We start from the raw sequence: 72,089 nt of genomic DNA on the forward strand, positions 1-72,089 counted from the left end.
CATCTTCCCAAACGGAGCCTTAGCATAAAATAATCAGCGACTTCCAAATATGTTCTCAATACGAGCATAAAATTCTATAAACATGAAAATTTACATACCCTCTTTGGCAAAATAATAGTGAAACAGGTTCACACATCGAGTAATTGCACTAGAAATGTGAGCTACATATAATTAATTATAAACAACCAAAAAGAAAAAATAAAAATAATAAGAGAAGTAAAAACAAGCCCACATCTTTTGTATGTTCAAATATTTCAATTCCTTAATCTATGAGAAACAAGTGAGTGGTTTCTCACCAAGCCCATAACATTCGAGTCTAAAATGAAGTAGATATTAGACTGACCAAATCACATATAAAATACAAGCAACCACGCAAATCCATCAAGGTCATTCGGAACATATTGTTAAATAAAATAATCAGCAACTTCCAAATATGTTCTCAATACGAGTTTAAAATTCTATAAACATGAAAATTTACATAGAGAATCAGATTAAAAATACCCCAACAAGCAAAAGATTAGGGATAGTACTGTTACTAGTTCACTACTACTATTAATCTTTCCTTAGCCAGAATCACCTAACCATTTGATCAAACAGTTGATCTGCGTTCGAACTGGGTGCCGGGGTCATCACTGCAAGGAACAACCTCAAGACCAGTGACCATCGCAGCCGGCGGGCCCCTCCGACACCGATTCTCCATCTCCTGAACCTTATCAGGACTCCCAGAGAACAGTGCCTCCACTGACCCATCCCTCCGGTTCCTAACCCAACCCTTCAAACCCAACTCAGTCGCATTTTCCACTGTCCAGTTCCTATAGAACACTCCCTGAACCCTCCCCTTCACCACCACTCTTACCTGCACAATCCCACAAAAACCCAAAATCACTTTCAAAGATTCAAAACATCAACAATCAAATAAACCCATAAAGAATTGAGTATATAGAGATTGGAAACATCAACAATCAAATAAACCCATAAAAAATTGAGTATAGAGAGGATAAAATCATCAACAATCAAATCAACCCATAAAGAATTGAATAAACCCATAAAGAATTAAGTGCACAGAGATTGAAAACATCAACAATCAAATAAACCCATAAAGAATTGAGTGCAGAGAGATTGAAAATATCAACAATCAAACAAACCCATGAAGAACCCATAAAGAATTGAATTTAGAGAGATTCAAAACATGAACAATCAAACAAACCCATGAAGAATTGACTTACGGTTTTAGTGTTGGAGGGGTTGGAATCGGCTAAGGAGGACATAGGAGTTGAGAAGAGAGGTGAACGAGGTTGAAGCAAAGGAGGTAAAGGAGGACAAGAAAGAAGATTACGATGGCGAATTTGAGGAGAAAGATGACGAAGATGAAGATGATGAGGTAGTATAAGAAGACGAATACAAATGAGTCGTCGTGTCTCTGGTATTGGTACACTACTACTGGCATTTTTGGTTCTTCTGGTGCTCCATATTCGTGGATTTTTACGAACTATAAGGGATTTGAAGATCGAGTGAGCGAATGGTGGCACTGTAGTTGATGTTGATGATGCCATTGGGATCGAATCGATTGGATCAAAAGAAAAAGTTGATGTGTTGCTGCCAACTAACGTTGAATGCTCAGTTTTCTTGATTGTTCTGGATGCTTGGGACTAGGGAGACTAGCCTTTCCTTTTTTTTTTTTCCGTTGTTTTCTTTTCTTTTGGTAATGCGTTGTACTAATAGGCACAAAAATAAAAAATGAAAAATTATAAAATTATGAATTGTGTTGTGTGATTTAAAAAATTATAAATATTTTATTATTAAATTTTTTTTATTTAATAAAATTAATTTAAAAATAAAATTTTTAATTGTTCTCTTATATAATAATAAAATTATTTAAATTATTAATTAAAATAAAATTTTAATATTAGTAAAAATTATTAATTAATTTAATAATTTATTAATAAAAATAATTATTTGTTATGAAATTAAAAACTTCAAATAGCGAGATATAATTTCTAAAATTAAAAGAAGTAATTTTTTGTTTTAAATAAACATTAAGAGATGTATTTTTAATTTATTTAATAAAAAAATAAAAATATAATTACAATAATTTTTTTAAAATTATAACTAATTTACACTTTGCACTTAAACTTTAAAACACAAGAATTAATCAATGTCAATGCTGACTCTGCCTGTCGTCTCCTGTCATCCTCCCTGACTTTTCTCTCTTAGGCAATGTATCCAAATATTTTGAAAATTTTACTAGCCTTCGTGTGGGAAGTGGGTTGATTTTTTAATTTTTTTGACTGTATGAGCCTGGGCTCAAAAATTTAGTTTGGGAAGAGCTTTTGGCTTTTTAGCTTTTTTAATTTTTTTATGAGAGAAGAGTGTAATGATTATGGGGTTGGATGGGATGTTTTGTCTGTTGTGCCTTATGAGCCTATTATGTCTTTTATGGCTGATTGAGCCAAAAAAACTCAATGAGCCCTTAACAAACCAACCCTAAAATTATACACAATAGGATGTACAAATTATATCCATATTGTCTACTATAAAAAATTAAAGGTTAATTGCAGTAAACTACCTTTAATTATAATCATTTTTCACATTGCCACCTTAATGTTTAAAACTTGACAATTAATCTCCTCAAAATATGTAAATACCCGGTGTAGTTGACGCTGTTAACAGAATTAAGGTTCACTTTTGACCTTCCACTGTTACTATACCTTTGTCTTCCTTAATCCAACTTTGCTCGATCCAACCCAATCTCTCTCCTCCTATTCGAAGTCTAATGCTGTTAGTGGATTTTTTTTGTTGGATTTGCACATAAAATGTGACATTTGGGTGATGCATGTATGGTATTTGAGCAAATGCGTGAAAGAGATGTAAGTTTAGTTTGGCGAACAATTTTGGTTAGAAAATAATTATTTTTTGATTATTTTAATGTAAAATTAAAGTGAGTCCAAACAATCGGTTAATGTGAGTTCAAGTGGATCTAAATTCTTTATAATGAGAGTTTTATATCACAAAAAAGAAGATAAAAAAATCATTGAGAATTGAATGAGAAATAATCTCATAAAGTTGGCTTTATGAATGAAGTATTATGTAACTCACCTATCCCACATTAATTATAGAATAAAGTATTGATAGGTATTTAAATTCTTAATTTCGTCTAAGGGTGTGAGTCCTCTGGAGCATCCAAATTTTCCGAAAGAAGAGAATTATGGATACTTTCAAGGATAGACATGGGCTAAGATTATGATCAAAGTTAGTTATGCGAAAAATGCCACACACGCATCGCCTGCTCGGGCCAAGTCCTTTGTCCTTGAGGGACTAGATAAGATTTGGGTTTGGGCCAGGTTGGTGGCCCACCAACTTTAATATTTTTCTAACTTAGGACAGATGATGGTGGCTACTGCAAATATACACAGGTGTATATAGAATTTGTAACCTCTATACTTGTGGTGATTTTATTCCATTAGTTTTGCAAATTTAATTCTGCATTTTGTGCTAGCCTTCATGGCTAAAGACTCCTCATCTCTTCCCTATTGTGTATAAATAGAGACCATCCTCTCTTGGGTTTCTCATCCAAAAAATTTCTCTTACTCTCTTGTTATTCTATCAGTTTGCCTATAATGTTCTTCATAGTGTGAGAGAGTGTTGCTATTGTTTTGTTCGTCGGAACTATCAATAGGTGTCCCTATAGTAGCTAGTTTTATCCGTCGTATTTTGGAAGACAGACGCCAACGTTCCTCCAGCACCCATTGGTGAAATGATGAATCTATGTTAAAGAAACTGTGTAATTACAGGCTTCAGTGTGTTGTCTTTTCTGGTTTTGTTAAATTCTAATTCCTGAAATTATTTGCTTTATTTTCATCCTCTATTCATGAAGTTGTTATTTTCAGTGTTTTTACTTTTATTATTTCTGCTTTATATTTCAATAAATAAATCCAAATCTGTTTCATTTTTATTTAGATACTCCTTTTTATACAACAAGTTTACTGGACATATATTTAGCTGCTTTTTTTTTTTTTTTTTTTTTTTTTTTGTGGGCACCTTGGTGTAGTAACTTTTCTTCCATGGCCTTCCTAGAACCAGTATATTCCCTAGAGGAAAAGCTCTCCCCTTGCAAGTTGGTTGGATTTAAAGCAAAAGAATCTTGAAGTCTCCACTTAAAAGCTTGAACATGACAGAATGAAAAGAAAACATTATGTAAGTCTGCCTTATATCCTACGTGGTATACCCTTTCAATCTTACTAATCATGTAACTACTGTTTTTTATTTTTTCTTATATGTTTCAGATAAAACAATTATGGGCACATAGTCATGTGGTCGGACAGACATACCATATAATTTCTCCAAAATGAGAAGTTATTTCCTTAATACAACTCAAACACAATTTTCCTTCATGGCACTGGAGTGTTAGATTTTTGCAATGGCCATCCATACGTTTGTTGGTTTTAATAAGTCAATGTTGGTCTTGGGTTGGAGAGAGCCATTGATGATATCTAGAAAGGGAAGTGAAGGGAAAAATATATATATGTATATATATATATATATATATAAAGTATGAGGGTTTTTGAATTTTCAATATATTTTTGTCCTATTAAGATATTTGGATGGCTCAGATTTGTTCATACTATAAAGCAATGGCTAAAATGTATTTTTCAAAAGATGTCCTATGTATACATTTTTTACTTTTCTGCTTCCCTCTCTTACTTTTTCTTTTTCTCACTCATCCTCCCATAATGCCATGAATGATCCCATAATCTCACATTCCTCGCTATTTTATTTTTATTTTTTTGATTTCCTCCCCTTTTTAATTTTTCTCCCTATTTGTTCACTTATTTTTATTTATACCATACTTTTAAGTACGGACATACTGAGAATTAGGCCCATGATAGATCCATGAAAGGTGGCTTGGGTTTGGCTTTCATGTTTCAATGGGTTTAATAGGTTCAATGGGTTTAATGCTTTCGGCTGCTATTCAATGTCGTGGAGGGTGTGAAGGGTTTTGAACTTTAAATTGATGTTTTGGAACTAATACGTATGAAGATTTAAAAATAACAATAATAACAATAATAATAATAAGAAATATGATTTTTCCCCCGAAAAATCATTCCCCGAATCCCCCATTTTTTTTTTTTTTTTTTTGTTCTCTTGTTTACATCTGAAGAGGGGGAAGGCAAGAGAGAGATAGGGAGAAAGAGAGAGGAGAGGAGAGGAGAGGAGAGAGGGAGAGAAGAAGAGAGGAGAAAAGAAAGAGGAGAGGAGAGAGGGAGAGAAGAAGAGAGGAGAAGAGAAATAGGAGGGGAAGGGGGAATGGAGAGAGAGAGAGAGAGAGAGAGAGAGAGAGGCCCCTCCGCCTCTGCCGATAGCCCGGCCGATCGTCGCAGCTCGTTGCAAATCGCCCCGCCTCGGCCCCGCCTCGGCCTCCGCCTCCATCGCCGATCACCGCGCCTCAGCCCCAGCCCGATTTTGTTTTTTTTTTTTTTTTCTGGATCTGAAATGGTTGACGATGTTGATGAGGAAGATGAATGGTTGATGGCCTCTCAAGTTCTTCTTCTTCCTTCTCTTCTTCTTCTTCTTCTTCATTTTTCTTCATTCTCTTCTTTTTCTTCTTCTTCTTCCTTCTTCTTTTCTGATTTTCTTCTTCTGAAAAAAATAAAATAAAATAAAATAAAATAAATAAATCAAAACAACAAAAACGACGTCGTTTTGATTTCGAGGGGATTCGAGGAAGGGCAGATTCGAGTTACATAGCATTACTGTAATAATAATAATAATAATAATAAATACATGTGACAACAGTGATGTGGGTGAGAGGGAGATATGGAAAGTAGGCTATCAAGGTTAAAATGGGGATTTGGGCAAAGTTATTATCATCAACAACAATATCGATTAAGTTAATAAACAGTGGATTGACAAAAGAGTTCATTTGTTACCTAAGGGTAAAGTGATTTCGAAGGTTAATGTGATTTCAAAAAATAAAGCGGTGATAATGTGATTTCAGAAGTATAAAGGTGTGTCAGTGTAATTTACCCATATTTTATCAAAAGAATTACTAAACACTCATATAGATGTGGGTCTTACATAAAATGATTACTGTATGAGCGGGACCCACACCCACATGAATGTATACAAAATGTTAGGGATACAAAATGTTTTACCAGAAAAATTACTAAACATTCACATGGGTGTGGGTCTCATCCATATGTGGGACCTACACCTATGAGTTAGGTATGCAAAATGTTAGAGATACAAAATGTTTTACCAAGAAAATTAACAAACACTGACATGGATGTAGGTCCCGCATATGTGAGTGTTACATATATATTGGTATACAAGATATTTTGTATCTCTAACATTGCTCTTCCATATATATGTCTCTCACGATGGTCTCCACTCTCAACAAAAGCCATTTCTTTCTCTCTGAAATTTTTTTCATCCAAGCCATTTCTTCCTCTCACCATGGTCTCTTTCTCTCAAACCTATATTTCTATTTTTCATCCAAACCCACCATATAACTTAAAAGTGTATTTAAAACCAAGATTTCTTTCTTTCTCAAACTCAAATTTCTCTCTTTCTCAAACCCAATGTCGCATACCATGCCCATCATTACGTCATCGACAATATAGATCACGATATGAGTTTCAAAGCTCTCAATCTGGGTATTGGAAACCATGATTTGGCTCTCAAAGCTTGATTAAGATCGAATTATGCAAAATTGAGGCTGTTAATTAGAATCTCTTAACTTTACTTGCTTGTCAAACTATATATTTTATGTATGTTTAATGTCAATCAGGTTGTACATAGTCGGAGCATAAAATGAGCAAAAATATAGAATTTGGAGAGAAAAGAGCTTCCCGCACGTGAGGAGGCCCATTCCCACACGTGCGGCCTTTACCTCACAGCCAAAAGGCCTACAGCTTCCCGCACGTGCGTTGACTTTTCCCGTATATGCTGTCGTACCTCAGAAAATGGGTCTGATGTTTTAAACCTGTTTGAAAGACAGCAGAGGTATAAAAAGGCAAGAAAGTGGCTGGATTAGGGTTCGAATATTTTTCCAAGGAGAGAGAGGCCAGGGTTTGGAGGAAAGGATTATCAAGCTTTCAATCCAACTTCCATGGGGTCTTCTATCTCTTTCCACTTCTCTATGAGTGGCTAGGCTCTTCTTTCTAAGGTTTTGATGAAACCCTAGCCATATAAAAGGGATTTTTCATAGGTTTTAATTGTGAAACGGTTTGAACACATGTATGGATATTTTAGAAGTTTATAATAATTGTTCTTTTCATCTCTTCAAGTATTTTACTCTTTGTGATTATTTAATGCTTTCCATACTTTAGTTTTCTTTGTGTTTATGTTCAAAGTACAAGACGAGTCATGCTACGAGAGACGGGTCATGTTACTACTGTAGTTTAGAGCAAACACCTCGTGCTACTCGAGATGACTCGTGCTTATACGTTGAATGCAACAACTCTCTTGATCAATATTTCAAACTTGTAGTTGTGAAATATTGGGTATTTCAAACCGGATTGCAATTGATAGCCGATATTTAATCTCGTTTATATGGTTAGTGGTGAATTTTTTGCCCTAGGATTTTTTCCAAAAAAATCAATCTCTCAAACCCTACGTTTAATTGTCAATTTAATTTCTCAATTTCATTTAATTCCTTTTTAGTCATAAAATCTCTTAATCTTTTTAATCAAGATTAATTTAGGAATTTAGCAATTAAATTAGTCTAATTTCACAATTGTCCCTGTGGATCGATACCTGGACTTGCCGTTATTCTAAAAGAATTTCGTATAATTTAGTGTTTATATTTGGTGTGTGTAATGACCCATTAATCATGATCTGGGTTTTGAAGATGATGATCGAAGATCTAGAACACACGATCTGGGTATTTGAGATCTACAACTAACGATCTAGGTTTTAAAGATGACAATCATTGCTTTCTCAATTGGATTTCTCACAATTGGAGTTCAACCTGAGGTGTGACAATTAGAGTTCAATGAGTGTGTGAATTGTGTCACATCCCAAACTCGGGTATGACCGGCCGTGGCCCACAGGGCCTTAACCCAAGGCACACTTAAGCCTAAACACGAATCCATAATCACATTGAACAACTAAACAATAGTCCAATAATAAATAACCAAAACTTAATCTAGACATGCCACAATTATAAACGGCAAAATCAACCGTAATCAAAACCATCTAAACTTATGCAATATAAACAGTTCACATATCAAAATAATCCTAAATAAATCCCAATAAAAATAAAAAATAAATATGCACAAACTTGACATAACACTCTAAAATAAAATGAATGTCCTAGAGGTCTATGCAATCGAGTCCCCGCTACGCCATAAGTCCAGTCTGAGTCCTTCTAACACCTGGAAATGGTAAACATCTAAGTCAGTTGATAACTCAGTGAGTAGCGACATGGATAGTATATACAGTTTTGAAAACAGTGTTCAATTTAAAAATAAGATATATATCACAGAAACTAGATTGACATACAGTTTGGTAAAGACAATATGTTTCAAAAAGAAGGTTCCACGGTTCAACAGTTAAAATACTCATGTCTCTCAAGAACATGATAAATGACATGTTCCACTTAAAACAGATAACAACATGAACACTAATAATTTTCTGGGTATTAAGAAAATAACAAGTAATATGCCACACAGTTCTCAAGGCTATAAACCTCGTTGGATCCAATACCGAACTAAGAGTCATCCTCAGGGTGGCAACTTGGGCCTTTTCTCTAAGACGATCCGTGTAACAACCCCAGTCCGTAATTAACTAATAATCCATAATTAAGGATGTTAATTAAGTAGTTAAGAAAGCTATGTGTTTATTATGTATTTTGTATGTTGTTTGGGCCTTCAATCTGCTACTTGTAGTAATATCTATCATGATTTATGCTTTGATATGAAATGATTTATGCTTTGATATGAATTTGATAGCCTAAATGGTCTCAGAAACTGAAATTGAGCACATGGATTGACTAATTAGAATTTTTGGAACCATCTGAGAAGTTTTGTTAAAAACTGATTCAGTTTAGTAAAATCGCATGTGATTAAATTAAGCCTTAATTGGAACTATTTTTGAATAATTGAATTTTGTGCTAACCTTGACTAATTAAGGTTACTTGTGTTCGATTTAAATGATGCATGATTGGTACATAATATAATCCTATTAATGATTCAAGATGTGATTAAGTGTATGATGTGCTAAGACATTTTGTGGTGTTGAGTGTAGGGGATTAAAACCCTTGTGTGTGTGTGTTGGAATTTTGCATGTGTGTGCACATGTATTGTGCTCAAAGTGAGGTGTGTGTTGTGTTTATTCAGCTGAGTGAGGGAGTGTTGTATCATTCCTTTGCTCATGTGGCCCTTTGTATAGAGAGAGAGAGAGAGAGAGAGAGAGAGAGCTCAAAAGTTTGAAGAAGAAAAAGAAAACTAAGACGATTCAACTCACATTTATGAAATTAAAGCTTTGGGTAAGAATTCTATGACTAATTTATATTGTAAACCCTCCATGCATTTTGAGTTCATCAAGTTATTGAGCTAATTTCATGATATTTGTAAGGAAATGGGTCTTTGATCAAGATAATGACTTGCATGTAAGTTCTTGGAGATTAACTTTTGGTTTCATCATTTTGAGTTTGAGTTTTGAAGGCCTTGCATGCATGTGAGTTTAAATCATGTACATTGTTTCAGAAATTCATGAGTTTCTCGATCACCATTTACATGTTATGAAAAACCATGAAAAGAGTTAAAATATTGCATGAAGGAATTTTGATTCAAATCTTTTAAGAATTGATGCGTTTTTTAATAAAAGATGTTTTAAGGGTCTTGTATTGAAGTTTTCTAAAGCTATTTTATATGTTTGGTCAAACCATGCAAGACCCCAAGGTTTGAAGGTGGTTTGGAAGCCATTTTTGTTACGGTTGGTGCCCAGAAATTTACAGTTGGCACGAGCAAAGAAGTGGTGGCTTGAGCCAACATTACGAGCTCTCAGAATTTTTAACTCTGCAGAAGCTGGCTCGAGCGAGCTTTGTTTTTGCCTTCTGCTGGCTCTAGCCAAGAAAAGCTGGCTTTAGCCACCAACTTGTTTTCAACATGTTTTCAAAAGATGTTTTAAGTACATATCTTCACTCTCATCTCTTTATGGGCATTCTTAGGCATGATTTATGAGCCGTTAAAGATTAATAAGCTAAGAAACAACATAAGTAAGTGAATTAGAAAATATGTGTTGAATCCGAGTATATGGGCAATATGAACAAGTTATGTAGCATGGAATGAATAAGAAATTAAAGTGAGAAAGCTAAGCCATGTATGGTCACATGAATGAGTAATAATGAGACATGTTTTGTGCTATGTACATTTATGTTTATAGGTCAAGACTCAAAGACTGACCAACCATTTCTGGAAGCCCACTGTGAGTAACATTTCTGTAAAAATATGTTGATATGAATTATGTTCCAAATGAGTTATGATATGTTATGATTTCTGAAATGATATTGTTTACGTGAACGAATGTCCCATGTTTGAAATCTATTATGGCATCCATAGATAGTCCTAAGTCATGGGGGACGGCATGTAAATGTGGGTTCATGACATAAATGTGAATATGAGATCTCGTTAGCTACTTCATTATGGTGATATGTGTTTAATCGGTATCCGGAACCGATTACTCTAGTTAGAAGACGATATGTAATATGTTCTATGAGATGTACCATTATGTTATGTTCTGATATGAATGACTGTGTTATGATTTGTTTTACGAATATGATATATTTGAAATTCGTTCACTAACCCCTTTACTTTAGTGTTATTCACTGGGCTCTAACTCACTATTTTTATATATATATTTATAGGTGAGCGTTTCTGGAGGGCAAGTGTAGGAGGGTTTTTATCGAGCCACTGTTTTGAAGCCTACCAAGTGTTTTGGATGCCTTCGAGTTGGGGCTAGGCCTGGAAGGCCGTTAGCAAGCTTTCGGCTATGTTATACATTTTTGACTCGTACATATGTTTTTTTTGTATAAGATATTGTGTTATATGTTATGTAATGTAAGTGGGTAAATTAACGCTTTTGCATGTGATTATTTGTTCATATAGACACACAGCTCGTTGGACTATTGGTGTTTTGTTTATTGCTTCCGCAAGCCCCGATTATTTTGATTATACAGGAAGGCCTTGGCCGGTTACGATGCTAAACCTATAGGGGCGGGTTTGGGTCGTGACAATCCGATTGAAGGTCACCTAGCTTAACCTAGGTCTTTTCCTTATAATCGTTGAGCACTAGAGTCATCACGGCCCAACCCGGATCTATTCTCTAGTGGCCAGAGTCACCACACACAGTGAAATAATTTCCCTGGACTAAATACACATATGGTCCCAATAATCAATACACATCAGTTTCGCAAAACATGGTAGTTCATCATTATATACATGAGACCAAAACAAATAATTTACAGTATGCCAAGTTCACACATATTTCAGAAATAATTTGATTCCATTGATAATATAATAATTTATCAAAACAGTTTAGTCATGAAACAACAATTTAATTTTCCAACAGTTAAGGGTATGGGAACATTTATAAAAATATGTAGCATGAAACTACTCACCTGAGAACGAAATAATATAATCCTCGAATAGAGTATGAAAGTCCAACTAGTGCCCTGAACCAAGTATAAAAACTACACGTCATTACTAATTTAAAAATACTAAAGAATAAGAACTAAGTAACCCCAAACTAAAGCGCACTAACACGGCTCAATCCAGCTCACTGTTACTCTTAAATATTACCTAAGCTCATGTTCTTCAAGGTTTAAAATTACCCAAGACATGGGTTTAGATCAAAACTTAATTAAAAGTAACTTTAAGATAAAATAGAATTTTAAACTAGCTTTCCCAATCTATTCGCTAACTTTGAAAATTACAAAACCCACTCTACGCTGTTCAAAAAATTTCAAAACCCTCCAGATATTAACTAATATATCTTAAGTTTCAAACCCAATTGGTTTTACTTGATTTGCTTATCAAAATAATTATCTACAATTAATTATACTTAAACAGGTTGTTTTCTACAGCACTTTAAAGAAATTAATGGTTCTCTTAGTATACATGAGTGTAGACACCCCATTTTTGACCGTCCTCAAGACTTAGACGTCACCGTTCGAACACTCGGTGATCATCCTTGTTCGTGTTCATTTTGAGTTCCCGGAGGCCTCGGCCACGTACCTTGCCTCAGGATCTCTTAACTTGCCTGTTCTGTGCTTGGTTTTGCACCAGGGACTTGTGTTTTATGCTTCTGAGGGTAGGAAGAGGCTTGTTAGCCACCCCTGAAACCCATCGACAGTGGCATGAAGCCACCGGCCATTCTTTTTTTCTTACTGACCAAATGTTTGGTCGATCGGCACTTATCTGAGGTTTATCGGCATTTTGTGTGGTTAACTGACCATGCATTTGGTCGGTGGTCTCTTTTTTTGGCCGGTACCACTTTTTTGCCTTTTTCAGGCATTATACATGCCAGCTGTGCCAGTTGGAGTGCACGGACTTGTCCTCCATACGTGTATGGAGGAATTTGCACCCTTTGCACCCTTTTGGTCTAGCTTCTTGGGGAAGCTTGGACCTTTGTCCTAGCTTCCTCAAGAAGCTTGAACACCTATCTCAGCTTCCTAAGGAAGCCTTGGCCCCTTTGCCTTAGCTTCTTTAGGAAGCCTTGACCCATTTTGTTATCTTCTCTTGGAAGCTTAACACTTTGCCTTGTCTATTTAAGGAGACCTTCCTCCTCCTTTGAAGGGGTTCAGCAAAACCAGGCCTAATTACATATATCTCTGATATGTATCACGCTCTCTCTCTATATCTCCCTCTCTCTCTTGATTTGTGTGTGTTTGAGGGCCTGAAAGTGTAGTTTGCTCTTAGTTTTGCACTAGAACACATAGTATTACACCATACTTCAACTTTGGAGGTGTTGAGGGTTTGTTCTTCAAGTTTTGAGCTGGTTTTGATCAGAAGAAGGTAGCTGCACTTGCTGTTCTTGAAGTGTTCTTCAAGAGTAACACTTTTGCTTTATTTTTCCCAATCTTGCACTAGTCTTTAACCTATCTTGCATATTGATTTAAGCTTTGTGTATAACTGAAAAAAGCCTTGTATTTGCATGCTTAAGATACTTCATTAAGGTCACTTTGGTGTTGGGGGTCGACCTCCCCCTCTTAGGCCTCGTTTGGCCCTTTTGTACCTTCTTTGTTGAGCTTTGAATCCTTTTGTGGATTGGCCTTCCCACCACTGAAATCCAGAGGATTTTCAGTGGTGAAGAAGGGGTCTTGAAGTCTTGCATAGGGGAGGGACACTCCTCTCCCTTTGTCTCTCTTTTGTTTGCATTTTTGGCTCATAAAGATAGCATGTATGCTCAGTTGCTTTTGGCTTCATTTCAGAGATTTTTGGGTGTTATTTGGTCATATTATATCTCTATTTTTGGTCGGATTAATGGCCCCTTACATGCTTAATATACTTGCTTTGTATTCCCTTATTTTGCTTAGAAGTGCATCATGCATTTAGCCTACCATGCTCTCATGTTTTTGCCTAACTTTGTGAAGCTTTTGGTCATGTTTCATCATGCTTGAGGTCTGTTAGGTATTGATTTGGTCATACATTTCATGCTATTCTAGCATGTTGGCATCGGGTGTGTGAGTCATTAGCATGCACTACCTTGGCTATTTCAGTGATTTGGAATCACTTATTATGTCATTTCAGTCCATGTTTTGTGCTTACATGCTTACATTTGTTCTCCTTTCAATGCCTTGAAGAGATGTGGTCTCATGCTCCATGTTTAGGCTTTTATGCATGCCTATGTGTTTGAGTCATTTGAGCTGCCATAACAGTGGGTTTTGGGACTTGTTTTGGTGCATCGTAACTCTGTTTTTGGTTGCATAGTCCATACCATGTTTGTTTGGGATAGGTGTTGGGCAATGCTCTCTTTTGTGGCCTTGAATGCCTTCTATTTCGCACCCATTCCCTAGCATGTTTTGACATCATTCTTCGCATGCTTTTCAGAGTTTAACATGAGCGTTTAACGTCCATGTATATCGCCTTCAAGTATGCCTAGAGTTGTCCCCTTCCATACTTAAATGATGAACCTTGTTTTGTGCATATTTGCATGCATAATTAGTGCTCTTTTGCACCATCTTTGGCCACTGTTTTGGGGCATGGCTGAGGCCTCCCATTTCAGTTTAAGACCACCCTTGTACATAATTGCATACTTGGCATGATGTATGTTGCGTTACATTAGTTGCATGCTTGCATTATATCTTGTTTGCATTTTTGCATATTGCTTAGCTAATGGCATCACATGACCTTGTTGCATACTTGGCATACTAATGTGACATTAGATTAGCTTGCATGTCTTGGTAGTATTGCATTGTATTAGGCTAGCATGCTCATATTGCATTGCATTAAGTTGCATCATTTTGCATTGTATATGACATACATGCATTGCATTAGGTTTGGTTTGGGGTGTCAAACCAAATCTAAGGAATGGGATGCGTTCGTACTTAAAGTGATGTAACGCGCCTCACTCATCGATCGCCGATGCCCTTGATCTCAACATGATAGGTTGTTGGCATTCATGTGTTTTGTTGCATGCATTTACATCGAATGGCAAACTTGGCCTCTTAGGCCATCATGCATCGAAATGCGCAATTGATGGCCCAAGGGTCGAGGGCCACACTCCCTTGAGTCCATAGCATGATTGGGAGAGTGGCCATGCACACATTTGCTTGAAAATTCCATGCCATACACTGCTTGCCCTCTGCTGCTGTCAACTGCAGGATTCTGCATGATTAAATGGCCGACCGGCCATCTCTAATGCCGATCGACCATCAGTGTCCAGCAGATGACACAAGCTTAGGCCGATAATCCCATTCCCATGGCCGGTGGCCTTTTGTTCTGGTCGGTGGCACTCCACAACACTCAAAAGGAAGCTCAAAGCAGTTCTGGAAACTTTCATAATTTTTCAGAGGAGCAAAGCAGTGTAAACAGAGGCAATAGTGGCATGGTATGGGTTTCTGAGCAAGGCGAGTCAAGCATGCATCATCCACGCATTCCGAGGCAGGGCTGTGACCACCTTCCTTCTGCATTTAATTCGTTAATTAATTAGAAGTTCTGTAATATTTAATTTAGTAGTATTCATTTGGTTGTGTAATATTTATTCGGACCCGCCGAGTGAGGGCAATTGTGTAATACGTGTGCGTGAGTATGTGTATGTCTTCCAACTCCACGTCTTTCTTCCCTTTTTATTTACTAGCTTTCAATAGTTAGTATTAGGGCATATTTAAATTAGCATACCTTATGCTTTGCATGCGTGCATCCATCCATCTGTATTACATGCACTGGGATCGGTGCATCATGCTAACTGCATTGTATTTTTAATTCCAAGTTGAATACGTGTTAGCTGTGGCATCATCATATGTCATTCTTAGATTAGCCGAGCCTATTCTAGTTGCATTCTGTATGTGTTGCATTAGCCATCTTAACATGAACTAGGATCATGCATTTGATTACTAACTAGTTTCTGTTTTGGCTTGGAGTACTAGGTAAGCTCTTATGCTTTAGCATCTTGCATGCGTGTGAGTGTTGCCATATTAGCATGCTTACCATGAGGCTACATGCTTATGTAATATAACCGTCTGAGTGCCTGTGGGTGAAGGTTGGGTTATCTGAATTGGAATAATGCATTGACTATGAGTTTTAAGCCCACTTGGAAGTGGCAAAACCATATTTTCTAAGCCCACTTGACGGTGGCAAAATCCATGTCTTAGCCTACTTACGGGTAGCATCATCAAACCATTTTCAAACAAACAAACATGAAATGTTTCGTTCCAATTCAGGCTACCCAGTCTATACTTGTTTGCTGTGCGTAAAACATAGTAAATCTAGGCTAATAACCGGAATAAGAACACATAACGTTTTCAAAACTAGATATCATGGTTAGTAGAGGCCGATCTCCGGATCGGGTGAGCGGGGATGCTCATAGCTGACCTTCCCCAATCGTACCCAAGTTTCCGAGTCGAGGCAACTTTGGTAATGACGGACACATGGGCTTAGGCAATGAGTCAGGGTTTCATAAATTCCCCCAAAATAAATATTTAGGTGGCGACTCTGTATCTGGCAAAGCAGTCCATCTTTGGCACTTCTTTTCTAAAAAATCTATTTTCTCAAAACGATTTGCCGGATTTGGACTCTTTGGTTCAGATTTAGAACCGTGACAATTTGAGAGTCCGAACTGTAGTGAGCCTAGATGAACAGAACGAGACATCCTCCCGGGGCGTTCGGGGACGTCTACAATGAGCAATCGACGCAAGGCAAAAAATGTAAGAAACTAGACTCGTAACCAGTTCTAATGACGCTAATTGGAAAATTTTCGAATTTATACCCAAAGAGAACATCACTCCCGAATTTACTGTTTTAAATCAGTTTTCTAGACAGATTTGAACGCATCAGTTTATATGGATTTTGACTCCCAAAAATTATGAAAAATTTCAGATATGCAATTCAATATGTAATTAATCTACTGTAAAAATTTTAATTCAAAATTCATTCGTTTGATATGGTTTCTTGATTTTTAAAGTTTGTGATTCTGTACAGAATTTTTGGATTAAAAATTACACCATTCTTTATACACAAAATACTATCCCAATCAGCCAAATATTTCATAGTCATGCCCAACATATATATCTACTTCACCAATTTGATCCATCAACTACGCAACAACACACAAGATGTAGAAAAAGATAGTAAAGGAATTAAAAAATAAGGGATTTACCTTGCCAATGGCCACTACAAAACTTAACAATTTTCAGCACTTTTCACCTAATGACCTAGACAACTCTCTCCCTCTCTTTACCTCTCACGGCTGCTCTGAAAGTTGTGGGAAACAATAACATAAGAATTGAGATTTTGTTATCCTTTATATATATACATGTATATATATATATATATATAACAAAAATGTTCTAATTTATTATCTATTTATATTTTTTTAATTTCTATCTCTATTAAAATATAAAAATTATTAGATTAAAATATACTTACTAATTTGACACATAAATTTATTTATTTATTTAAATAATAAATCTTGTCTGTAAATTAAAAATTTTCACTATAAATTTGTTTCAAGTTTAAAAATTAATTAAAAGACCTCTAAATATTTAATTTACACTTTAAAATTCACTATCAAAATATTTGAAATTATAATATTATTATTATTTAATTATTAACTTGATTTGTATCCTGGGATTCTCACAAATTGAATATCATAGTTCTCTTTGGCCAAATCTCGAACTTTCTATTTTTTGTAATTGATTTGTTTTAGATTACGATATGGGTTTTCCGAGCTCTTGATTTGGGTATTAGAGATCACGATCTAGCTTTCAAAGCTCATGATTTGGGTTTCAGAGATGACAATCGGAGTTCTAGAACGCATAATCTGGGTATCAGAGATCTAGAATACATAATCTAGGTTTCAGATATGCCAATCTTTTCTCACGATTGGAGTTGAATTGGAGGCTTGACAATCGGAGTTCAACCGGTGTGACAATCGAATCATATAGTTCTCTCTCAGATCTAAAACTTCCTTTCTTTTGTTTTCATTTATTAAATTGTTGTTGATTTTTCCTAGATTATGATATGGGTTTCAAAATTCCCGATCTAGGTATTAGAGGTCATGATCTGGCTTTCAAATCTATCGATTTGGGTTTTGGAGATGACAATCAGAGCTTTAGAACGCACAATCTGCGTATCAGAGATCTACAATGCCAATCTGAGTTTCAAAGATGATGACCTTTTCTCTCTCATTCGGATTTCTCATGATCGAAGTTCAACTTGAGGTGTAACAATCTGAGTTCAACCAGTGTGATGATTGAAGCTCGCAGTTCTCTCTCTATCAAGGTTTGTCCAGATCTCAAATTTCCTAATTTTTGTTATTTTGTTGATTTATTCTTTTTTTTCTTTCTTTCATTCATTTTTTTTTTTTTCTTCTTGAAAATGGTTGAACTTTGGTGATATCGGTTTGGGGGTTTGCCTACGAGAGGTGAGAGCATCTCCAACGGTAGTAGGCATTTTACCTATCTAAATATTACTATAGAGTATATATTTTATTTTGCCTATCAACTGTTTTATCTTTTTACTCCAACCATGCTCTTTATTTTAGCTATTAATCTAAATACTATTAATTTTATAGAATGCCACGTCAACAACAAAGATGGAGGGAAATGATCCTAATGATTGAATACATTTTGCCTAGCGTTGAAGGCTAGCTACATGTAGCTAGTGAATATGAGTTGAGCCAAAATGCCTAATCATATGCCTAGTGCGTTGGAATTGAAAAAAGTGAATCACACTAGGCATTTTAACTAACAAGTATTATATGCCTAGTACATTGGAGATGCTCTGAAGGGATGGTGAAAATACAATAATGCGGCAGATTTGGCAAAACTAAGGTAGCGTTTGATAGAGTTATTTAAATATGATTTGAGAATAAAATTATATTATGAGTTTGTGAGTTTTAAAATTATGATTTGGGTGTGAAAAATTTGTTTGATTATGAGTTTTGAATTGAATTTTGAAGGGAGTTTTGAGTTTTTAAAATTAAAAAATTTATTTAATTTAAAAACTTACAACTCATAACCAATTAAAAAATTCAAAATTCTATTTAAAACTCATATAAAATTTAAAAAATTCTAAAAATATTTTTTATTTATAATATAAAAATAACATGTGAAAAAAAAAATACAAATATTATTCCGGTCAATTGGTCAGACATCTGAGAGGATGACTGGCTGGGCTAACCAAATTTTCCTGCCTAGAAAGCAGTTTTCAAAAGTGAGTGTGGAATTATAATTTAAAAATTCAAAATAAACACTACACTTAAATCAACAGGTAAAAGTATATTTAGAACGCATACCCAAACACGACCTAAAATTTGGCAGCTATGCCACTGGAGATCACTTTTTTTCTCCAACCTACAATATTAGGTCAATCGTACACTTACATTTTTATAAATAATAACTCTTATTTTGAAAGTTGTATGGATGAGATAGCTCTTAATCTCTGATTAACTGACAAACATGGACATAAAATTCAACTATGAAATTTGAGAGGGAGAATTACTTAACAATTAGATAGGTAAAGAGAAAATATACAAACATTGCACCCCTATAGTTTTTTAGTCACACCCCACTATAGAAGACTTGCATCTCTCATATTTTTGTAATTTTTTTTTTTTTATCCCATTGTTAAATAATTCCCCCAATTTCAGGAAGGTAGAACAAAAAGTTATCTTAATCAAATCCTCCACTTGAATGGTATTATTTAACAATCATTTGATGTTAATATAGTTTAAACTTGATAGTACCAATATTAATGCTTCGAGCCTACATAAATGATGAACTTCATTTATTTTATTGCTCCATTAAGTTATTTACACTTCTAGAAAATTTTCTTATCAATTTTTTTTTTCTCTCTCTTCTATTTGGCATATCTTTACATAATTGCATATATAAAACCTACAACAACAACAAATAAAACACATAGGAGCTTTGAATTCTCAATTAAGCTTAAGAGGAAATAGAGATTAAATCCCAAACAATATAGAATGATAATTTAAACATTCAAATTTCCTAAGCTTCTCTTATTTTTTTGAATTGCTAACTATAATTCTTATTCTATTGCAGGCCCTCAAGCTTAATATGAAAGAACTGCCAGTTTCAACGTAGCCAACTCCATGAATCAGTAACATAGGTTCTAAGTGATGTGGAAAATGACAAATGGAAAGAACCCATGTTATTGATTTAGGTAGGTTAGCTAAGTAAATATAGGTTACAATCAAATATGGCTTACCATTCATAGGAGCATAAAATTAAAATCTTCTAATTTTTGAAAATACCAGCCCAAACTCGTCTTATTTATTTAAATATCTAAGTATAATTCTTATTCTAGTGCAAGCTCACAAGCCTAATATGAAGAACTTGCAAGGATGAAAATAACAACTGCAAGCTTCAATATAAACAACCACCTGAATCAATAACATAGATTCTAACTGATGTTGAATATGAAAATGGACTCTATTTAAGTAGAGTTCATTTATCATTACCAATCTATGGAGTGCATTGTCATTTTTTACATCAGTTGGAACCTATGTTAATTTGTCATTTTCAACATTAGTCAGAACCTATGTTATTGATTTAGGTAGTTTGGCTACATCGAAGCTTGTAATTCATATTTTCATGTTTGCAAGTTCCATCATATTAGGCTTGCAAGCTAGCACTAGAATAAGAATAATAATTAGAAATTCAAATAAATTAGATGAGTTTGGACTGATATTTTTAAAAAGTAGAAGACTTTAATTTTATGTTCATGTGAGTAGTAAGCCATATTTTATTGAAACCATATTTACTTAGCTAACCTACCTAAATCAACAACATGGGTTCTAAGTGATGGAATTGGCTACATTGAAACTTGATCATGTGCTTGGGATTTGTGCAAGGGCTAGATAGAGCTCTCTTGCATTTGCAACCGATGGCCTCTTTTGTTTATAGGTCGAGTGCCTTTATTTTGTAAGGATTAATCACTTTTACTTGATAAAAGCCTAAAGATATTCTCTTTCGTTGTTCAATATTTTATCTTGAATTTCATATTGTATATTCACTTCACCTAGACATTGAATATATGATGTATGTAATGAACAAACCTCGTGTACGGGGTGATATTCATATAAACGAATAAAAGAGGGATATTTTGGTTATCTTTATCATTATTCCTTTTATTATTTGATTTTATTTGTTTAGATTTGGATCTTGAAAATTCAGAGTGTGACACTATTAAACTTGCCATGATGTGGAAAAATTGGCCTAGTTCTTGAGGTATTCTTTCTCCTATGTACACTCTCTCCATATCATCACTTATCATTGTTAAGTCACCATTATCCTAAACATTTAAGTATATAAGGCTATTTAGCACATTTTCTTACATGCAATTCATCTTGCACGTAGAGATCTAAACATCTATATATGAAGACAAGAAAGAATGTAAATATGGATGAAATGTAAATGAGGAGACTTAAATTCAAAACCTCTCCCAACCTGAATATTGATACCATGTAGAAATATAAAGTAGATATAAAATGGAAGAACAATGAAGAGAGGCATATAGCAGTTTAACGTGGTTTGGCCGTAATGGCCTTACATCCACAAAAGAATGTCAATAGCACTATTTACATAATACAATGATATTTATAGATCGATAGAGGTAGAGATATCCTAATCTCTTGATCTTCAAAAATAAAATAAATGCTATCTCTAACAACTATTGGCAATCAATGGGGTTAGCCCATTGACTAACTACATTTCATTTGGAAATTAGTAATTCGAATATTTACACTTACGTGTAGATCTTATTCCTTTTGCATTTGTTTGATGTTTTTCTTTCCCATTTTGAGAGAATCTTAGTATTAATTATATATTGGATGTGATTTTTATTATGATTAAATTTTATGATTATTAATTTTATGGTGCTTGAAAAGTCATTCAAAAACTTTATTAAAAACAACCATGTTAGCAGATGAGTGTGGGCCCAATATGTTGATGTGATTATTTTTTAATAAATTATTGAAATGGAAAATGTTTGAGAGCTCGAAACTTGCCCTCCTTAATGCTCAAAACGACGTCATTTTGGGCATTAGGTTTTTTTTTTTTTTTTTTTCCTGCCATTTTCGACCATTTCCGAGCTCAAACGCAGGCGGAAGAGGGAGAGAGGGAGAGAGAGAGAGAGGGAGAGGGAGGGAGAGAAGAGAGAAGAGGGAATGGAGACACACACACACAGAGGCCCCTGCATTCCGGCCGATCGTCCGATCGTCGAGCTCCGCCGATCGTCGCAGCTCTGCCGATTTCGTCGCAGCTCCGCCCGGCCGCCGTCGTCGTCGCCTCCGCGTCTGCCTTCTTCCTCTGCCTCTGCCTTCTTCCCTTCTTCTTCTCTTCTTCTTTCTTTCTTCTTCTCTTCTTCTCTTCCTCCGCGTCTGCTTCTTCTTCTCTGAAAAAAAAAAAAAAAAAAAAATTCAAAAAACGTTGAAACGACGTCGTTTTTATTTTCGGGGGATTAGGGGGATGCTCTTTCGAGTTACGTAGCACGGCTCTTATTGAAATATGTTTTTGAAAAAGGTTAAATACAGTTATTTTAAAATAAAATAAACATAGATGCAATTTTTTTTTTTTTTTACAACTTTTGAAATAATCATTTTTTGCTTTGATAATTTGATTTAACACTTAAAATTAAATGTATTAAGTGATAATCAATTGAGTCCGTTTGATAATCACAATTGATATCATTTAAAAATTTAAATACCTCTTAAAATGTAGGTTAAAACTTAATAAAATTGTAAGTCATTTGAAACTTATTTAATTTTAACTAAATGTATAAATACTAATAATAAATATTGATGTACACTATTATAAACTCACTACCACTACTATTACTACTGCCACCGCCACAACCACCACCACCACTACCACTACCACCTCCATTACCATTGTTATTATTTCCATAAGCACTACTATCATTTTACTATCACTACCATCCTACCGCTACTACCGCAACCACAATCAACTCTACCATGCCACTAACCCTACCATCAACAATACCACAACCACCACCATTACCACCATTATCACAATATAAAAATTAAAATATACAATTTAAAAATAACAAATTTTTAAATTTAATGTTATATATATATCAAATAACTTGTTTCTAGTTCCAGAAACTTTTTATCAAACAAATTTTTAACTTAAAAAATTTAATATTCAGCCTTTAATATCTAATTTTCAACTTTATCAAATACTATCCTAATATCATATTATTTATTTTTATTTTTTTTGGAAAGTTGAGACGCATACATATATATATATAAATAAGAGTCATACGAAAAGATGGTTAGAAAACAATATCCAAGGATACTACTTTTGCTACCAAATGTGTCAAATGTACAAACTGTCTAGGCACTTTAGTTATACGTCTATATTATTATTAAGGCCTTATTTGGGAACAAGTTTTTTTTAGTAATTTTTTGATTTTTTGATTAAAATATGATATATAAAAAAATTAATATGTTTGGGATGACTTTTTGATTTTTTATGAAAAGATGTGCAAAAAGTAGAGAAAAGAGAATATTTAACTTTTTGTTATAGGTTGTTAGCTTCTTGATTTTTAGAGTGACTTTGTGTTTTTTTGCTAAAAAAGCCACTTGCCAAACGAGGCCTAAGTGAAGGTCTAAATTGGTTTAGTAAAACATTCTTCTCCTCATGCCATGTGGCAGCTTTATATATATTAAAATAAAAAAAATATATTATACACAATGTAAGCAAGTTTTGAACTCAAGATCTTTTCATTAAGAACATACTTATCACTTAAGTAACATATGTATTATGATATTAAATTCTTTAGTATTTGTTTTTATTATTAGTTATCTGAATTGCACACCCATCGCGTGTGCCACTCTTTAGTACATAATCAAAAGATCTGCCAAGTTCACATATCTCCAAAATAACATAACCAACATCCCATTCCCAAGACTTTCTTTCACTTAGTCATTGAACAAGTAAAAGGCTATTTGTAAGGATTGTTGCAATTTTGACGTTGTTGGTGTAGGAGCAGAGTAAAAATAAATCTAAAGTTAGCAAACAGAGTACATCCAAGCCCATCTTTGATGGGCCAGGTTCGTTTAAAGCCCACTGAATCCGGAATCATTGCCAAACAGATACAAGAATAGTGGGAAAAGCGTGTCGAGTTAAGGATACCTAGGTCGTGCGTCTAAACCGGGCATATTGGGTAAGTCGGCAGAACTACATTAGGTGGATCCAAGTTGTCCCTTTCTAAAGAGTATAGTAAAAGGATAAGTCCTGTGAAATTGATGATGGAGGGGGGGGGCTAAGCTACAAAGAAACAATATCAAGGAGCATAACTCTATAAAATGAGGAAAAAGGTGCGAGACAGAGGCATGTTCTAAAAATATACACTGTAAGAAATCTGAAAACTACTCTTTGATGAGAAACTGACTTGCCTGTTGGAGTGCTAATTTTGGCACCACCAACCGGAGCTTTTCTTCTGTTTCAGGTGATAGCTGTAAGATCTTTTAAGGGCTTGTTTGGATTAAAGGAGCTCCAAAACCATATCCCCACAATTGGCGTCGTCTGTAGGAATACTCGAACTTGTACATGGCAAACCTAAATCAAGATCCTCTAGTCACCGGAGTTGATAATGTTACAGCTGGAGTAACTTTCAGTCCAGATGAAACCCCCATAAGAAGGTCTCTGAATTTTGACCCAATAACCTCATTTCAACCTTCAACATCTGCAGAGGATGTGTAGCACCCGACTTTCTCCGCGCACTCCCCTTTCGGAGAGGGCTCGAATTGGTCTTACTACTATTGTTCGGACTCCTGTTACGGTTCTGAATCTAATCTCACAAAGTGCAATGTGATACTGATAAATACCAAAGAGTCCAAATCTGGCAATTGGTTTTGAAAAATCAATTTTGAATGAAAAAACGCCAAACATGGACTGTTTTGCCAGATTACAGAGTTGCCATCTAAATGTTTTATTTTTGGAAAATTTAGGAAACCCTGACTCGTGCCAAAGGCCACATGCCGTCATCACTAAAGTTGTCTCGGCTCGGGAACTTGGGTACGAGAGGGGAAAGTCCTAAAATGAGCACCCTCGCTCGTCCGATTAAAGGATCGGTCTCTACTATCATGATGTGTTGTTTTATAAACACATGTGTTCTTATTCTGGTTATTAACTAACTTACTATGTGATGCACATAGCATACAATTATAGACTAAAATCAGAAGAATTGGAACAAAACAACTCATGTTTGTTTTTTAAAATGGTTTGAAAATGCTACTCGTAAGTAAGCTAAAGATCGGATTTGTCACCCTCAAGTGGGCTTAAAACATGATTTTGCCACTTCGCAAAGTGGGCTTAAAACTCATAATCATCGAGTTGTCCTAATTCAGGCAATCAAACCTTCACCCACAGGCATTCATAGAGTTTATCACTTAAGCAAATAGCCTCATGGCAAGCATGCTATCATGGCAACACTCACACTCATGCAAGGATGCTAAAGCGTAAACACTTACAGTGTACTCTGAGCCAAAACAAAAGCTAGTTAGAAATATGCATGATTCCTAATTATGCTAGATTCCTAATGCAACACATGCAAAAATGTAACTAAATAAGCTCGGCTATCTAAGATGGCATATAAATGCAACACTTGATAACATGCTTTGAAACACGTATTCAAAGAGGTATTGAAATACAGGCCTCGTTTAGGAACCTTCCATTTTAGCCAAAAAGCCAAAAAGTTACTAAATTAACCAAAAAGCCAACAACCCATACTAAAAAGTCAAAGATTCTCTTTTCTCTCTACTTTTTGCACATCTTTTTGTAAAAAGCCAAAAAGTCATCCCAAACATACTAGTTTTTTTAAGCTCATATTTTAGCCAAATAGCCAAAAAGTTACTAAATTAGTCTGTTCCCAAACGAGGCCACAATGCAGTTTGAATGATGCGCCGAGCCTGGTGCATGCAAGACAAATGAATGATACAAACATGTGAGCATAAGGATACTGATTGAACATGCCCTAAAATTAACCACTGAAAGCAGATAAATAAAAGGGATAAAGAAATGGGGGTTGGAAGACATGCACATACACACGCACCATTATTACAATATTGTGCCCTCTTAGAGGAGGGTTCAAATGAATAAGCTAAGCTAGTCTAAGCTAAGCTAACTGCAGACACCCCATTTTTGACCGACCTTAAAACTCAGACGTCATCGATTGAGCGCTCGGTGATTGTGCATGCTGTGCTCGTTTCAAGGTTTCGGAGTTTTCAGCTGAGTGCCTTGCTTCCGGGCCTCTGAACTCTTTGTGTTTCGGCTCGGTTTGCGGACCAAGCCTTGTTTTCCTTGCCTGAGGGAAGGAGAGGTCTTGTAGACCACTCTTTTGTGGTCGTAGACCACTTTTTTCACTTGGAGACTAGTTTTTGATTTTTGGAGCCTTCGGCCGCGGGCCTTGTCTCAGGACCACTTAACGTTCTCCGTTTGGCGTGGTTTTTGAACCACACCTTGCTGCCTTGGCCTAGAGGGCCACTGTGGTCTGTGAGACCACTTTTGTGGTCGTAAACCACTTTCGGTGCTCGTAGACTAGTTTTCGGGTCTCCCAGCTGCGCGCCTTGCCTCCCAGACTTTTGTTTTGCATCCGTTTTGGTTTGTTTTTGGCACAAACCTTGTTTTCCTTTTTTGGAAGATGGTACAAGGGTGGGAGACCAGTTCTTCCCCTTGGAGACCACTTTTCTTCCCGCCAGCCAGTTTTCTGGTCAGGAAACTGGTTTCTTGGTCTTTGGGCCACCTTTTCTGGTCGGCCACCACACCACCACCTTGGTCTCATGCTGCAGACCACCACTCCCACCTGGCCGACCACTTTTTGCCTTGGTCGACCACTTCCACTGGTCGGCCGACCAGTAGAAGTAGCTGGCTGACCACTTCAAGTGGTCGACTGCTTTTCACCAGTTTCCTGAAGATATTTTCTTTACAGCTGGCACAACTGGAAGGCACCAGAACCATCCTCCATACACGTGTATGGAGGAATGTCCTTGGACCCTTAGCTTCTTCAAGAAGCTTGAGCTTTTGTTCTCTATAAGAGGAAGGCTCCCCCTCTGTCTTCCAGGTTTAGAAAAAGTTCCTTGAGCTATACATACAATCTATATCTATATATCTTGATTTCTCTCTTGTTTTGTGCCTTAAAGTGTTATTTCTTCATACTTTAACACACAAACACACACTCAAACACCATCCTTTTGTTGCTGAGGTGCCTAGGAGCTGGTCTTGAGGTTTTTGGTTTGGTTTAAGCTTGGAAAACTTGCTGGAGTTGCAGTTTTGAAGGTGGTCTTCAAGGGTGAGCCTTTAACTCCTTAAACCCTCATTCTTTCTTAAGCTTTTAGACCTATTTGCATGCTAATTTAAGTTTAACTTCCTACTACAAAAAGTTCTGTTTTTCAGTCCTTGTGATGTTTGTTTAAGGTCACTTTTGTGTTGGGGGTTGTCTACCCCCTCTTAGGCCTTGTTTGGCCTTGCTTTTGTGCCTTCTTTTTAAGCTTTTGGGACTGCCTTGTTTTGACCTTCTCACCACTGAAACTCAGAGGAATTTCAGTGGTGTAAGTGGTGTTTGAGGTCCCAATAAGGAGAGGGTCATCCCCTCTCCTTGTGTCTTCAATACTTGCTTCATTAGCCTCATGTGTGAGCATGTTTGTTAAGCTTATGTTGGCCATATCTTAGCATGTATTTGGGCTTATTTTGCTGTGGCATACCACTGTTTTTACTTGGTTTTGTCACTCCATACATGCATAATACACTTGTAGTGTAAATCTCATAAACTAGTCTTGTATGCTTCATGAGGTAGCATGTCATTGTAGCTTGTTTTGTTTCCATTTCAGCATATTTTTGGTGATGATTTGCCATGTCATACCTCTGTTAAGGTTTGGTTTGGTTGGCCCTTGCATGCTCCATGCACTTGTAGTGCATTTCCATGAACTAGCCTAATGTGTATCATGCTTTAACATGTCATTCTAGCATGCTTTTGGCTTAACTCTAAGAAGCTTTTGTCTATGTTTTAGCATGTTCTAGCTCTGATTTGTGTTGTTTTGGTCATGCATGCCATGCTTTGTATAGCTATAATGCATTCTAGCTTGTTAGCTTTGTGCATCAAGTCCACTAGCATGCATTACTTGGACTATTTGAATGATTTGGCATTATTTATAATGTGATTTCAGTCCATGTTTCATGGTCATGCACTTGCATTTTTTACTCTTTCAATGCATTGGAGGGTTTCTCCCTTTATGCCTTCATGCCTAAGCTTGCGAGCCATCATTTCAATGTGTTTTTGGGGTTATTTTGCCATGATATTACTCTGATTTTTGTTGGTTAAGTCATCTCATGCTTGGTCTTAATAGGTGTAGTGCAATCCACCTTATTTACCTTCCATTCATCATGCCTTATGCCCTTTATGCTAGCTTGTTTTGGCTTCCTTCTATACATGTTTTAGTATCATTTTGACATGTTCTAGGACTGTTTTGGGTTGTCTTTGTCATATGCTTCATGCTTTGTATAGTTGTAGTGCAATTAGCCTTGCTAGCTTTGTGTTTTGATGACTCATGCATGCTATCTTTGAGCTATTTAGATGATTTGGCATCATTTAATACTTTATTTCAGACCATTTAGCATTGCCATGTTCTCACTTCTTTCATGCTTTGAGTGCCTTTGAGTATTGTGCATTGTTGCCTTATTGTGGTCTAGCATGTATGCCATCTTGCCTAGGTCCTTGAGCCTCCATCTTAGCATGCATTGGTCTTTCTTTAGACTTAATTAAACTCTGTCCATGGTTGGTTCATGCACTTGTGCCATGTATGGCATGCCCCTTTCGTAGTCATCTTCACTAGCTTCATGCTTTAAGGACCTTTGCATGCTATGCTTGCTTTGTTTGAATGATTTGGTATCATTTCATACCTTATTTTAGTGCATTTAGTGTTGTCACACTTCCATGTTTATCACTCCTTGAGCACCCTTGAGGGTTATGCTCTTAGGCCTACTTGATAGGCCAAGGCGTGTGCATGTTTGGCTTGCCCTTTTGTGCCTTTGTTTTGGTGTTATGGCTACTGATTTGGACATGGCTGAGGTCTGTCCACTTTTGGTTTAAGTCCATTTAGCATTGTGTATGCCATGTAGTTCATCGCATTGAGTATGCCATGTTGTTTGTATGTTGATTCATCGCATTGTATATGCTATGTTCTTTGTGTTGTGTATGCTTATATTACATTGCATTGTGTATGCATGCCATTAGCCATGTTAGGCTGTTCATGTTGCATTGCATGTTTACATGCTTAAGTCATTTTGCATATTCGCATGCTTGTGTTGCATTGTGTTTGGAATAGGTGTTAGTCCAAACACGAGAAACGGGGGACGTTTCATACTTGAAGTGATGAAATGTGTCTCAATTCTCGGTCACCGACGCTCTTGATCATACATGATAGAGCTTTAGGCATTTATGTGTTTATTTGTGCATTCATATTGAATTGTGCAACTTCGCCTCTCGGCCATCATGCATTGAGATGCGTGATTGATGGACCGAGGGTCGAGAACCACACTCCCTTGAGCTTATGAAATGATAGGGAAGGTGGTGGTGCACACATATCTTGCAAATACATTGCCATGCCCTTTCTTGCTCTTTGTTGCAACAAATTAGAGAAGTGCAGCAACAACTGGTCTGCCAGCCAGAAAAACTAGCTGGCCGACAACTTTTCTGGTTTGCAACAACAAAAAATGATCGGCAGGTGGTCTCCCACATCAACAACTGGTCAACCACCCTCCTACAGGTCCCCAAGGTGAGTTGGAAGCTTTCTAGAGCTTGGTGTAAGTTTCTGAGAGCAGTTGCAAACAGAGGCACATTAGGGCATCGCGACGGATTTCCGAACGAGGCGACCGGGCATGCATGCATTCCTTGCCCTCTGAGGACTTTGCTCCTGATTTACTGCTTTACTTAGCTAATTTGCTTAGCTAGTTTACGCTTTGGTTTGTACTTAATTAGTTAATGCGTTAACTATTCAATTTGTTTTGTAATAGTTAGTTAACTAAGATTAGTTAATTAGCTTCGTTATGTAATAAGTAGTTTAATTAGCTTAGATTAGCTAGTTAGCTTCTTTTCGGATCCTCCATCGAGAGGACCAATTGTTGTAATAAGCGTGCGTGTGTATGATGCATGTCTTCCAATCCCTATTTCTTTTTCCCTTTTACTTAACCGCTTACAATGGTTAGTTTTAGGATATGTTTCGATTAGCATGCCTTATGCTTTGCATGCGTGCATCTATTCATCTGTATTGCATGCACCGGGCTTGGCGCATCATACAAACTAGCATCGTATTTCAATACATTTACTTGAATACGTGTTCAACAGTATGTTATCAAGTTGCATTCCCATGACATTCTAGAATAGCCGAGCTTGTCTTAGTCGCATTCTTGCATGAGTTGCATTAGCCATCTTAACATGAACTAGGATCATGCATGATTTCTAACTAGTTCTTTGTTTTGGCTCGGAGTACACTGTGAGTGTTTACACTTTAGCATACTGCATGTGTGTTATTGACTGCCATGTTCAGCATGCTTGCCATGAGGCTAACTTATTATTTGATATAACTGCCTGAATGTCTGTGGGTGAAGGTTGGATTACTTGAATTGAAACAATTCATTAAATCCCCGATTTAGCCTACTTACGAGTAGCAAACTCCAAATCATTTTCACAAACGAACATGCAATGTTTTATTCCAAATTAGGTGATCTAGTCTATACTTGTATGCTGTGCGCATCACGTAGTAAGATTAGCTAATTAACCGGAATAAGAGCACATGTGTTTTCAAAAATAAAATATCATGCTTAGTACAGGCCGATCTTTGATCGGGCGAGCGGGAGTGCTCATTGCATGACCTTCCCCTCTCGTACCCAACTTCCTGAACCGAGGCAACTTTGGTGATGACGAACACGTGGCCTTAGGCACGAGTCAGGGTTTCCTAAATTCTCCCCAAAATAAAATATTTAGGTGGTGACTCAGTATCTGGCAAAGCAGTCCATGTTTGGCACTTCTTTATAAAAATCAGTTTTTCAAAACGATTTTCCGGATTTGGACTCTTTGGTGATTTATCAGTCTCACATTGCACTTTGTGAGATTTAGATTCAAAACCATGACATTGAGTCCGAACTGTAGTAGCCTAGAGAACAAAATGAGATTCGCGCCCATCGCCGCGCGGATATTAGAGAGTTCTTGCAGGGCACGTCTACACTAACTAAATAATTTAATTAAACTAATTAGACTAATTATTACACAACAAATTGAATAACAAGTAAACTACTTACTAATTATTACAACACTTAACTAATTAACAAATTAATTAATTATATTACAAAAACAACTAAGCATATAAAATATGTAAGCTAGGCTGCCTCAGCTCTGCCTTGAGTAATGAAGAATGCATGCTCTCGGTCGCAGCCTCGAAACGCCTTTCGGTTTGCTCTTTAGAGGCTCTATTTGCAGGGTGTCCCCAAGAACTTTTGCTGAACCTTACCAAAATAATGTTGAGGAGTGCACCAGTGGCCTGCCGGCCATGAATGGTGGCTGCCGGCCACCTGCCGGCCAAGAGTGGCCCTCTGTCGACCAATAATGCAAGGGTGCCGGCCAACAGTGTGGCACTGCCGGCCACTGGTGTGCTGTGACACCAAACTGCAACAGAGCACAAAACAGAGAAAATAGAAGGTCTCCCAAGAACATGTGTGTACTATACTACTCCTTATTATCTCTAAACATCAAAGGAGAGGTACCATTGGATTCAAAACCATCAATCAAGCATCTCAATGCATGATGGCCAAGGATCCAACTTGCACAATTTCAATAAATGCACAACAAACAAGACTCTAAGACCATTACATTATCAAAGGTGATCAAAGGAAATGGAGACAAAGAGAATTGGCCCATTTTCATCACTTTAAGTATGAAATGGACCAATTCACCTTGTGTTCAATATGACGTCCGATTGAACACAATGCAATGCAAACAACAATGCTTATCTTGGCATGTTTTACTTAGCGCAATTCTTGTTTACACATTTTAAGTTACCAAACCATCCCTTAATTGATTTGTCCAAATGTAAAAGTCCTCTAATGAGAAAGAGGTCAACCAAAAGAATTGTTTAAGGCATAGGAGAGATCATGCCTTTGACTAGGAGGAACCCTCAAAAGAGGGTTAAAGCCATTTAAGCATAAGCCTCAATCCTAAGCATTAAACACAACTTCAAGACTAACCAATCCTCAAAACAAATGAAAAGATGAAGAAGGGAGGGAGGTGGCAGAATTTCAGTGCTGAAATGGCATGAAACACAAGACTCTAACATACAAACAACTTATGTACAACATATTAGACACTTTAAGCATTAAAACTAGTGAAGAGCTTTACACTAGCATCATGCAATACAATGCTCAAATGATCAAACCAGCCATGGACAGACCTAAAGCATGCCAAAACAGTGGCCAAAATGTGCTGAGATGGTTGCATGCAAAGCAAGAGAAACAAGCTTCATGTATTGGCTCATAAACAAGGCACATAAGGCATAACTCTCAAACACAATGAAAGAGTAGAATATATAAGAGTGTGACATGACTACATGCACTAAAATCATGTATGAAATGATGTTATATCATGCAAACATCACAAGCAAAGCATGTTAGAGACCTCAAAACTCAAAGCTAGTAAAGGCAAACTACACTATGGCTATACAAGGCAAAGCATATGTGACCCAGACCACTTGAAACAGAGTTTAAGCATGTCAAAACAAGACCAAAAACCTGTTGGAATGGAGCCAACACGTGCTAGAATAGTAAGCTAACTCATCAAGTATACAAGGCTAATGAGCAAGATTACACTACAAGTGTAAGAGGCAAGCAAGAGGTGATCCAACCAGCCCAAAAAAGAGTTAAAACAGGTCAAAATAGAGCCTAAAACATGCTTGAACTAAGTCACAAAAGAGTAAAAAAGCATGCTCAAGTATGAGGCCATCAACATAAGCAAGCAAAATACAAGGAGAGGGGATCACCTCCTCCTATTTTGAGCCTCAAAACCAACTTTCCACCACTGGAATACCTTTGAGTTTCAGTGGTAGAAAGGCCAAACAAAAGATGTTACAAAAGTTTAGAAAGGTGGCTCAAGAAGCTTTACAAGCCAAAAAGCAAAAGAGGGGAACCACCCCCTAACCACACAAGGCTCAAACCAACATTTTTAAGCCTTAAAAACAAAACTTTTTTCAGACTAAAACCAGCTTCAAATTTGCATACAAAGATGGCAAAGCAATGAACTAGAACAAAGCTTAAAAGGGTGAAAACACAGCAAGAAAACAGTAAGCTTCTGAGCCAAAATCAAGCCAAAGCCACTCCAATTCCAAGGAGCTCAAACAGGGCCTCCAAGATCCTCATCACTAAGGTGAAGGTGTTTGACTAGGTATTTTAGTGCAAATATGTGAAGAAAACACACTTTTAAGCACAAAATATATATATATAGAGAGAGAGAGGGAGGAAAATATCTCAACTCAATTTTTGCAACCCTTTGCATGCATATAGATAGCTTCTATATATAGAAGATACAAAGAAGCCTTGAAGAGATCCAGCCATCCATGGGGGTGTAGATGAGCCAACTTGTGCAAACAGCTATCAAAATATCTGCAAAAATATCCATTGAAACAGTGGTGGCCGGCCGGCCATCAGTGATGGCCGGCAGTGCCTCATTGATGGCCGGCAGGCCTCATCAATGGCCGGCAGGCACAAATTGATGGCCAGCAGTGGCATTCCATGGCCGGCAGTGCATCAAAAGTAACTTGCCAAAAGGACCAACACATGGTCCAAGTATGAGACAGAATGGAAATACAGTTTGGAAAGATCAAACCTGGAGCATTCCATCGCGGAAGTCAAGTACTCAACGAGCAATCAAACTTGTTTTTGGATGTACTTGCAAGAACATCCAAGTCTTGAGGACGGTCAAAAATTGGGTGTCTACAGTTGCCCCTCTTTGACAGAACTTGAAAGTCATGAAATGACGGGAGTGAATGTCAAAGCCCAGAGACGACCCATTTTTACAAGGCCAAAGACTTAGACAGACAAACAAGATAGCAATATAGAAGCGTCCGCAGGCTGGGGCAAAATGCAAATGATATGCACGATGTAGAACATAACTTATGATTATGTAAAGAGGGCTGTAATATTACATCTAGATGCAAAGGTTATGCAAAGAAATGCTACAGCAAACTCGTAAGCAAACACGCTTCGCGTGGGAACTACAAACCGAACTACACTTCATGCAGAAATGGTGTAAGAAAATTATGCAATATTTACTGCGCCTTACGCAGGAAAGGCTAAAAGCGACTATCGGGCGCACCCGAAGTCTTAAACAAGATTCCGACACGTTGCACACAAAAGGAAAAGGAGTGGTATAAGCATTGGAACACGTTTCAATGCTCTTAACCAAAGAGGGCCTAACACGCCGTGCGCACGAGGAGAAAAAACAACAATGCCTAAGGCATATGAGATTGAATGTGATGGATACACAAAGTGAACATGTGCGATAGATACACAAAGTGAACATGTGCGATAGATACACAAAGACGAACATGTGCGATAGATGCACAAAGACGAACATGTGCGATAGATACACAAAATGAACATGTGCGATAGATACACAAAAGTGAATATGTGCGATAGATACACAAAGATGAACATGTGCGATAGATACACAAAAATGAATATGTGCGATAAATATACAAAAAATGAACATGTGCGATAGATACATAAAGGCATAATCAATCTTAAACGGAACTTCTTTGAATGAACCGTACATACAATATCGTGCATGTATGAGAAGGAAACTTGATAAATACAATGCATGTCTCACGCGAGACGAATGATCATGACATGATGTTCAAGGTATGCTCCATGCACAATATGCAAGAAATGAAACCGAAGCATATTCTATGCGAGACAATTAACGACACATATTCGACGCAACATGCATGCCTTATATAAAGTAAACATGGTAATGCATGTTCAACGCAACAATTCAAAACGCATGTTCAATGTAACATGCAAATCCTATGTGACGACAAAATCATGCTTAATGGAGACAATTCGAAAACAACTTCCGACCTACCTCTTGGAGAGTTGAAATACATTTAAAAAAGGATACTCCTTGTTTTAGTTGATGGGCGATAACCCTCGCACACTGTGAACGTGATTTTGGGCTTCTGCGGAGGCATTTTGAATCAAACTTTGAGCATACCCTGCATTTCTTGGAACCCAAGGACACATATCAAGGTAAAAGGGGCAGGGGAAGCTGGTGGAGACCTGCCGGCCACCAGTGGACGCTGTCGGCCCCCTGCCGGCCATCAGTGGCCACTGTCGGCCAACAATTACACACTGCTGGCCATCTATGTGCCAATGTCGGCCATTAATGGCAAATTTGGGCAAAATGGTCCTTTGATTCACGGGTCTTTAAGTAGAGGTGGAGACACTTCATTTCCTCACAACCCCTTGCACAAAACCTTCCTCCCTTTCTCTCTAGGTACTCATTCTCTCTAGATCAGTGCATTCTACACGTTTCCCAACACCCTAAGAACATTTTCTTCGTGAAAACCCTCTTGTTCTCTTCGATTTAAACCGATCAGAATTTGATTTCGACGTTTCTTCTGTCATTTCCACCGTTCAAGTATCATTTCCCTCGAGTTTCTCCCAAGGTTAGTTCATTTTTCCCAGGTTTTAACTTTCTTTGACTTTTCTCTCTCCTAGGGTTTGACTTTTGCAAAGTTTCACCATTTTCTTTATTTTTTCTCATTTTGCATCTATTTCAGATGGCAGACAATATCCCTCATGACGGGGGCTTCCTCGCGCTCCCTCTAGTAGAGTTTGCAGCGGACTTCAAGGCTGAACCTGAGGCCGAGCTTGAGCCCGAGCCATTACCGCCAAGCATACGCCCTTTTGATCCGATGAGGTATCACCCCAAGACACACATTATACCTATTGCGGGAGGCATCAAAGCCTTCACTGATTTTGCCGAGGACGCGCCAGACGACCTCCTACTGAGAGAGCCTGCGTCTCACTTATCAGCCATCGCCGTGGAGGTATGAACTTCGCTTTTTCACAGCACTACTTTCAATTATCTACATTTCTTGCACCGTTTCAATCTAATTGCATCACATGCCTTGATCTGACTGTGTTTCACACATCACTGCTATGCATTCAATTGTAATACATCACCACTTCGCATTCAACTGTACTTCTAACTGTGCTTAATTTTGATTGCATCTCATGCATTACTACAGGACGGATCTCACTCTTTCAGAGGCTATGGCACGACGACAGCCCAAGACTAGTATAGCGAGTCCCCAGCCAGGGTCCGCGACCTCATTGACGAGACTGGCTTTGGTCTGTTTTGCTCCAGTTTGACGCGGGTTGTACGAGTCGCCCCCTCTTAGGGGCTCTTGTAAAGAGGTAGTGGGATACCTCCAACTCATTCCATTTCTCCACCACGTGGGAGATAACGATGACTCCCTACGACTTTGCCATGATCACCGGCACAGGCGTAGGGGGTGATCCGATCCCTCTAGATCCTGACATGGGAGGCTGCATGGATTACACTGTTCGGGGAACGCCCACCGATACTTCGGGCAGGCATGGTCAGATACAGTTGGTTCGAGGAGCGGTTCAGAGGAAAGGAGCCCGAGACAGTCGAGGAGAAAGAGCAGTTTGCACGGGGCTTCCTCATGTTTCTCTTTGGAACCACCTTGTTTTCGAACAAGTGGAATATCGTTGGTTTGTACTTTCTAAGCGCATTGGTTGTACTCCAAAGGGTCCAGTTCTACAACTGGGGCGGAACTGGCCTCACCACTCTATATGGATATATGAGCTCGACTTCTCGGATGAGCGGGACCTTGATCGGTGGCTACTAGCGGGCTTGGGAGGTACACAACTTAGTTCCCCCTTTTCAGTTTACACTTTCCGCTTAGCATTTCCAGCTTTACACTTGTGCAACACATGTACTTTCTGCATTCTCTGTATCTGCCCTTACACTGTATGCTTTCTTCCTTGCATTTTCTGTACACTGCACATACCGCACACTGCATACTACATACTTCACACACAAAGTCTAATCTCTACTCTAGACTTGCACTTTCCATGCAATGTATTGTGCTCTGCTTTCTACATTTTCTGTACTTTGTTCATACACTGTGTTAATCACATTTTCCTTACAGCTGTGGGTGTACGCGTACTTTTTCACTCTTGCTCCAAAGCCCGTAGAGGAGACCCCAATGACAATCCCGTTCTCTCGGGGTATACGACGGCCAGCTCCGCCGTAGGACCCGGGAGAACTTCATGTTCTTCTAACAGTATTTCGACACAGTCACGGCACGCGAGGTAACCCAAAACAAAGCCATCTCGCTTTTCAATGAATCTTGATACACATACATTAGTCAATTGACAACAACTAATCTTGTCTTTCAGATCACGTGGCAGCGTGGGATGTGATACCCTCGGGGCTCAGATTCCTGTATAAGTCAACTAGGACCATTGCTCGCTACCATATTCTCCTCAAGGGCCCGATCTGCCAGGCTTGGTTCTTGAGTGAGTGCTTCGCACGCCAGACTCTAGGATTGCCTACCCCACTCGTACCGACGGCACCTCCAGCATCTATGAGAGAGACACACAGACTTTCTGCTGAGCAGGTGATCCAGTTTATGGTAGGACTGGAGACGAAGTACTTCCGTGCAGAGGGCGACTACGTAACCTTTATTCAAACTTACCTGATGCCGCCTCTGACTGGCGTTCGCGGAGGTGACGGAGGGAGAGCTCCAGCTACGAGAGAGAGAGGTAGAGGAGCCATAGTGACCAGGTCTCGTAAAAGAAGAGATCCTGGGGAGAGGCAGGAGCCGGGATGGCCAGAGCTGCCTACTACAGTGACTTATCGGAGACGTTTTGGGGAGATTTTCCAGATCCCCATTGAGCCTGCACCAGCCGGTCATGAGCTTGTCGGAGTTCGAGGCCCGACTCTGGTATGCACTAAACTTTACGTTTTGCATATTTACTTCATTTCAACTATGTTGTATAAAATACTGATCCCTTCAACGCACTTGCAAGCACCCATAGAGTACACAAGGCAGGCCCTCGGGCTAGTGGCTTCCCTGACTAAGATGGTACAGACGAGCTTGGATCTGCTCAGCCTCTACAGGATCCCGGTAATTTCTTTCAACTTGCATTTCATGCCACGAAGCTTTTCCGCTGACACATTAGCACTTCAATTATTCCACACTGCACTGATCTGACACATTGCACCAAAACACTGCATCGATACACTGTTCCCACACACTACCCACGACATACATACACTACAATCATTTACTGCTCATGGCATATTCATTGTAATCATTCACTGTTCACTGTACATTCACTGCAATTATTCACTGTTCACTGCATATACGCCTCGACTAATGCATTCTCAAAAATTGCCCTTTTCAGATTCCTTTCGAGATAGCAGCCTCATCAGGCACCCCAGCAGGAGCAGCGGTAGGACCTTCAGTTCCTCCCCCAGCAACAGAGAGGAGAGGGAGACAGGCTCAGGCACGCAGCCGAGGCGGAGTTAGGGGCACTCGTGGCGAAAGTGGCCCTTCAGAGCCCATTCTGGGCGATGATGATGACGAGATGAGCGAGGAGGCTGAGACAGCGAGTCGATAGTCCGAGTCATCTGATGGGGGAGGCGACGACGCCGGCTCGGATTCTGTAGGTAGTGAGGCTGGAGAGGTTGAGGAGGGTTCCGGTTTATGCTCTGATCCAGCTTCAGACAACAGTGTTAATGGTGACGATGCTCTAGAGTCTGCTCAGCCGAGGAAGAGGACGAAGAGAGCCTCTTGATCTTGAGCTAATCGGCACCGATTTAGATGCTTTTTGCTTTGTTTTCTCTTTTTGCTAATAGTATTAGCACTTTGTACAGCCTTAGGCAGTTTTATTTTCTTTAAAACTTGTACTTTTTTTGCAAAAAGAAACCATGATTGGAATGAAAACAGCTTTTGGTTCAAAAAGTGTTACATTTTACATTCTAAGCATCGCATAACATCACACAGCATGAAAATGAGATTGATCTTCGTTTGAAAATTGTTCATTCAAAATGCATTGCTCTTAATCGGGTAGTGAACCAACTAACAACTGAAGAACAAAACAACTCGACAATCAACATGCATACAACTTGATAAGAAAAATGCATACAACTCGATAAACAAAGTGCAACAACTCAATAATCAAAGTACATATAACTTGCTAAACAAGACTAAATGGTTACAACTTAAACAGGCATGCTCAGGCCTGAAAAGAACCAAAACTAGACCCTGAAAGGTGCCGATAACATAGTACAACTGCTGGAAAGCAACTGGATCTTCACACAGGAGACCACTAAGCATGAAGGGAGGCTACCGGCCATGGGAAATGGCCTGCCGGCCATCAATGTGCCCTTGCCAGCCATTGATGACCCCCTACCGGCCATCAATGAGCTACTGCCGGCCATCGATGAGTAGAATCTCCGAAATGTTGACACATGTTCTCCACTCAATGCCTTATCTTCCATAAAGGTTCCAGCTTCGTGGTTTTTTCATTTAAACTTCATTTTTGCCCCAAATGGAAGCATTTATTGCCCAAAAACTCTCCGATTGGCTTGCAGCTTTAGATGGCTCAAAAAAGTTAAATTTTTGGGATTTCGGAATAAATGCACTATTCACGCTGAGCCGCACCCCGCTGTGTTTTCCGTTCCTCCATACCGCGGCTAGGTATTGGAATCCGGTAACTCATGTTTTTAGCTTTGGCGGGCAAGAGATATGTCCCACCTTTGAAGATTTCCAAACTTTGATGGAATCTCGGCGCGATGAAGAAATCTTGCCCCAATTCCGTTTTGGCCACATCCAAGCTTTAGGACGGATGTGTGGGCTTACTTTGCATGACGCTCGATCTTTGATTTGCAATGGAGAGCTGGATATCCCAAGCTTGATTCATCGATTTTCTGACGCCGGCAATCGCGACGACCATCTTTGGCAGAGTTTTCGGCGACACACCCTCTGCTTATGCATGTTGTCTCATTTCTTGTTTGCCCCAAGCTTCGGAGGGTCCAGTGTCCGTTTGATTGAGGTTGCCCAAGGCTTGAAAGAGGGCAAGAGCTACATTGGCATGACACTAGCTGAGACTCTGATGGGTTTGGATGCTTTTCACTGCTGGGAGACAACCAGATTCGCAGGGAGTCCACTACTCTTACAGGTAATGTTTCACACCCTTCTTACATGTGTATTTCTCACATCACTTGGCCCTTAGGCTATGCTTTTCTCTCAAAACCCTTTCTCACTTTTCTCTCCAAGTACACCTCTCTATTCTTTATTCTCTCTTATTTTTTTCATCCCTCCCCAGATATGGCTGATAAACAAGTTGAAAGTGGTGGACTCATGCGCAGCATATTCAGCACGCGGCTATTTCTTCCGGTAACGACTAGTTAATGCCCCAAATGAGGGATGGTGGTGCGAATGGATGTGCAGTCTATCCGCTGTCAACATTGCTTGGCGTTGCCCCTGGCTCAATCTGCCGACGATGAGCTACAAAATGTCTCACCAACCCGGGATTCAGCTAATTGGTCTGACACATTGTGTCTTCTACTTCCCATTTCGATTTAGGCGTCAATTTGAGCATGATCAGATCTGCCCGGAAGAGGGGATAGAGTACCCAGCTTCGTTTCTGATCCGAGGCTCACAGCTAACTTGGTATGCCACAGCATAGAGAACAAGAGAACTTCTAGCCCCCGCTTCCAGTTTCAGTTGTGCCCTTTTTGGCGAGTGCATAACTTGGCTTGAAAATGAGGCACAAGCCGGGCCTACTTTGGCATTAGAGGCTTCCACCAACTCTGGGAAGGGACGTAGGAACACCTGACTGTGCCCCAAATTTATTGCTTTAATCTGTACTTTTAAGTTTTCCTTATGAATGTAATAAAAAGCAACTTCAATTTGTATCAAGAGCTGAAGAACTCTGTATTGAAATCAATGAAATTGAAGGTTGTGGGTACTGAAAAATTTTCATTTGGTCCAAAAATGGTCTCAGTCGTAAAAAGATTGATTTGACCAAAATTAACTTTTATTAAAACTTTTCAAAACCATTTTTGATATGGATCACAACTGGACATGCCCGGAATCTGTCCTCGAGATGCACAACCCGGGATCCAGCAACTGGAAAGTTGCCCTTAGTCTGAATAGCACTACACTGGAGATCACAACCGAACTCTTGGATGTAGAATAGACGAAGATGACCAACATGATCACATGGACAAAGTTGATCTGGGAAGTGTTTATGGCTAGACTTCAGAATGAAGTTGCCTACGTATCCCAAAAATGGGAGTCAAGCCTTATGTAGTTCGGTTCAGGTTCACTCGTGTATTAACACTCTCGTTTTGTGCTCTAACTTTTGCCAAGGCCGCCCTTTCTGGGTTTTCAACCTTGCGAGCTCAGTTTTTATTATTTCAAATTTTATGTGCTCTAACTTTTGCCTAGGTCGCCCTTTCGGGTTTTCGGCCTAGCGAGCCGCTCAGGGATAGTATTTCTTCAACTTGTCCATGTTGATCGGCTGGGAGAACTCAAGGCCATCTAGATCCATAAGAACGACAGCTTCACCTGACAAGATAGACTTGATGATGTAAGGACCAGTCCAATTAGGTCTGAACTTGCCCCTTGGGTCGTGGATGGGAGCTCGGTTGTCTTTAAGCACCAAATCTCCTTCTTTAAAATTCCTGGACTTAACCTTCTTGTTGAAAGCCCTGGCAATTCTTCGTTGATAACCTTGGATGTGATACAGTGCTTTCAGCCTTCTCTCGTCAAACAGCATGAGTTTTTCGAACCTGCTCTGCTACCAATCTGCCTCAGCTATCTGGCACTCAGCCATGACCTGCAGTGACGGAACCTCAACTTCAATGGGCAGAACAGCTTCCATTCCATAGAACAAGGAGTACGGAATTGCCCTAGTAGAAGTTTGAATTGATGTCCGGTAGCCCCAAAGGGCAAATGACAGCTTATTTGGCCAGTCCCTGTAGGTTTTCACCATCTTCTGCAGTATATGCTTGATGTTCTTGTTGGCGACCTCAACAGCGCCGTTGGTTTGGGGCCGATATGTGGATGACTTATGAAAATCCACGTTGTACTTCTCTAACAAGTCAATCACCTCCTTTTTGAAGTGGGAACCATTATCTGAAATAATCTCATTCGGGACCCCATAGCCACAGATGATGTTATTCCTGATGAACTTAGCAACATGTGATACCTTCAGCACGGCGTAGGATTGGGCCTCGACCCACTTTGTAAAGTAGTCTATCGCTACCAGAATATACTCATGCTCGTTTGACCTCTTCGGAGTAACTGCCCCAATCACATCAATCCCCCAGACTGAAAATGGCCACGGTGAAGTCATGTTGTATAGCTTCGACGGCGAAATGTTTATGCGGTTTGCATGGATCTGGCATTTGTGGCATCGCCGAACAAAGCCAATACAATCCTCCTCCATGGTTGACCAGTAATAACCCTGTCTGAGAATCTTCCGGGCTAGCATTACCCTGCTCATGTGCGCTCCGCACTCTCCCCCACGGATGGCCTCCATCAGGCGCTTAGATTCTTCAGCATCAACGCACAGTTTATGTATCCCAAGATGACCCCGCTTGTCCAGTTTACCCCCGTAGACAATGAACTGAGCAGCCATTCTTTGAATTGCCCTCTTGTCTTTGGCATTTTCCCTGGTGGATAAGTCTTATTTTCCAAGAAGTTCTAGATGTCATAGTACCAAGGGTTCTGATCTTGTACTTCATTTATGGCAGCAATCAGCTCGTAGGCTGGCACATACCACTGTTCAATGATGGTCGGATGCATCCAAACTCCCAAAGGGAGGTCTATCATAGAAGATAGAGTTGATAAAGCGTCAGCGAACCTGTTGCTCTCTCCCAAAGGTTAACTTCTCAAACTTGGGAATTAGCACGTCCAGAGTTTGGTGATAGATTTTCATCCTTTCTTCCTTCGCCTTCCAGTCTCCTTTGGCTTGAGACACAACCAGGTTCGAGTCCCCAATGATGTCCAACCTTTTTGCCCCTAGTTCTAGGGCGGCTTCGAAGCCAGCGATATATGCCTCATACTCTGCTTCATTGTTCGATACTTTGAACCAGAGTTTGAAAGCTAGGGGTACGTGGGAATTGTCGGGTTCTATCAGCAACACCCCTATCCCATACCCGTATTGATTGGACGCTCCGTTAAAGTACATAGTCCAGACCTCTTCTTCAAGTTGCAGAATGGCCTCATCCGGGAACATATATTCTACTGCTTCATCTCCCTGCACTGGGTGATCGGCTAAGAACTGCGCAACCGCTCTCCCTTTCACAGACTTGCATGTCATGTACTTCAGATCAAATTCGGAAAGAAGAAGTAACCAACGATCTAGCCTACTCGTAAGTGTTGGTTTCTCGAAAAGATATTTGATGGGATCTAATCTCGAGACTAGTATTACAGAGTGAACTAATAGGTAGTGCCTCAACTTCCTGATAGCCCATACCAAGGCCAGACAAGCCTTCTCCAACTTATCCTCAGATTCCTGCGCAAGCATGCAGCCCATTGTCGTGTCAGTCACTAATAGATACAGAATCAACGGTTTCCCCGGCTCTGGCGACGACAACACAGGTAGGTTCGGTAGATACTGCTTAATCTGCTCAAAAACAACATGGCATCGGTCATCTCATTGGAACTTCTTCTTTTTCTTCAGGAGACCAAAAAGTGGTTCACAAGTCAAAGTTAATTTTGTAATAAACCGTCTTATGAATTGCACTTTACCCAGAAAACCTCGCACCTCCTTTTCAGCCCTTGGTGGTGGCATTTCTAAGATGGCCTTAATCTTGGAATGATCGACCTCAATGCCCTTTTGTGTGATCAAGAACCCCAGCATTTTCCCTGCTGTAACACCGAAACTACATTTCTGAGAATTCAGTCGTAACCGATACTCTCTGATCCGTTAGAAAAATTTCTTCATGGCAGTGTAGCGGCCCTCTCTTTCCTTGGACTTGACAATCATGTCGTCCATGTACACCTCAACCTCTTTATGAATCATATCATGTAGGATCGTGGTCACAGCCATTGATATGTAGCCCCAGCATTTTTCAAACCGAACGGCATTACCCTATAACAATAAGTTCCCCACGAGGTAGTGAAAGTAGTTTTCTCCCTATCTTCGGGTGCCATCAAAATCTGATTGTAGCTTGAAAACCCATCCATAAATAAGAGTAGTGCATGCCCAGCAATGAAGTCCACTAATTCGTCGATATGCGGCAGAGGAAAGTCGTCCTTCGGATTGGCTTTGTTCAAATCTCTAAAGTCCACACATACCCGAATTCTGCCGTCCTTCTTCGGCACCAGAACTATATTGGCCAACCAAGTCGGATACTCAGATACTAACAGGAACCCTGCATCAATCTGCTTGGTGACCTCTTCTTTGATTTTCAGAGCCCAATCCGAACGGATCCTTTGAAGCTTCTGCTTAACAGGTCGGACCTCTGGGTCAAGAGGGATCCGGTGCTGTACAATGTCAGGATCGATTCAAGGCATGTCTTCGTAGGACCACGCGAAAATATCTTTGAAATTTTTTAATAAAGCGACTAAATGCTCGCGCTCCTCTGAAGACAACGTGGACCCGATCTGGACCAGCCACGGGTCCTTCTTAATACCAACATTAATTGAGGTGATTTCATCAACCAAAGGTTTTACAAAACTCTCCTGCCCTTGATTAATCAAATATTTCAAAACCGGAGGAATTTCTTCCTCGTCGTTGTCATCAAAATTTTGAAAGTCCTAATCAATGCAATAAACCAAAGGCACAGAAAAGTACTCAGAAGCCACAGTTGTACCATTCTCATTAATAACATCCAGTTCGTCTGATTCTTCGGTTACAACAGACTCAAAAGGAAAATGAAAAAGACGACCTGGACATGACAGTGGCATCCGGGTTATCAACCCCAGGAATACCAGACTGTGACTCAGAAGAACCAAAATCTAATTTCGACTCCACAGACTCTGTGGAATGAGATTCTGGTTCACTACCTGACCTAGAATTGCTCGATAAAAAGCCCTCCTCGTATTGCCAGACGATGGAGGGTGCGATGGATGTATCAAAAATGCCAGAAGATGGGCCCACAGCCGAGTTACCCCCAATCATGGAAATTGAGAAATTATCCCCCAAGCACTCCGGTGTGATCTGAGGATCTAAGAGGAGACAAGCCAATGCTACCCCCGTCTTAATTTATGTGCTCTCAGACTCATTCCCCTTGCACTGCTCAGTCTCAACTAGTGGGTCAGTCTGCTCCTTCGCAACTTCATTCCCCGATAACTAAAGGTCAAAAAAGATCTCGAAGCCGGGTAAACGCTGCTTCTCTGAATTCAACCATGGTTCCGAAAAATCGTAAAACGGGAAGTCTTTCCCCTCCCGGACAAAGCGTCCGTTCAGGGTTCCCTAGATAGGTCTGTGCACCAACTCGTAGTGCTTCCCGACTTGCTTAGCCTTGGCTCTTCCAACCATTTCCTTTCATTTCCTGGCCCAATCCTCTTTGGTAGGCAAGTAACCTAAACCGAAGATATAAGGGTTGTGTGGCACTTCAGCCAATGCTGCGACGCCTTTCCGACCACTCCGTCCTAGTCCCATTCCGGGCATGTGTTGAAGCTTGTTCATGAGGTAAACAGATTGCGCACTGATATGCAACCCCTCATCAACAGCCAGCAAGTCCTATACTACCTAAGCCTCAACCAAGGTGAATCCTAATAGAAAGACATCCTCCACGCCATGTTCAATTTCCAAAACTGGTGTAGAAACCTCTGGCGGCGGATGTATCGAAGAGTTTCCAAAAACAATTGCTACCCCCTTCCCGTGGGGGTACTTCAGCGTCTAGTGTAAGGTAGAAGAGACGACTCTCACCTGGTGCAGCCACGGCCGCCCAAGGAGTAGATTGAAGGTGGCTAGAACATCCAAGACATGGAACTCGATGTCCTATTGCCCCGGGCCAACTTGAGTTTTGATCCGTACCGTCCCCATCACCTCCCTACTGGTGTTATCATAGGCCGGAATTACCTAGGCTGTCGGTGCAAAATCTGCTGGCTTCAACCCGATAGCATACGTCGTTCTCGACGGACATATATTGATTGCAGATCCTGTGTCAACCAGAACAATTAGTATCCATTTCTCCTTACACTCCACAGAGATATAGAGCGGCATGTTATGTTCAGCACTCTCAGGCGGTAATTCTTTGTCTGTAAAGGTTAGAGTCGGGGAAGCTCCACCCGGAAAAACCAACCCTACCAACTGCTCGGGCGTTGTATCAATCGAAAGCTTGGCCCCGTCCATGGCTGAAAGGACGACCTGTCTATGCACCCTCGAAGCCATAAGCAGTCCCCAGATGAAGATGTCTGCTTGAATTTTCTTTAGTTACTTCAGCACAGCTTCCTCCTCTAGTAGTTTGTCTTTCTGCTTTTCTGCCTCCCTGTCTTTCTCGGACGCCTCTGGCTAGTCCAAATGTGGGGACTTGAAGTACCGCCCACTTCGTGTCATATGGTCGACCTCCTCGGTGTACCAAGTGTCATTTGGTTAATTCTGCCCCCAGTCCTCGTCAGTGTGGACAAGACGTAAGTCATCGTCTTCCCATCACATCCTATCGGCAACCGATAAATAGCCGTCCGATTCCGCTGTAGTTATTCTGATGTTCTCAACACATGCTGCCCCCTCAGGTGCCTTGGCTTTTCTAGCCTTGTTGTCATTCTCGATTCTCTCTTGCTCACACATCTTTAATGCAGCCCCCTGTTCGATGTCTGTTGTGTACAAACTGCCCAAGTCTCGAGCGAAATTCTCAGCACCGGTGCTCTCTAGCGATTCTTCTTGATTCTCGGCCGTTCCGACCACTATAGATGTTCATGTTTCTGACTGACCCTGTCTTAGCAGAGATCCCTCATCAATATCAGGCTCATCACTAAGCCACCCTGTAGCATCTGTTGCTCCATTCAGATCGAACCAACTGATGTTCACATCCCCCGGATCCTGCTCGTTAAAGAACTGTAGATCAGCGATATCCTCCTCCAGCTCAACAAGATCATCTAGCCTCTGACTCGACTCATCCTCTCGGACCACATGCACCTCTGCCCCAGTTGGCAACTTTACCCTCAGTTTAGCCTGATCTATTGACACAATATAACCACATGGGTTGTATGCTTCCTCTGTTAAGCCCTCAGATCTCTTAGGTTCTAAACCAACATTCTCATTCTCCTCTAAGGTCACCTTGGCTTTGTCTTCGACAGTCACCACCACTGGCTTAGGCTGGGTTAGAGAGGTGCTCATCATGCACAGGTCTATGCTATCTGGGATGAACACCTCAAGCTTAGGCAGGTGGGAGGGAGTGATGTAGATGCTAGGGTTGTATAGAACGGCCATGGTTTGGATCAGGTTGATTTGCTTGGGTGGTGGAGCTTGGTTATGTGGTGGGAGTGGGTTGGTAGTGACATTTGGCTTGTCGGGAGGCGTAATCACCTTGTTGTCAATGAGATCCTGGATCTCATGACGCAGTCTGAAGCAGAAGTCGATGTCGTGACCGTGCTGCTAGTGGAAGGCGCAGTATTTGACTGGGTTATGTGTTGGAAAGAGAGGATCGGGTAGAGGCCATTGTTCTAACGGTTTCATATGTCCTTTCCTGAGTAGGACCCCTAAAGCTTTAGACAAAGGCATATAAAGTGGGGTGAAAACCCTCTTGCCTCGGGGTAGATAGTTCGAAGTTTGGGGGTTTGGATTGGATGTACCAGTGAAGGGTGTGACTGTTTTGGGCGTGGTGGTGACCATGTCGACGTCTGAGGTTCTTGCGGCTGCACTACTACTGGTAGCTGCATTCGAACCGCATGTAAACGCCCTCTTGGGCTGCTCCCTTTCTTGGTCGATCAGACCTTGCTTCATAGCATCTTTAATCTGTACCCTAATCTCATGCAAGTCAGCAAAGGTAGGGAGGGGTAAGACGATCATTTTCTGCATCAGCTTGGATTACAGGTTACGCACAACCATCCTTATCTGATCCTTTTCGAGTGGTTGAGTTGTCATCATGGGGGCCTTAGCTCTTCATCGAGTGACAAAATTAGAAAAGCCCTCTTTCGACTTTTGCCTGGTTACATCAAGATCATGGGTTGTGACCTCGATTTGGGTGTTGTAGGCATATTGGGCAATGAAGGCCTCGGCCATTTCCTCCCAACTCCTTTTCACTGAATCCACCAGCTTGGCGTACCAGATGGCTGCAATACCCGACAGGGTCCGACTGAAGAGAGATAGTTTTTGGAGTCTAGTCAAGCCTATCGGGCGCAGAATATCCGAGAACAGCCTCAGATGAACCATAGGATTGCCCGAGCCGTCAAAGCGATCTATGTGAGGCATTTTGAACCTGTCCGGCAATGTCACCGCTGAATCAGTGTATCCATCCTCAATGTCCAGGATTGAGTTAACTCCCTGAGCTCGCTTGAACAACTTTTCAAGCTTACTGACTTTCAGAGCAGTTAGATCAACCTCAAATTCAAACGGTGTATCTGTTGGGTAGGCCGGTGCTTTTGAAATCTGTGGTAAGACTGGTGGTGGGACTGGCCCTGTTGGAACGTCCGTATTCTCCTGGACGGTAGCTGCATCCCCGAGTGATGGAACCCTAGGTGGGGGTGAGGGTGGGGGTGGATGTGAAGCAGATGCTCTGGCTTGTTGTGGTTGTTGCTGTTGTTGAAGCCTAGTAATTAATTCTGCCTGCTGAGCTATAACCTCTGCCTGACGAGCGGTAACCTCCACCTGGCGAGCAGCATCCTGCTACATGGCTTGCATTGTCTCTTGGAGTTGTCGCATCATGTCCTCCATACTAACTGAAAAGTGCTGATCTGACTGAATAGATGTGTATTCCCTCTCTGAAGTGGAAATAGATATCTCAGCCCAACTGCGCTCAAGTGAGGTAGATAATCACCGCTGATCTGGTAACCACTGTACTGATGATCTGTTCCTAGATGACCTCTGTCTCGTAACTGGAGGTAAAGAAACAAACATTGGTTGTCCATTAACTAGATCCTCGGATCGATGAATTCTCCCAACTCTGGTCTAGAGTGCTTAGGGGGTATCTGCCTCATCAGAAGCAATGATGAAAACACTACCTTGCAAAAAGATAAATAAAGCAAAAGAAACAAAAAGCAGAAAACAGACAGCATTTCGACTTAGATAAAGACAATACACAGTTGATAGTCATAAGCTGAACAACTATTCTCAAACACTAATCTCTGCCCCCAAATCACTGCCTTAAATCTGATACCCTCAGGTAAAACGGATACCCTCAAACACTGATGCCCTCAGACATGATACCCAGACTTGCAACTGATTCATACTTCTTGTAAAAATACACCCTAATAGCACGTAGTAAGCAAGTGAGAGCCAAAACACCCCTATGGTGGGGTAGGGTTTCCCTGTCCTATTTTGTCCGGAGCTATGGTTTCACTACGCACGCATGCGGTTTCAAACAACCTACATTCGGGTAAGCAACCTGTCCTAGTTTGGAATGGTCTCTATGGCTTCCAATATGCAACTAAGTTGATTGGTCAAGAAGGGTGCCTCAGCAAAACTGAGGTTTGTGTTTCCATCGTGGCAGAGCCCCGTAACCGGTTAGCCTTATGGCGCGCTTTTCCAAGCAAGCCTCCGACAAACCGTTCAGGAATAACAGATGGCAAACACTGTGACTTAGGCGCACCTATGCAAATGCAATACAAAGCAACACATAAGTGTAAACAAAACAACATATCATGAGTTTCGAGTCAAGTTCTCTAAATTCCTAGCAGAGTCGCCAGAAACTGTAGCACCTAACTTTCTCCACCTGCCCCCCTTTCGGAGAGGGCGCGAATTGGTCTTACTACTACTGTTCGGACTCCTATTACGGTTCTGAATCTAATCTCACAAAGTGCAATGCGAGACTGATAAACACCAAAGAGTCCAAATCTAGCAATTGGTTTTGAAAAATCAATTTTGAATGAAAAAACGTCAAACATGGACTGCTTTGCCAGATTACAGAGTCGTCATCTAAATGTTTTATTTTTGGAAAATTTAGGAAACCCTGACTCGTGCCAAAGGCCACGTGTCCATCATCACAAAAGTTGTCTCTGCTCGGGAACTTGTGTACAAGAGGGGAAGGTCCCAAAATGAGCACCCCCGCTCGCCCGATCAAAAGATCGGCATCTACTATCATGATATGTTGTTTTATAAACGCATGTGTTCTTATTCTGGTTATTAGTTAACTTACTATGTGATGCGCACAGCATACAAGTATAGACTAAAATCGCAAGAATTGGAACAAAACAACTCACATTTGTTTTTGAAAATAGTTTGAAAGTGTTACTCGCAAGTAGGCTAAAGCGCGGATTTGCCACCCTCAAGTGGGCATAAAACATGATTTTGCCACTTCGCAAAGTAGGCTTAAAACTCACAATCATGGAGTTGTCCCAATTCAGGCAATCAAACCTTCACCCACAGCCATTCATACAATTTATCACTTAAGCAAATAGCCTCATGGCAAACATGCTATCATGGCAACACTCACACTCATGCAAGGATGCTAAAGCGTAAACACTTACAGTGTACTTCGAGCCAAAACAAAAGCTAGTTAGAAATATGCATGATTCCTAATTATGCTAGATGCCTAATGCAACACATGCAAAAATGTAACTAAATAGGCTCGGCTATCTAAGATGGCATATGAATGCAACACTTGATAACATGCTTTGAAACACGTATTCAAACAGGTATTGAAATACAATACAGTTTGAATGATGCACCGAGCCCAGTGCATGCAAGACAAATGAATGATGCAAACATGCGAGCATAAGGATGCTAATTGAACATGCCCTAAAACTAACCACTGAAAGCAGATAAATAAAAGGGAGAAAGAAGTGGGGGTTGGAAGACATGCTCACACACACGCACCATTATTACAACATTGTGCCCTCTCGGAGGAGGGTCCGAATGAATACGCTAAGCTAGTCTAAGCTAAGCTAACTAAATAATCTAATTAAACTAATTAGACTAATTATTACACAACAAATTAAATAACAAGTAAACTACTTACTAATTGTTACAACACTTAACTAATTAACAAATTAATTAATTAAATTACAAAAACAACTAAGCATGTAAAATGTGTAAGCTATGCTACCTCAGCTCTGCCTTAAGTAATGAAGAATGCATGCTCTCAGTCGCCGCCCCGAAACGCCTTCCGATTTGCTCTTTAGAGGCTCTGTTTGCAGGGTGTCCCCAAGAACTTTTGTTGAGCCTTACCAAAACAATGCTGAGGAGTGCACCAGTGGCTTACCGACCATGAATGGTGGCTGCTGACCAAGAGTGGGCCTCTGCCGGCCAACAATGCAAGGGTGCCGGCCAACAGTGTGGCACTGCTAGCCACTGGTGTGTTGTGGAACCAAACTGTAACAGAGCACAAAACAGAGAAAATGGAGAGTCTCCCAAGAACGTGTGTACTATACTACTCCTTATCATCTCTAAACATCAAAGGAGAGGTACCATTGGATCCAAAACCATCAATCAAGCATCTCAATGCATGATGGTCAACGATCCAACTTGCAAAATTTCAATAAATGCACAACAAACAAGACTATAAGATCATTACCTTATCAGGGGTGATCAAAGGCAATGGAGACAAAGAGAATTGGCCCATTTTCATCACTTTGAGTATGAAATGGACCAATTCACCTTGTGTTCAATATGACGTCCGATTGAACACAATGCAATGCAAACAACAATGCTTATCTTGGCATGTTTGACTTAGCGCAATTCTTGTTTACACATTTTAAGTTACCAAACCATCCCTTAATTGATTTGTCCAAATGTGAAAGTCCTCCAATGAGAAAGAGGTCAACCAAAAGAATGGTTTAAGGCATAGAAGAGACCATGCCTTTGACTAGGAGGAACCCTCAAAAGAGGGTTAAAGCCATTTAAGCATAAGCCTCAATCCTAAGCATTAAACACAACTTCAAGACTAACCAATCCTCAAAACAAATGAAAATATGAAGAAGGGAAGGAGGTGGCAAAATTTCAGTACTGAAATGGCATGAAACACAAGACTCTAGCATGCAAACAACTCATGTACAACATGTTAGACACTTTAAGCATTAAAACTAGTGAAGAGCTTTACACTAGCATCATGCAATACAATGCTCAAATGATCAAACCAGCCATCGACAAACCTAAAGCATGCCAAAATAGTGGCCAAAATGTGCTGAGATGGTTGCATGCAAAGCAAGAGAAACAAGCTTCATGTATTGGCTCATAAACAAGGCACATAAGGCACAACTCTCAAACACAATGAAAGAGTGGAATATGTGAGAGTGTGACATGACTACATGCACTAAAATCATGTATGAAATGATGCTATATCATGCAAACATCACAAGCAAAGCATGTTACAGACCTCAAAACTCAAAACTCAAAACTCAAAACTCAAAACTCAAAACTCAAAACTAGTAAAGGCAAACTACACTATGGCTATACAAAGCAAAGCATATGTGACCAAGACGACTTGAAATAGAGTTTAAGCATGTCAAAACAAGACCAAAAACCTGCTGGAACGGAGCCAACACATGCTAGTAAGCTAACTCATCAAGTATAGAAGGCTAATGAGCAAGATTACACTACAAGTGTTTGAGGCAAGCAAAAGGTGATCCAACTAGCCCAAAACAGAGTTAAAGAAGGTCAGAATAGAGCCTAAAACATGCTTGAACTAAGTCACAAAAGAGTAGAAAAGCATGCTCAAGTATGAGGCCATCAACACAAGCAAGCAAGATACAATGAGAAGGGATCACCCCCTCCTATTTTAAGTCTCAAAACTAACTTTCCACCACTAAAATACCTCTAAGTTTCAGTGGTAGAAAGGCCAAACAAAGGATGTTACAAAATCTTAGAAAGGTGGCTCAAGAAGCTTTACAAGCCAAAGAGCAAAATAGGAGAACCACCCCCTAACCACAGAAGGCTCAAACCAACATTTTAAGCATTAAAAAAAAAAACTTTTTTGAGACTAAAACCAGCTTCAAAGTTGCATACAAAGATGGCAAAGCAATGAACTAGAACAAAGCTTCAAAGGGTGAAACACTTACCCTTGAAGCACAGCAAGAAAACAGCAAGCTTCTGAGCCAGAACCAAACCAAAGCCACTCCAAGTAGCTCAAACAAGGCCTCCAAGATCCTCAACACTAAGGTGAAGGTGTTTGACTAGGTGTTTTAGTGCAAATATGTGAAGAAAACACACTTTTAAGCACAAAATATAGAGAAAGAGGGAGGAAAATATCTCAGCTCAATTTTTGTAATCATTTGCATGCATATAGATAGCTTCTATATATAGAAGATATAAAGAAGCCTTGAAGAGATCCAACCATCCAGGTGGGTGTAGATGAGCCAACCTGTGTAAACAGCTGTCAAAATATCTGCAAAAATATCTACTGAAACAGTAGTGGCCGGCCGGCCGTCGACAGTGCCTCATTGATGGCTAGCAGGCCTCATCAATGGCCAGCAGGCACAAATTAATGGCCGGCAGTGGCATTCCATGGCCGACAGTGCATCAAAAGTAACATGCCAAAAGGACCAACACATGGTCCAAGTATGAGACAAAATGGAAATAGGGTTTGGAAAAATCAAACCTGGAGCATTCTGTCGTAGAAATCAAGTACTCAACGAGCAATCAAACTTGTTTCTGGATGTACTTGCAAGAACATCCAAGTCTTGAGGACGGTCAAAAACGGGGTGTCTACAGGATGCCAAGCAAACATTGATAATCAAATACAACGTAATAAATAGTGTTTTGAGGACATGGCAGTGGAGAACGAGCGCCTGCGTCAGGAGTTAGCGAAGTCCCAACAACTACCTCTTCGTCGTAAACAAGGTCGGTTGCCAGGTGGACAGAAGAGGCAACAACGTCAACCTCGGAGGCACGATAACAACACTTAAGATTTATCTTGGTTAGAACCTAGGAAACACACCCGAGCTGATGATTTCAATTCATTTGATAGAGAAGATTCTTCGCGAGCTCGATGCATACGAAAGAAAGACGACTCAGATTCAAAAGATAGGCACAACCTCTTTGTTCATCGAATTGCAAAGGTAGTCTTACCCAAAAAGTTTAAGGCACCGTTGTTCACTCTATACGATTGAAAGTCAAATCCCACAGATCACATTCGTCATTACAAGCAAGCAATGACACTGCATGCAGATGACAAAGGACTCATGTGGCGAATATACCCTAACAGTTTGGGACCGCTCACCGTTAGATGGTATTACAAGTTTGAACTAGCTTCAATTGAGAGTTTTTATCAGCTCCAAAAATCCTTTCCGCCTAGATTCATCACTAATGAGACTCAGCCGAAACAAGCAGACTCTTTGTGGGAAATGAATATCAAGCCGAACGAGACTTTGAGGGAGTACTCGACGCACTGTTAGGAGTGCTTTAATTCGGTGGATGATGATTGCAACGACTCCATGGCAATTATTGCCTTCAAGATGCAATTGCATCTCGATAGCCCGCTCAAAAGCTCACTGACTTGAAGGCCCCCCAAGACAATCTGGGCCCTGATGAAAAGGGTCGACGAATATTACAAAGTGGAAGATGATACAATCCGAGTTAAAGCTAGACTGCAAGCCACAGAATCGGCAACATCTATCCTAGTACAGCTATTAACTATTGCACCACCAAATAAAACCCCACCAAGGAGGAGCCCGAAGCCAAGAGGCTAATCAAGAAGGGAAAACTGTCGAGAATCACGCTGATAGAGCGAACAATATCAGGTGGATAATAGGTGCTCTAAGCAGTCAGACAAAAAATACACAGAACTTTCTAAGTCGATCAGTAAAATTCTACCAAAAATCTAACATCTGGCTTTCTTTAAATGGCCGACTAAAATGTTCGGGCCCCCTGACATAAGACGGAGAGACCAGAGATGTGAGTATCACAGAGACCATGGGCACATGACTGACAAATGTTGTGCTCAGAAGAATCATTTGAAAGACTTGGCTGCCTAACTGAGTATCTCTCAAAAAGGGGTTAATCCACCAAGTGCACTAAACTTATGCCCCGATTCACCTCCACTCGACGTAATTCACATGATATGCAGCTTACCCCGCCGAATAGGGTGAATACAATCCAATTGCAACAATCCTTCCAACTTGGCTCCAAGTCTAGTATATTAGCTAAATTGCAGCGGCTGTTGAATGAAATTAGCTTCTCCGATGCCAATCTTGAAAGGGTCACTGTGTCTCATGATAACGCTCTTGTGATCGAATTACGAGTAAATAAGTTCATCATTGGGCGTATTATGGTCAACCAAGGAAGCACCTTTGAAATAATGTATTACAAAACGTTCCTCAAGCTCGGCCATAAGGATGCGGATCTCATGTCGGCCGATTACCCTCTTTTCGGCTTTAACGCCAATTTGGAATACCCCATGGGTAAGGTCGTATTACCAGTGCGTACAGGCACTAAAACGATAGAGGTCGAGTTCCTAGTCGACAAGCTTCCATCAACTTATAATATAATCATGGGTCGAACATGGGTGTAGACACTCCATTTTGATCGGCCTTAAGACTTGGACGTTTTCTTTTAATTGCCCGATGATAAAAACAAGAATGTGTTCCTAAATAATTTCAACTTTAACCATAGAAGCTAAAACTTGCAAACCCTAATTGATTTCGGTAACTTGGGAATCATTTCTAATATTATAATATTGATTAAGGGACTCCCTAAATATGGACTTACCACTTGAAATCCTAGATTTTTTCAGTTTTCATCATTTTCGTCGATTGATAGCCTTTTTATTTGAAACAAGAAACTAAACTGAATTAGAATATTCTCTAACCCTAATTTAGTTTAATTCTACACTTAAATGAATGTTCCAATTCATAAATGAAATCCAAATCCCTCACATTTTTATTAAATTACTAATTGAATCGAAATTAGTACTATTATATATATATATATATATGTGTATTTGTACCTTTAAACCTGTTTAAATAAATTATACACTATATTTTGAAATTTCCATCAATTGTACACAAGAAAAAAAATAAAATAATCCCCTCAAATCCACCCCACATGGTCGGCCACCCTAGGGAAAAGAAATTAATACAACTTTTTCAAACATAATCCATGAATTCATGGAAAATTTTGCTAGTACACCCAAAACATAGAACTTTGTTTTCACCTCAAGTTCCATCCTAACTAAAGCCTAACTAGATCACGATTAATTGCATAATTAAGGCCTATAATCATCCACTATTCCATTAAGTTCAAAGTAAATCCAAAATATCCAATCCGTTTCCATCCAATGAGTAATTTGGACCTTTTGCACCAATTTTAGTATAAATAAAACCTCTCCCTTAGCATTTTGCACACAAGAACACACATACAAACACCCTATTCAACTGAGAGAAAGAGAGGGTAATAGAGTGAGCTTGGTGGAGGAAATGAGAGAGAGAGAAGGTTTTGTTAGCAAACCAACCAAGCTTCAAGTAAGCCACATCACCATCTCCCCTTCTATTTCCTTTTTCAAATACATATTATTATAAGTTTAAATCATATTTTCAGATGTGTCGTAATGGCGCTCATGTGTGCAAAGTTGATGAGCTAAGCATTGATCCTTCTTCTACTCATATTTTCTCTTAATAGATGCAAAAGTACCTTTTTCTTCCCATATCTCACATCATTTCCAAAGGCACATCATCTCTCTAAAAATTTGAGTTATTGATACATTATTTAGTATGTCTTCATTACAAAATAAGTGAAAAATTTCCCTTAGTTGGCATCTTTTCTCACCAATCTTCTTATTTTGAGTATTATGCATGAAAAAACCAGTTTTATAGCCAACTTTCAAAAATCTAGAACACTGTAGAAAAATCTTCTGGACCTTAATTTTATGTCAAAAACATCCTTAAAGAGTTAGCTTTTAATTGAAATTAGTTTCATTGAAAAAGAGTGAGCGGTTTGTAAGAATATCTAATTTTCGTAACGATCAAGGAATTTAGATAACGCTGGAATGTTTCTTAAATAACTAAAAATATAGAAAAACTATTCCATTTCTGAAAAAATGTTCTTAAAACTTGATAAAACTCTCTATGAACCATAGGAAGGCCAGGCTCAGGGAAAATTTGAAATGGTCCTTTTGATTTTAATCTTTAAATGGTACTGAATCTGGAAATTTAGTTTTGTATTGGTGTTCTATGCTCTTGTCTTTATGGATATGCTTATTAGTAAATAATCATATCTTGGTATGATATTGCATGTGTTATGGTAATATTCCCTTTATTTTAGTCTTTCGATGATGCTCATATTTATGCAAATTTATTCTCTTTTTTTCTTTTTTTTTCTTTTTTTTTTTTAATTTGTTTGTGCTAACTATCCTAAAACATTAATCTAAAAGGAAAACTTAATGGGTTGGCTAATGGGGTTTCGATCACATGAGTAATGTTATGAGATAAGGTTATGTTTAAATTGAATTGGTTAATGGGATGTGTTCCTGTAGACACCCCATTTTTGACCGCCCTTAAGACTTGGGCGCCACTAATTGATCAGTCAATAATTAAAGTTAGGCTATGCAAATGTTCGATTTCTTTAGCAAGAAGAACTCTAAATCCCAACCTTATATCCCATTTTGGACCAAAACTATTTTGACCAAAATTATTTTAGACCTTAAAACCCTCTCTTGCAAAATATTTTTGAAAATGTTTCGACAATGTTTCGAAGCTCGCATTTCGTTAAAAATTGTGCTTTTTGATAAACCGAGTAAAGACAATGTGGAAATAAATGGAAAAGAGGTGAAATATTTGAAAAATATTTTTAAACCTCTTATTTATAGGTTTGGAGTTGAAGAAAATTAGAGGAGAGGAAAGAAAACTAGTTAGGAAGTGGTTGAGCTTGAGACTGTTAAGAGAGGACTGGGCAGCCTCACTAAATTAGGCCTATCCTTTTGTACACTTGGACTTTAGTTGTGAGACCACCACCATTGGAAAGTGGACTTTCGGGGCTTCATTTTACACTCAAGAACCGCCTAAAGCCGAGTCCGGATGAGGGAGATATGGTTGTTTGAAGTTAGGCATCAATCCGATTAAGCCAAAACTGAGCAACCTTCACTAAAATAGGCATATCTATTTTCACACTTAGAATTTAAATGTTAGGCTGCCACCATTGGAAATTATACTTTCGGGGCTTCAATTTAGACTCAAGAATGACCTACAAAGAAGTCCGGATGAAAGAGATATGCCCATTTGAAGTCGGGCCCGAAAAACAGATTTTTGTGGCCGGCCACTGATGTGGCTTGCAGGCCCCATGCCGGCCATAGGTGAAGTTTGCTGGCCCCATGCTGGCCGTGGGTGAATTTTTCCGACCATGGGGGAAGTTTGCCGGCCATAGATGAAGTTTGCCAGTCACAGATGTCAAAAATCTGCTTTTTTTTGCAGATATTTACCTCCAGTTATTTATACAAAGTTCTAGCTGTCCATTTGATGATATTTTCGACAAAAGCTCACATTTTTCTATATATAGATGACCTGTCTCTCATATTTCAAGGTTAGAAAAAAAATTGCGACTCTCTCTCTCTCTTGCAAGTTTGTGCAAATTAGCCTACATACACTACACTTTTGCCTACACCTCCTTAATCAAAGTGATCACCTTTGAGCTGAGGTCTCTTGAGGTCTTGATTGAGCTCTTAAAGGTGGTTTTGGCTTGCATTTGTAACTAAAGTGGTGTTTGACTTCAAGAGATATAACACTTATCCTTTAATTTGTCTTAGTATACTTGTTTATCCATTTTTTCCCACTGTTTTGGGGCTACTTTTAAGCTGTAAAGATCTCTATTTTAATGGGCTGAAATTTGTGTTTTAAGCTATTTAAGGTTAGGGGAGTGTCTCACCTTGTTTATTACTTGCTCTTAAGGCTTTTGCACCTTTATTTCTCATTTTCAACCCATCTTTTTTTGGGCTTTTAACCACTAAATTTCAAAGTATTTTCAGTGGCAAAAAAAAAATTGAAATCCAAAATTAGAGGGGTTAGATTCCGCTCTTTGTGTCTTATTTGCTAGCCTAGTTAACTTCATGTGTTAGCATGTTTTTCTAACTTGTTTTAGCTTAATTCCAGCATATTTTTGCCTTTATTTTAGATTGCTTTAGCTCTATTTTGGCCTGTTTAGGTCAGTTGAGTCTTGTTTTACATGGCTTTAGTGTAATAGTCCTCACAAGGTTGGTATTTTAGGCCATTAGGCACCTCTTGTTTAAGTTGATTGCATGCTTTGGTATTGTTTTGCACTTCATTTCAGCACTAATTACCTCTGCAACCTCCCTCATTTCTTGGTTTTTCATTTTGCTTTGAAAGTGGTTTCAAGTCATTTGTTTGCCTAAGTGTAGAATTGAGGTTTCATACTTCATGGTTTAATCCCTTTGGGGGTTCATTACCAAAGGTATGAGACTTCTTTCATACCCAAAGCAACTTGTGTTTTGAGCCTTCTTTCCATTAGAGGACTCTAGCTCACGTTTTGGACTTAATTGGATTAAAGAATGGTTGGTAAGTCAAAATGAGTAACTGACAACTTAAGATTAAAATTGAGCAAGATAATAACTTATGTGTTGTGTGTTCAATCAGACGTTAATTGAACACAAGGAAAATTGGGACATTTCATACTCAAAGTGATGTAATGTCTCAAGTTTCCTAGGTCTCCATTGCCCTTGATCATGCATGATAGGATGATGGTTCTTGAATGTCTTGTTTTGCATTTATTGAATTTGTACCTCTTGAATCACAAGCTATCATGCAATGAAATTGCTTGAATTGGTGGTTTGTGGCTTAAGTTCATCAATCATTGGATTTGTCCATGAAAATGAGAGGTGAATTGTGCAGACAATCCTTGGAAAAACCTTCTTTTTGCTCTATTTGTACTCTGCTGCAACATGGTGATCTAGTGCATCAGCAGCCGACAGACCACCATCCATGGCCGACAGTACATCTTTTTGGCCGACAGATGGCCGGCAGCATTCATCCATGGTCGACTGGCCACTGATGTAAACCTCAGCAGAATCTGGGTAAGATGGAGCAGAAAGGTTCTAGAAATGTTCAACTCTACAAACAGAAACTTTCGAGAGCAAAACAAAGGTCTTTTCGGGTGAAAGCCGAGCATGTGCATCTTCCACTTCCTGAGGCAGAGTAATGGCAGCATAGTTAGAAATTTTAATTGCTTAATTTGCTTACACTTGTGTTTTAATTTAATTAGTTAGCTTTCTAGTTAGTTAAATTAAAAGTGTTGTAATAATTAATTAATTAGTTTAGTTTTTATTTTGGTTTGTAATAATTAGCTTAATTAGATTAGCTTAATTAGCTTAGAACTAATTAGTTGCTAGTTGGTTTTGCTTTATTCATTCGGACTCTCCGTCGTGAGAGCAAAATGTAACAATATGTATGTCTTCCAACCCCACGTCTTTCTCCTTTTTACTTAACTGCTTTCGATAGTTAGTTTAGGAGCATCATGTTTTAATTAGCATACCTTATGCTTGTATCCATTCATTCGTATTGCATGCACCGAGGCTCAGCACATCATTCAAACTGCATTGTCGTTTCAATACCTTCTTTGAATATGTGTTTAACCGCATGTCTTTAATTGAATCATATGCCATATTAGTAGCCGAGCCTATTAATTACATATCGCATGTGTTGCATAAGTCATTTTGCATAGTTAGGAATCATGCATATTTTCTAACTCATATCTTCTTAGCTTGGAGTACTAGGTGAGTTTTTATACTTTAGCATACTTACATGAGTGTGAGTGATTGTCATGTCTAGCATTCTTGCCATGAGGCTAAATGCTTAATTATTAAACTGCTTGAATGCCTGTGGATGAATGCTTGTTGTTTGAATTGGAACGATTCAACAATTGTAAGTTTTAAGCCCACTTTGTTGAGTGGCAAATCAGTTTTAAGCCCACTTTGTTTGGTGACAAATCCGCAAACTTTAAGCCCACTTGAGGTGGCAAATTCAAACCATTTTCGCAAACAAACATGAAATTGAATTGTTCCAATTTGATCAAATTAGTCTATACTTTCTTGTGCGCATCACAGAGTAATGCTAGCCTAATAACCGGAACAAGAGCACATAATGTTGATAAGATCCATACCATGATTAGTAGAAGCCGATCTTTAATCGGGCGAGCGGGGGTGCTCAATTCATGACCTTCCCTTCTCATACCTAAGTTCCCGAGCTGAGGCAACTTTAGTGATGACGGACACGTGGCCTTTGCCACGAGTCATGGGTTTCCTAAATTTCCCTAAAATGATAAAATATTTAGGTGGCGACTCTGTATCTGGCAAAGCAGTCCATTTTTGGCAATTTGATTCAAAATCAATTTTCCAAACAATTTATCGGATTTGGACTCTTTGGTGTTTATTAGTTTCACATTGCACTTGTGAGATTAGATTCAGAACCGCGGGAGCCCGAACTGTAGGGCTTCTTTCCGAGCTTCCGAAAGAGGACGTGAGAAAGGCGAGCTACAGTTCCCTTTTGAAAGTTAAAGTCTTGCGCGAGTGGTTGTTTAGGAACCCACGAACGAAGCGGTTGTATTTGGACCCTAGGTGGTTTGGTGTAAGAAGGTAATGGGCAAAGCCCTATTTTACTGTCTTTTTTGAGGTCCTCTGTTAGTGCTACACAGCATGTAACCGTTGGTAGGTATCCGGGGTAAAGTTTTCAAAGCAGCAAAAAAGAGAGCATACCGAATAATCCGTGTTTGATTTTTGTGATTGGGAGGATGAAATCTTTTTGGGAGATTTCTATAACAACTAACCTTGTAACCCTTGTAATTTACTTGAATATCATGTTTATTTTTCCTATTGTTGAAATTGCTATTGTGTATTAGATTGGGAAAAAGGGACAGGGTGTGTGTGTGTTTACTGGGCATTCAAAGTTCATAGCGTTTCATGCCAAGTACCGGAAAGGATTTTATAGAAAAAAATGATGAACCAGAAACCTTCGAAGACTTTTTGTTATCCTAGAGAAGCTAGAATTTTTTTGTTGTTTTGTAAAATCCACCTGAAATTTTATTTTTGAGTGTAATTTAGATGGACCTATCTTTTGTAACTAAAGATATTTTGTATCTATTCTCTTATTACTATATGGTTTTTTTTTTAAAACCAATATAATTCCCCACATTGATTATGAGATCCTGCGTTAATGCCTTTTAAGATCTATCAAAAGGGTAGCTTGCTACCTAAGAAAGTTGGACTTAGAAGGGAGGCTAATTTGAATCCTCCGGCGATTTGGGATCTTACTTGATCATTGACCATAGGACTCATTAATGACTCTCCCTTAACTACAACCCTTGGTGTAGATTTTGGGGCATCACATTAACATTCACTCACGTCATGAAATGACTTCAAGCTCTATCAAAGAGGGGCAACTGTATACACTGCATTTTGACCGGGTTTAAGACTTCGACGCTTTCTTCCGAACACCCTATGATGAAAATTGGAATGTGCTATTTTACGAATTTCTTAATAGAAAAATCAGATTTAAGCTTAATTCCAACCTTATACCCATTTTGGCCAAATTATTTTAGACCTATTCAAAAATATTTTTCTGAATTTTTTCTTTTCTGAAAAATTTAGCAGTTTTGGAAAATCTACTCTCACACCACATGGCAAGTCATATGGTTTTGAGATATCACATGGCAAGCCATGTGTTTTTTAAAATACCACATGGCTAGTCATGTGTTTTGAGTGTTTGAGAATTCTATAAATACCCCCTTATTTTGTAGTTTTGAAAGAAAAATAAAAAAGGAAAAAGCGAGAAAATTTTGAGAAATAAAATTTTGTTTCAAAAAGAGGGAGAACATTTTGGTTAAGAGAATTTTTGTTTCAAAATCTTGAGGGAGAGAAATTGATTATAAGTTATTTTGAGCGCAAGAGAGCCTTTTCAACCACCCAAAAATTCCATTAAAGCTTAAACGTGCAACTTCTTGCTGAGAGCTTAAAGCATACTCCATAACCGTGATGGCATTAGGAAGAAAGTTTGATAATCAAAAAATTCATCTTTTCCTCCAAAGGTGAGCTTTCACACTTTTCTCATTTTTTTTTTTTTTATTTCTCTTATCTTTAAATATATAATACAACATGGTAGAAATGGTTAACTGATTTATCTAGTGTAATTTCTTTTATTTTCTTGCATTTTTTTTATTGTTTTAAATTTGTAGTTTTTTTATTTTAATAATAATGCAAATAATATAATAATATATTAATAATATTATGTTGTATATTATTATCTTATTATATTATAATAATAATATATGTTTTTTGTGCGATGGTGGACGAAACCGTCACACATACACTTCTCTCAAATATATGTACATTTATTATTATTATTATGTTTGATTTGTTAGATTCAACTTATGTTTAAATTAGATAGTCGTTTATTGTAATAATTTCTACCTCATATTTTATTCGATGTTGCAAATATTCAGTGTTGTAATAATTTTTTACCCTCACTTCTTTCTATCTCGTTCTTTTACTTGCTTTCATTATTTGTAAATATGCAGCATATATTGTCTTTTCATCATACCCATGCTTTGCATGCATGTTTCACGTCTTAAAATTTGACTAAATTTGTATATGTGGATTTAATCGATTATTATGTGATTTTGTGTGCTATCTCATGTCTTGAGATAATTCACATGTCATATATTAGAAACCGGATCTTTAGTTGCATTTCATGAGTGAATTGTATTAGGATTTTGTATATAGGATCATACATATTTTGCTAACTTTGTTTTGTAACTGTTTGTGGGACGCTAGTAAATATGTGAGTTTTTATGCTTTAGCATCTCACTTTTATGTATTTTACATATTATGTTTAGCATCCTACCATGTGGCTCTTTGCTTATTTGATATATCTTTATGAATGCCAGTGGATGGAGGTTGTGTTGTTCAAATTGGAATAATATCGATTTTCGTGTTTGTCAGCTCAATTTCTATTGAGTTGAACATTATTCAAACTCTTTCAAAATACATGAAATCAAGTTGTTCCAAAACGAATTACACAGTTTGCATTTGTTTGCTTTCACATAGTAATTTTTAGGATTATTTATAAATCAAAATATGAGCATATAAAGTAAATAAAATTCATATCATGGTTTAGTAGAGGTAGATCTTTGATCGGGTGAGCAGGTGTGCTCAATTAATGACATTTCCCTCTCATACGTAAGGTTTCGAGCAACACATCCTTGGTTACGACGAACAATGGCCTTAGCACGAGTCATAGGTTTCCTAATTTTTCCAAAATATTAGGTACCGACTTTGAGATCTGGTAATGTAGTCCATTTTTGGCAAAGGTTTTGCAATAAAATGGTTTTTCGACAAGCCGGATTTGGACTTTTATCTATATTTCACATTGCACTCGTGAGACTAGATCAAATACATCGAGGATTCAAATTGTTTAATGCGCATGGGTACCCCTTGGGCAATATAATACTAAGTCGGCAAACAGAGTACATCCAAGCCCATCTTTGATGGACTGGGTTTGATTAAAGCCCACTGAATTCAAAATCATTGCCGAATAGATATAAGAATAGTAGGAAAAGCGTACCGAATTAAGGGTACCTAGGCTTTGCATGTAAACCGAGTATTTCGGGTAAGTCAGCAGAACCACATTAGGTGGATCCAAGTTGTCCCTTTCTAAAGGGTATAGTAGGAGGATGGGTCTTGACAAAGTGATGATGGGAGCAGGCTAAGCTATAGAGCAAAAATGTCAAGGAGAATAACTCTATAAAAGGAGGAAAAAGGTGTATGAGAGAAAAAGAGAGGTATATTCTAAAAACTTGCACCCTAAGAAATCTGAAAACTACTCTTTGAAGTGAAACTGACTTGCTCGTCGGAGTGTTAATTCTTGAACCACCGACTGGAGCTTTTCTTCTGTTTCAGGTGACAGCTGGAAGATCTTTCAAGGGCTTGTTTGGATTGAAAGAGTATTCCAAAACCATATCCCCATAGTTGGTCACACAACACCTCAAAATTTCAAAGCATCCTCGAGCTTTCGCCATTAAAGATGATGATGCGAGAAAAGTAAATTTCTTTGAAATAATTTGATTCCCTCTGTTGTGTAAGACAATCCAAGCAACATCTGCTTTCCTAGTATATATATATATGTATGACAGGTCATGTTTGGCTATGAAATACAAGGAACAAAAAATAAAGGGGGCTTACATGTAGATCCTAATAGGTTGACTTAGAGCATCTCCAACCACACTCTTTATTTTTCACTAGCTAAAGTATAAAAAAATGACACTCTTTATTTTACCTAATTAGTTTAGCTATTGTGTGTTCCAACCATACTCTTTATTTTAGCTAGTCATTCAAACTAATTTAACCAATTTTCAAAACAAAAAATGCTACACATATATATATTACTCTTTTTCATAGAATACCACATATGCACCTACTTTCTAATATGGTTGCCAATGTGACATTTGCGATAATATTTTAAAAAATAATATTTTTTAATATTAGTTTTAAAAATATTATAAAAAATAATTTTAAGTAATATTTAATTTTTTTATTATAAAATTTATAGTATGTGAATACATTTCAACATATGAATTTGGTGGAACCATCTTGAAAGGAATGGAGGGGAAGAATAAAAGAAAACAATAAAGAATTTTTTTTAAAAAATAACAATACAAAGGAAGTTCTTCAATAATTATAGTTTATAAAATTAAGAACTGAAAGAACACAAATTAACTAATTAAAAACCTTACAAAGGTCAATGAATAAATAAGAAAAAAAATCATAAATAGCAAAGTTAGGAATAAAATTCAAAATAAATAAACTATTTCTAACACTAATTGTTACAAATCTCCATGTAGATGCCACAAATGCTCAACTAGGTCTGCTTGGAGTTTAGAATGAGTTTGTCTATCTCTGATGCGATGATGATTTTGAATGAAGTCATAAAGTTCAGGTGTATGCTCGTGTGACACTGCTGGAGGGAGAGTTTCATCGATTGCATCATAATTACAGTCTATATTTTGTTCATTTCGCTCATCCTCAACAATCATGTTATGCAATATTATACATGCCTTCATAATAACTTTAAGGGTTTCAACTTTCCAAAAACGTGCAGGTCCTCGCACAATTGAGAAACGTGCTTGGAGCACTCCAAATGCTCGTTCGACATCCTTCCTTGCTGACTCTTGAGCCTTAGCAAAATGTATTTGCTTATTGCCTCGTGGAGATGGAATTGTTTTAACGAATGTTGACCATTGAGGATATATACCATCAGCGAGATAATATCCCATTGTATAGTCATTTCCATTGATTGAGTAATCAACTTGGGGAGCACGCCCTTCAGTAAGGAGAGAAAATACAGAAGAACGTTCTAACACATTGATGTCGTTATGAGATCCCGGTAATCCAAAAAATGCATGCCATATCCATAGATCATAGGAAGCCACCGCTTCTAAAATAATAGTTGGTTCATGGATATGACCACAATACATACCTTTCCATGCAGTAGGACAATTCTTCCACTTCCAATGCATACAATCAATGCTCCCCAACATTCCAGGAAACCCACGATTTTTTCCCACCTCCAGTAATTTAGCAATGTCATCTTTGTTTGGTGCCCTCAAGTACACATCTGAAAAAATTGCAACCACTGCTTGAACAAACCTTTGTAGACTTTCTATTGCAGTGCTTTCTCCAATCCTCACATAATCATCTACAGAATCGGCCGCTACTCCATAAGCGAGCATCCTCATAACCGCTGTCATCTTTTGAAGGGAAGACAGACCAAGAACTCCAATAGCATCTTTCTTCTGGACAAAATAAGGATCATATGCTTCCACCATAGATAAAATACGAAGAAAGAGATATCGACTCATCCGAAACCTCCTCCTAAATAAATTGGGCGGATATATAGGCGTTTCAGAGAAGTAATCTTGATAAAGTCTCTTGTGGCCTTGAATTCGATTACGATAAATAACTGTATGACCTTGAATAGAACCACGACGTAATCCCAATTGCCTCTCATTATTTAGCCGCTCTTCTTCTAAAGCAGCTATTGCAAATATCTCCAATTCATTATCAGAATCAGAGTCATCAATAATCATCTTCATTACACTATTGCGAGCCATGGAAATTAAAAGAAGAATGACGCTGAGTAATAAGCAATTGAAAATAAATATTAGGTTGTGTTTTGCTTCTTAAGCTTTGCAAGTTTCTGCCTAACAACTTCAATTTTCTGCAAAGTCAAATTTATAAAACATATCAAACAACTTCCAAAATCAAAACACCAGCAACTTACATAATCTGTATTTAATTGATCAACAAATAGGAATGTCCTGTAAATAAGAAGCACTCCAATCCAACATACAATAAGAATTATATTTAGCCATGGAGTACTTCAGCAAGCATTCAACGAGAATTCCACTCAGTAATTAAATTACTACTACTTCAACCATTCAACAATAGGTAGTTCCAAAAAAATTTTAACATATAATAAATAATTCCAACATAAACTGCATAAAAAACATAGTTCTGCCTACAATGGAGAATCAAATCCAACAATAAATAAAGTGAAAAACATAGTTCCAACAACTAAATTTTTTTTGGGTAGTTCCAACAACTAAATCTTTTTTTGGAGAATTTCCATTTGGCGGCGATGAAGGTATTCTGCTTGCAATGAAGGCAGACCACTTGTATCTATTGACATTATTCGCTCTTCCTCCTTCAATTGTTCCATTCGTATCTTTTCTTTCTCATTATCAACCTTTTCTTGTTCCGTTTGCGTCCTCTTTTTCTCATTATCAATCTTTTCTTGCTCTTGAAGATACGACCTTTCATACATCTCTATTTTCTTGTCATTCATTTTCTTTCTATCTTCCTTTAAATCCTCTAATAATATTAAAATAGGTGACCCTCCTTCATTTCCACGGTCTTTATTCTTTCGTTTATTCAAACGTTCCTTTTCAGCTTTCCTACCCGGTGGTCTTTCCAAGTCTACATTGTCATTATGTGAAACATCATGGTCCTCTAAATTGATTGAATCCGGTGCACTAGGAGAACAAACGCCGGGAGTTGCCACTTTTTTTGGTTTTTGTTTCTTCATGCTATATTCCTCTCGCCATTTTGGTTGATCTCTTAACTCATGCCAACAATGTTCAAATGGAAATGACGATTTGTACAACTCTTTGTATAATTTCTTCGCATCAAGAATCTGAATAATAGATAAAAGAACACTAATTATCATGAGATTAGACAATTCCAACGATAATAAGTATAAAAAACTCAGTGGCATTAATACCTTATCTTTGTCAGTCTTTCCACTTTGATTCAACCTTTGGATTTGGGCGAAGCACCCACTGAACTTATTTGTGGCAAGTTGAATTGCTGACCAACGATTCATTAAAGAAGTTTGACTACGATTAGATGAAAAAGTTTTGTACTGGTGGAAATACTCCCACACTCTTAGCCAATAAGCCTTTGATTTTTGTTCATTCCCTTGCACTGGATCTAAGCTAATGTTAAGCCACGCCGATATGAGCATACTGTCTTCTTCTGTAGTGAAGTTGCCACCTCGTTGTGGTTTCTTGGTGGTTTCTATTTGAGGAGAGATTGGGGAAGACTGATCCCCTTGGTCAAGAGGTTCATCCATAAATTCATAATCAGTCCCATCATTCATCAAGTTGGTGAAATATGCATCATTTTGTTGCTGACTCATCTATAGACAAGGTAAAGAAAATTATGGCAACATATATTGGGTTGGAGAAATAACTAAGATTCCCAATTGGGAGCAAATTAATTAATAATTGGAGATCATGTAAATTAAAACACTAGTTGTTTTGTTGAAAATGATTCAATGATAATTTTAGATAAATAAATGGAGATCGTGTAAATTCAATGAAAAAGAATTCAATGATAGTTGCAACCAACTCTCTATCATTCATAGACAACTTAGGTATTGGGAATATTATTTGAGTTAAGAAGTTTAAGATTCATTTTTTTTCTTGTGCTTGGCATTTCTTTTATTTAATTCTATTTTGGTTACTTTTTTCTTGTCAAGCATTCGGCATAAGAATTTGTAAATACAGTCCATTTTTTTTCTTGTGCAATAGTTTCTCTCTTTGCCTCTGCTTCTTCAACTGATTTTTGTACTCCAAATCTTTTATCTTCAAGCTTTTGGACATGCTTTCTGAGATTTTCAATGTTTCTTTCATAGAAAATTAAATAACCAAACTGGGGTAACCAGACATTTTACAATCTCTGTTACAATGGGAAGAGCAATGTTCACAGCCATTTCTCGTGTGTTTCTTCTAAGGATAGTGAAACTTAAAATGTAAAAGACTAGAACACAAGAAGGGGATTTCTACAACAGCCGAAATGGAAATGAGGAATCTGAGCTTTGCAAATCGAAATAGAACAAAGAGAGGAATACTATTTTGCAGAGGATATGAAGACAAGAAAGAAACACTTAGATGAAACTTCACAAAATCAAAACGGAATACATTTTTTTTTTTTTTTTGACAAGTAGGGTTGAATATAGAGAATTATATTGCAATATAATGGAACTAGAAAGAGGAGCTTTTGTACTATAACACCAAGAAAGGGAGCTTTGTAAAATGAAAACAGAACACACAACTGAATATTATTCTAATAATTGTTCAACAAGAGTTCTAATAGAGTTGAAGTGGAGGAGATAACAAAGCTCTCTAAAATCAAAAAGGGATACAGAGTTTTTTTTTTTTTTCTGGTAAGTAACACTTGAACACAGAATAAAATTGAAGGAAGAAAGTAAAATTATAGAGATTTTTTTTTTTGGGGGGGGGGGGTGGGGGGGTGGGGGTTGTGGAGATCAGAAGCAATGATAAAAAGAAGCAATGATAAAAAGATAAGAGTAACACTACATGATTAATTGAAAGAGGAAATGAAGAAAGAAAAACCATTGACATTTTGTTCCGTCTCTTACAGATGAAAAATGGACTATATAATTCGCCGGCAGTGAAGAGTAGAACTTTTCAGGAAGACAACAACGAAATCAAATAGAAGAGTATCAAAAGCCAAACAATGAACTCTTAAGTTTACAAATTCTTATGCCGAATGTTTGACAATTTTCTACAGAAAAAGATTTGTTTATTTATGGTGCTTAAGTTTTTAGTTTTAAACTACTTATTGCTTCTACCATTATTTGTCACAATATATGTTCAAAACCTTACAAATTTTGTATTTCAATTTTTATTTTATGTCCATTTAATCCAATTTATCATATTTATTGAGAAATTAAACTGAAAATCAAAAGTAAAATGATCTATTCAAAAGAGAATTCATCATTTCATGTTGAATTATTTTGAAGAGAATGAATATTCCTCAACTTAATGTTTAAATTTGTTATAAATTTGACTCAATTAACATAAAATTAAAAAGAATTAAGAATAAAATTAATGCAATTAGAATTATTATAACAATTCAATTGACATGAGATGAATTACATATATATATCCACATAAGAGCATATATTTATCGGATTTTCTGTTATGATCATGATCGTACACCAAGGATTTCAAATATTTGGTTGCATGACACAGTTAGAAGAACAATTGGGACACGAGACGGTGAATTTGGTGAACAGAGAATCACTGATAATATAGATATATATATATATATATATATATAGGTAAGTATGTGTACTGCAAGGAGGAAAAACTGGACAAGTAAAGAAAGAGTGAGTGGTGGTCTCTCCTTCCTGATATATTCAAAAGAAAGAACAAAAAGAGCATCTTGTTATTAATACTTGTTAATTTGAATAAGAAATCATAATGGACTAGAGAATTAATTTAATTTGATTAATGGGTTGGATTAAAAACGCACTTTTCAAGAAAATAAGCAAAAGGCAAGAGGAGAAGAAGAGCGAGAACGTTGCGGTAGACGGGATAGACAATCTTGCTGATGCCCATGTTAAGGGCAGCTCTGGAGACTACATGGAAACCGGCATACCCAAACTGCAAGGCCAACATGGACATGTGCAGTTGGAGCCTTTCGGGGATCGAACAACCCATTATTTTAATAGTAGTAGAGGCTGAGTTAGTAGTGTCCGCCATTGAAGAAACAGAGAGACACTACGCTATATGATCAGTTTGAAAGAAATGAAAGAGAAAGAAGGGAGGGAGTGAGTGAGTGAATATTTGTGGAGAGGCAAGGGAAGAGGAGGGAGATATATATATAGGGGGTAGTCCTACAAGAAGGCCCAAAAAGATGTATAGTCAAGTGAGTAAGAGATGGTGTACGGGATTTCTTCAATCAAGTGTTTTTCATATGCTCATATCAGCTGTATGTAAAAAAATATAATGTAAAACAGCTAATCATTTAAAACCAAATTCTAACTCATCTGCATACCATACTGTAATCCAGTATCTTTTTTAGCAAGTTTCGGAATTTCTTTTGGCAGGTAATACTGAACAATAAGCTGTATGAAAATGGGTCAGAAAACTGGTAGCACACAGCATACTTGAGATCAAACAACCCCCAAGAACAATAACAACGATGATGTGTTTTGCACTCTATTCAGTCTGTACTTATGACCAGTAAAAATAAGTACAGGATTCAAGCCAACAGGTGGGATTCTAAAGTGATTAACTAGAGAAATTCATGTGCTCCTTGGAAATGCATTTCTAAATTGTTGGATTTATTCTATGATTTAATTTGTTTCATGAGGATAAAATTCTTAGAATATGTAGAATTAAGGTCCAACTTGCAAAATCATTCGCAACACAAAAACACAAAACATAAAAAAAGAACAGTAAAGTATCAATGTATGCTTGAACTCACAGATCAGACCCTCAAGTACACATATAAATTGTTTACAGATTGTAAAACCAAGAAAATGGGAGAGACCCAGATTACAGAGGAACAAGGAAAGTTTGTGCTATACATACATACATATATATATATATATATAGAGAGAGAGAGAGGGGGGGTTTATGAGTTGCATAGAAAGGGGAAGGCAGAGATAGAAGGATCCATACCTTGAGGAAGACGTCGATGGAGGGAGTTGCAGACAACGTTGAAGGAGAAGATCGATTTCACTGAAAGAGCAGATCGATTTCGCGGGAGAGACGTGTTTGGAGATCGATTTCGCGCTGAAGAAGTAGATCGATTTCGCGGGAGAGACGTGAGTAGATCGATTTCGCGGGAGAGACGAGTTTGGAGAGCATTCAATCACTCTCCAATTGAAGCCAGCGAAAAAGCCGCGAGGGAAAATAAGAAGCCATTTACCCAGCC

At 38.5% G+C, this 72,089-nt stretch overlaps 2 protein-coding genes and 2 long non-coding RNA genes across 5 annotated transcripts; 2 read left to right on the forward strand and 2 right to left on the reverse strand.

Moving 5' to 3' along the window:
• Positions 1-377: 377 nt before the first annotated feature.
• On the reverse strand, positions 378-1,704 carry LOC114263901 (acylphosphatase family). The gene is made up of 2 exons (XM_028204477.2): positions 1,227-1,704; positions 378-856 (listed from the first exon to the last, which is right to left on the reverse strand). The coding sequence occupies exons 1-2, from the start codon at positions 1,551-1,553 to the stop codon at positions 590-592; spliced, it is 594 nt and encodes a 197-aa protein (XP_028060278.2). The 5' UTR covers positions 1,554-1,704; the 3' UTR covers positions 378-589.
• Positions 1,705-17,275: 15,571 nt separating this feature from the next.
• Positions 17,276-20,805, forward strand: LOC114268046 (uncharacterized). Of its 2 annotated transcripts, none has more exons than XR_014342186.1 (3): positions 17,276-17,604; positions 17,707-17,942; positions 19,727-20,805. It is a non-coding gene; the product is annotated as an uncharacterized LOC114268046 (long non-coding RNA). The 2 variants fall into 2 exon arrangements; XR_014342187.1 differs by having other exon boundaries at positions 17,297-17,583.
• A 15,204-nt stretch (positions 20,806-36,009) lies between these two features.
• On the forward strand, positions 36,010-38,665 carry LOC114268050 (uncharacterized). The gene is made up of 3 exons (XR_014343291.1): positions 36,010-37,728; positions 37,823-37,911; positions 38,192-38,665. It is a non-coding gene; the product is annotated as an uncharacterized LOC114268050 (long non-coding RNA).
• A 28,463-nt stretch (positions 38,666-67,128) lies between these two features.
• Positions 67,129-68,620, reverse strand: LOC114290757 (uncharacterized). Its single transcript, XM_082893392.1, has 2 exons — positions 68,119-68,620; positions 67,129-68,031 (listed from the first exon to the last, which is right to left on the reverse strand). The coding sequence occupies exons 1-2, from the start codon at positions 68,533-68,535 to the stop codon at positions 67,441-67,443; spliced, it is 1,008 nt and encodes a 335-aa protein (XP_082749518.1). The 5' UTR covers positions 68,536-68,620; the 3' UTR covers positions 67,129-67,440.
• Positions 68,621-72,089: the final 3,469 nt, after the last annotated feature.

Source organism: Camellia sinensis, chromosome 10 (assembly GCF_055761805.1).
Source record: "Camellia sinensis isolate YWXY chromosome 10, ASM5576180v1, whole genome shotgun sequence".
In the NCBI taxonomy this organism is placed as follows: Eukaryota; Viridiplantae; Streptophyta; class Magnoliopsida; order Ericales; family Theaceae; genus Camellia; species Camellia sinensis.

Coding starts and splice junctions, on each gene's coding strand:
- LOC114263901 (XM_028204477.2), bottom strand. CDS start 1,553: ATGGCATCATCAACATCAACTACAGTGCCACCATTCGCTCACTCGATC. Junction 857..1,226: donor ACCCCTCCAACACTAAAACC/GTAAGTCAATTC, acceptor GGGATTGTGCAG/GTAAGAGTGGTGGTGAAGGG.
- LOC114290757 (XM_082893392.1), bottom strand. CDS start 68,535: ATGAGTCAGCAACAAAATGATGCATATTTCACCAACTTGATGAATGAT. Junction 68,032..68,118: donor GAAAGACTGACAAAGATAAG/GTATTAATGCCA, acceptor TCTATTATTCAG/ATTCTTGATGCGAAGAAATT.